The sequence below is a fragment of the Bidens hawaiensis genome, unplaced genomic scaffold (genome assembly GCF_021521415.1).
Source record: "Bidens hawaiensis isolate Kalapana, Puna unplaced genomic scaffold, B.hawaiensis_p1.1 tig00028773_1, whole genome shotgun sequence".
Lineage (NCBI taxonomy): Eukaryota > Viridiplantae > Streptophyta > Magnoliopsida > Asterales > Asteraceae > Bidens > Bidens hawaiensis.
The window spans coordinates 79,460-151,548 of NW_027494718.1; positions in this window are offsets into that span (position 1 = coordinate 79,460).

Below are 72,089 nucleotides of genomic sequence, written 5' to 3' on the forward strand. Positions count from 1 at the left end.
GTTTCTATGATTATCATATATAAAATACTATTTCTAAACAAATCAAAACTTATAAAATACTATTTCTAAACAAATCAAAACTAAGATTGTTAAGATTGTGGGTGAGGGATTGGCTCATAAGATTGTGGATGAGGTATGCATTAATAGTTTAAAGGTGGCAATGTTGACCTGTTTACTAAAAAAGGGGTCGACTCGTGATACATGTTAACTCCATGGAATAAGCCGGCAATACCAAAAAGGTTAGCATAAAAGATAGCACAGTAAATATTTAATAAAATCAATAAAAAGTTTGCCATAATTGCTCAGTTCAACCTAACCCAGCTAGTTTTGGTTGCACTATATCTTAGCTAAAGTCAAAACCCGCCCAACCTTAGAATAAATGGTAGAAGCTGGTAAAACGTGAACACATAAAGTACAACCTGCAAAGCTTGATTAATATTTGGCATTTGGTGTCTGCCTGTTGTTCTTTATTGGATGCATCAAAGTACAAAGAAAATATAGCTATTTAACTTAACTAACTAGGAGCACCTCTGTTTAACTAATTGGAAATCCAAAATCCTAGATCACTATCATAATACCTCTATTTAACGAACTGGAAATACCTCCATTTAACTAATTGGAAATCCAAAATCCTAGGTCACTATTCACTAATACCTCTATTTAACAAAATGGAAACACCTACTAAACCAACCATAAACAATAGAATGCGAATTATGTCTCTGATTCTTCTAATCAAGGAGAGCCAAGTATAAGGGGAACCGACACTTAACAACATTTTTAATATAGAATAATGAACATCAATTAAAAGGTTTTTTTCGATAACCATTAACCAAAACCTGAAAGAATTTTTTTTCAAGAACAGAATACCTGCATTCCAAGTTGTAGCTGCTTCAGATATTCGATGGCTTAATCCGACATTAAGTCCCTGTCAGTCTAATTAAAAATACTAATCAATTGAACCCTAGAACCAACATAACCAAATATGTAAGGGAAACCAAAGAGAATATGAGTGCATACGTACCTGGTTTCATGATGGGAAGGTGGGGTGGTTAAACCAATTACTACAAGCATCGCTCTTATAGCAAAAGGGTAATTGATCCACAATACAACTGATCGGTTTCCAATTATTGCACCATTTAATTGATTGGTTTCCAATTGTTGCACCGTTTAATTGATCGGTTTCCAATAATTGTTTAGCGTGATTCAAAACCCTACCAGCTACGTGCACTTGAAAACCCTTCAATGTCCATCAATTGCAATTCAATTCGCCAGAGACATTTAATGTATCTGCCGAAGAAGTGAAAGGCTGGTGGTCATAAATATGATATTGATTGCAATTGAAGTCATCAAAAGGAGGGAGATGATTGTAGTGGAAGTTCGCCGGAGGGTTGATGACAATAACGGAGAATTCCATTTTAACAGCGTCTCCACATAAAGACAAAATAGTGATAAATTACCATTGTGTCCTCCTAATATGTTTTATATGTAATATATATATATATAATATATATATATATATATATATATATAGTAGGATCAGGATCATGTGAGAACTTTTTGAGAATTGAGAACTATGAGAACCATTTTAGACCACAAAAAAACCCAAAAATAAAAAAAATCATAAAACAAAAAAAAAACACAAAAATAAAAAAAGTAAAAAAACCAAAGTTCTTATTTATCATCCCGGTTTCTAAAAAAAAAACGTAAAAAAAAAAATTCTCGGTTTAGCTAAATTATATATATACATATATGTATAATATGTACATATATGTACACACATGTTTTTTTTCCTATACACATATGTATAATTTAAGGTAAATGATAATGTACATATGTGTACATTACATAACTAGAGATTAAATGAAAGTATACATATGTGTATAGGTTTAATATGAATTAAATAGAAAAAAAAATCGTTTTTTTTTTATTATACATATATGTATAATATGTACACACATGTTTTTTCCTATACATATATGTATAATTTAAGGTAAATGATAATGTACATATGTGTATATTACGTAACTAGATATTAAATGAAAGTATACGTATGTGTTTAGGTATAATACGAATTAAAAAGAAAAAAAAAATTCGGTTTTTTTTTAATGAAATCGGAATGAAATATAAGAATTTTGGTTTTTTTAGTTTTTTAAAATTTTCGGTTTTGTTTGTTTTATAATTTTTTTAATATTTTTTTAGAGTGTTTTTTTAGTGGTTCAAAATGGTTCTCAAAGTTCTCAATTTGCCAATGGTTCTCTTAGGATTTTTACCCTATATATATATAAGAGATGGATCAAATACAAATAAAATATTTGTACTAAACATACAAATTGAACAAAACCACTACACCACATCTCCATCTTCTTCTTCATTCAACCACCAGACCCTATCTCTATCTCCATCTTCTTCCTCATCCACCACAAAATCACCGAACTCTAATCACTCCACCGCCAACCTTCGTGTCCTTTCCGTTAACCAAGGCTTCGTTGCCTCGCAATTCCCCACGGCATCCGTCAGATTCCGGCTACCGGACTTCGTCGATCGTCGTTCATATTGTCTTCGTTCATATTGTCGTCGTTCATTCCTAGGTTACAATTTTGTGAATCAAATTGAATCTTTTGCGAATATTGATTGCTTAATTGAAACCTGCAAATCGAAGTAATACATCAATTGGAGCTAATCGATATTTCCAATTGAAGAAAATTGTCGTGGATATTTGAGAAAGATGAGGAAGCATATTCAATAATTACTCCACATACAATATAATTACTCTATTTGAAACACGTGGTGTAATTTGAGAAGGAAGAAGCAGATACTACAATTACTGCACTTACAAAATAATAACTTTAGTTGAAACTAGTATAATTTGAGGAGGAAGAAGCTTATACTATAATTACTCTACTTACAAAATAATTACTCTAGTTGAAACAAGTAGTATAATTTGAGGAGGAAGAAGCATATACTACAATTACTTATCAATTTCGTCACCGTTCGCATCCGTCAGATTCCGGCCACCGGACCTCATCGATCGTCGTTCATATTGTCGTCGTTCATTCCTAGGTTACAATTTTGTGAATCAAATTGAATCTTTTGCGAATATTGATTGCTTAATGGAAACCTGCAAATCGAAGTAATACATCAATTGAAGCTAATTGATATTTCCAATTGAAGAAAATTGTCGTGGATATTTGAGGAAGATGAGGAAGCATATTCAATAATTACTCTACATACAATATAATTACTCTATCTGAAACACGTGGTGTAATTTGAGGAGGAAGAAGCAGATACTTCAATTACTGTACTTACAAAATAATTACTTTAGTTGAAACTAGTATAATTTGAGGAGGGAAGAAGCATATACTACAATTACTCTACTTATAAAATAATTACTCTAGTTGAAATAAGTAGTATAATTTGGTGTAATAGTGCAGAGTAATTATCTGTGTTAGTAGTGTAATTACATTTATAAGTAGTGTAATTATTAGTACACTATTTTATTTTTTGTAGTATAATTACTCTATTTGGGAACTGTAATTACACTATGTTAATTTGTACAATAACTTTCCCCTATATATATATATATATATAGGGTAGTTAACATACAAATGGAAAAACTGTGCGAACTAAAACAAAATTGAAGGCGGTTGCAATTTTGTAAATAAGTGAAAATCATGTTTGTAATGTAATTACACGATAATTCAATAAAATACGTAGTGTAATTTCATTACACTATATTTTTTACAAGTAAGTGTAATTTAATTACACTATATGGTTACAAGTAGCGTAATTTAATTACACTACTTGTTTCAACTATAGTAATTATTTTGTTAGTAGAGTAATTGTTGTACCTACTTCTTCTTCCTCAAATAACCTGCTTCAAAATCATGATGGTTCAAATATTACTCACTAACTACAAAATTGATTGGCAAATCGCACGTTTTGTTGTTCAATCTATTAAAAAAAGTTTTAGATCGGCGAAATTGTAAACATATATCTTCTCTAATATCATCACAATAATCCGGTTTTGCTGAAGACGCAGGGATTTAACTTCCTATCAGAATCATACATAGGATTGGTGGTCGTCTTCCGTCGCCGACTATAGCAAGTATGTTGCAGCAGAAAAAGACGGCGATGCCGCCACCAGAGTCAAAGTCTTGCCGGATTTGTCGCAATTGTAGATACAGAAGCAGTGGTTGGTGTCGGCGGCGAGGCAACGAAGCCTTGGTTGGTGGAAAGGTGGCGGAGGTTGGTGGTGGAATGATTGGAGTCTGATGGTTTTGTGGTGGATGAGAAACTAGATGGAGATAGGTTTGGTGCTTAGTGATTAATGTTATTGGAGAAGAGAGGAGATTGTTCAGTTCGTATTTTTAGTACGGATTTTTTATTTTTGTTTGATCCATCTCATATAACATATGCTATCATATAAAGTGAAAAATTGTACTAAACATGAGAACTGAACAAAAATTGAATTTTGGGCGATGGCATAATCGTAAATAACAAGAAATTGATTCTTCACCCTTCATAAATACAATCGCTCGGCATCTTTATCAATTTTAATCACTTCCATCAAATTGTTTCTCAAATTCCATCAAGATCGCCCCATATCTTCATAAAGTTAGTTTGATTTTAGAACCGGAATAATCAAATAATTTGATTTTAGAACCAGAATCATGAGTCACACACTTCAATTTAAATTTTGCGATCATTTAATTGAACCCACGTAATACCCCAACCAGATGATTATAGATTCAGTAGTTCTTTTAGAGATTTTAAAGGATGTTCAGGTGTAGGAGAAGATATGATAATTACTTTACTAGAGTAATTTTTTTTTATATAACTAGAGTAATAATGAAATCAAACAAATTACCACAAACTAATCTAGAATTAACGAATGAACCACCAAGGCATCAATAGAACCTCTTGTTTCATAAAATACTTTACTTATAATTTTTATTACTCTAGTTGTAATATAAAATTACAATACTTGAAATTGAAAATTACTCTACTTATAATATAAAATTACAATACTTGAAATTGAAAATTACTATAGTTTATGTTTACTCGCAATACCAGTAACATAATACTCTACTTATGACTAAAATTACACTAGTTATATGTTTAGGTCATAATATTCAATTATATAATTACTCTACTTAAGAAAATAATTACTCTAAATATCATTTGAAAACCTTTGAAGCGTAATAACCAGCAACTATTTTATTATGTTTTTTGAACTTTTTTGTTGTTTTAAAAAATCTTTGTTGCAAGCTTCAAATCATCAATCAATTTTAGTTGCAAAAAAATTTAGTTGCTCAATTAGTTCAATTCACAAGTTTCAATTGATGGATTAGTAAAATTTCCAAGCATCAATTTGTTTCTGTAGTGAACTTTTGTTCTTGAAATTGATTTCTTTAATTAATCGATTCATTATGTATTTATAGTTGATCTATTGATTTGGCATTTACAACTGATCAATTAGGTAATTTATATTTGATCTATTGCTTTGAAAGCTTTAATTGATCGATATGCTTGAAGCAGGAAGATGAAAGAGATGAAACCTTTAATTACAAAAATGCCACCGTAAAAAAATTGTAAATCCTTCAGTTCGCATGTTTTGTACAATATTTTTATTTGTATTTGATCCAACCTCTCTCTACGCACACACACACATATACATACATACATACACACATATACATACATACATACATGCATGCATGCATACATACATACATATATGGCATGCATGCATACATACATACATGCATGTAGTTAAGCGCCATTTTAGTACCTGTAGTATGTCCAATTACAGAACTTTAGTACCGTCTTTGAATTTATTGCATATGACTACCTGACTTTTCTAAAACTTGCAATTTTAGTACTTTTTTCTAACCGCGTCTATTTTTTCCGTTAAGTCAAGGGTAAATTAGTAATTTTGATTATATTATTTATTTTCCCTTTTGAGCTAAATACCATTTTCAGGTTTGTTCAATTATGCAACTCTAGTACCTTTTTTTGAATTTATTGCAACTTGATACTTTGATTTGTTTTGAATAGATAGACAAACCAAAATAGACATTACATGTTACATATTACAATTAAAAGATGACTAAATACATGATAGAAGATGAAAAATAACCATGAAATGTATAACATGTTTTTTAGCTTTTTGTTCTTGATTGCCAATTTACTTCTAGTAGCTCAAGATCCGAGTTCATCTTAGCCATCTTTCTTGCATTTTCTTTATGTGCATTGATTTTTTTTAAAAGTTCGGTCATGATAGCAATAGCTCTTTAACACATCGGAGGATCAAGCCAAATACTAAAGTTGCGTAATTAAAAAACCACAGGTATGAAAATGTCACTTAGCTAAAAGAGAAAATAAATAAAATAATCGAAATTACTAATTTGTCCCTAACTTAACGGAAACAATAGACGGAGTTAGAAAAAATTACTAAAATTGCAAGTTTTAGAAAAATGAGGTAGCCATTTGCAATAAATTCAAAAAATGTACTAAAGTTGCGTAATTGGACAAACCATAGGTACTAAAATGACATTTAACTCATATATATATATACATATATATACATATATATATATATACGGGATGAATCTTACGAGAAGTGATATTATAGCGAGAAGTGCGAGAGGTGAATCTAAACCATTGATTTGTTTAATCAATGGTCAACAAAAGAAATGACAAATTCGTAAATACAAACACATGTTTATGAAATATTTTTAATTAAATGTAACATCCGCTTTTCTGAGAATTATAAATAACAGAAAGTTCTATAATTAACTGTGTGTCGTTAACTTAATTGGGTGTGTTAATGTTTGGATAATAAATGGAATTAGAAGTGTGAGCGGGTTGTGGGGCCCATAGTCCCCTATATAAACCCAACCCCTCCTTCCTTTCACCACTTTCTTCCCTTCCACCACACACACACACACACACACACACACTCAAGAACACACACATTTTCTCTCAAGACCTGAATCCAAATCCGGTCTAAAGCAAGGAAGATCTTGGTGTTCGAGTATCTCAAACATCAAGAAAACATCCAGATCTTCGGGGTTGTCCAGATCTGAACCGAACCCGGAGCAAAAAGGTAAGCTTCGGCCAAGGGGTTAATTATTATGGATAGAATCGACATGCTAATCGATGTAATGATAGATCGGGTTGTGAAATGTAAGAAAAACATGAACTTGGTGAGTTTTGGCCTCACGGATGTATTATAGAACAAAAAAGGTGATGTCTGGACTATGAAAACATGGGTATACAAAGTTGGTACAACCCAAAACCCATAAAAAGAGTAGAATCGGGTCCTAAGGAGGAAACAAGGAGAAAAATGGCTTTAAATTGGTAAAAATGACGTAAGGCAGGAATTTCGCATCGCACAGCCATGCGAAGCGAAATTAATATTTTCTCATCGCACAGTCATGCAAAGCGAAAAAGTCATGCGAAGCGAAATTCCGTGCGAAGCGAAAAAGTCATGCGAAGCGAAATTCCATGCGAAGCGAAAAAGTCATGCGAAGCGAAATTCCATGCGAAGCGAAATTCTTCCATGCGAAATTTCATGAAATTCATTTTCTGATGCATTTTTGTTAAAGGACTGTTAGTGAAAATAAAATTCCATGCGAAGCGAAATTCTAGCTCGACCCCAGCCAGGGGCTCTGCCCCTTGGACCCTGCTAGGGGCTGCTGCCCCCGGACCCCCGTCAGTTGAGGGTTTCACTAACTTAGATGTAGGAAGTAGTAGTAATGGATAATTGACACGCGTAATTGTTGGTACATGATGTCAGTAGTTCAGTATCTAGTGTCTGTAATCGTGTTATTTGGATTTGTATTAAGGTTTAAGCGAACTTGCCTCAAAAGTTCGCTTGATATAGGCGAACTTGTGGAACAAGCGAAGTTAGTGACAACTTCGCCTAAACATGTTAGGCGAAGTTGTCGTATGATATATAGGTTTAGGTTACGGCTTGTTTGAGAAGAGTTGTTCAGTTTGTGTAATCGGTGATTGATATATCACGTGTTATTAGTTGCAATACAACGTGTTCTTTGTTTATTGTAACGTGTGTTTGCTTGTGTTTAACGTATATCGATTCTACGCTCGTATCGTCTAACGTAGGGATTCCGCACCTATGTAGAACGAGATATTCCGTGTAGATCCGGCTGGGAACCTACAATTGGTATCAGAGCGTTTGCTCGTGATTGTGTGGTTCGGGATTATCACACGGGTGTAGAAATCGTTCTGTTCGACTATTCGCGGGACGAGTTTACGTTAATATACCGAGTTTTTGTGTCCTACTCACCTCCCACCATCAAAAACAACCCATTACACCTTCGCATACCTCGCAAAACGACAAAATCAAACCTGCAAAAACATTGTGTTCATCAGGCGAAGTTGCCGTCACTGTTTGTAGGGTTTAGGCGAAGATATAAGGTTAAGCGAAGTTATTAACAACTTCGCCTACCTCACAAGTTCGCTTAACTTAAGCGAAGTTATCCACAACTTCGCCTAATCTGGCGAAGTTGAGAAGAAAGCGAAGTTGAAAGATCAAGCGAAGTTAGGACTTAAGCGAAGTTAAGTTTAACTTCGCCTACTGGTACTGTTCAAAAAAAAAATTTAAAAATTTTTCGGGTTTCTTTGTGTTTTCGTTTCGTACTTCTATAAAAGATGACTTCCATAAATATTACGGAACTGGTAAAAATGGAGGTGGAAGCAGGTTCAGCTACTAAGGCACCGAAAAAGCTTAAGGGGACCGATTTCGTGGCTTGGAAAGATCGGTTTGAGCAGTATGTTAAATATCAAGATGCTAAGATGTGGGTGTGCATTCAAGATGGATACATTCCACCAACGGCTTTGTATGAGGGTCGTGAACAAATTAAGAAATACAATAAGATGGAAGAGGAAGAAAAGAAGATGTATGAGGCTGAAAGCAAAGCTCATGCTGCGATAACAATAGCTCTTCCACAAGAAATTCTTCACACCTTCAGGAAATATAAAACCGCCAGAGAGCTATGGGAAGCGCTTGAAAACCGATATGAAGGTAATGTGGGGATACGTGCATCCAAGATTAAGCTACTCAAAACCCAATTCTCGGTGTTCAAGTATTTGAAGAATGAATCACTTGATGATATCATCACAAGATATTATCACCTGATGACCGAACTCAGCAATTATTTCATTGTTTACAAAGAAGAGGAGATCGTAGAAAAACTTCTTGATGCTCTCCCACCGAAATGGGAAATGTACACTGTCTTGATGAGAGAAGATAAAGAGTTTGCCAACATTGACTTGGAAACAGCAGTCAATAAACTACGAACTTTTGAACTTAACATGGTTCGAAAAGAGACACCAACTGATCAGGTTCAGGATCCGGAATGTATGGTGCAAAGTTAATTCAAGTTCAAGTTCGAAGTCAGAATCATCTGCTTACTACTCAAAGGGAGACACGAGCTCTAACTCAACTCATGATGGTCATGTAACTCTTAACATGGATGGTGATGTGTGTTTCGTAGCTGGTGGAACAAACACTTCTAAACCTCAAACAACAAAGGGTAGTTTTTCTTCAAGTGTTCCGAACAACAACTACTCTCAGATGCCCATGAGTGGTAAATCTGCTGAACAGGAGTTTGCTCTCTATGCATCTTTCATTGCTTCTTACGAAAATTACATTAAAGGTAAAATCGTTGATCCTGCAACTTTAGACGAAGACTATGATCAGATCGATGCTGATGATCTGGAGGAGATGGATCTGCAGTGGCAGATGGCAATGATAGTAAGAAGAGTTAAAAGGTTTATGAAGAAGACTGGTAGAAAATTCGTTGGTGAAAGACCAGGTTTTGATAAGTCAGAGGTTCGGTGTTATAACTGTCAACAGAATGGCCACTTTGCTAAAGAATGCACAAGTGAATGAGTAGTTTCAGTTTGTGTACGAGAAGGCGTTCATGCTTGAAGATGGATGATACAAGATTTTTGGGATTACGAGACACGTGTTTGAAGATAGAGATATGAAGCTACTGTCAAGGGGGAGTCTGTTGGTACATGATGTCAGTAGTTCAGTATCTAGTGTCTGTAATCGTGTTATTTGGATTTATATTAAGGTTTAAGCGAACTTGTCTCACAAGTTCGCCTGATATAGGCAAACTTGTGGAACAAGCGAAGTTAGTGACAACTTCGCCTAAACATGTTAGGCGAAGTTGTCGTATGATATATAGGTTTAGGTTACGGCTTGTTTGAGAAGAATTGTTCAGTTTGTGTAATCGGTGATTGATATATCACGTGTTATTAGTTGCAATACAACGTGTTCTTTGTTTATTGTAACGTGTGTTTGCTTGTGTTTAACGTATATCGATTCTACGCTCGTATCGTCTTACGTAGGGATTCCGCACCTACGTAGAACGAGATATTCCGTGTAGATCCGGTTGGGAACCTACAGTAATGTGTTGTACAGTTAGCCGTGCGCAACTAAGGAAGGGCAGTACCATTAACAGCGAGAGAAACCGACTCCAGGTGAGTTCTAGCCCCTATATCTGTTATGTTTCTGGGGCTGTGTGCATACTCCTATATAGTAGATAATACACTTACTTGATTGGTAAGTGTATAATACGTGTATGATTGTGTATTGAATGTATTGTTACATAATGATTGTATGAACGAGTACGTATATATATTTATAACTAGAAGATATGTAAAGTATGCACGCATGATAAATGTATGGTTATTCGAGACAGAAGGGACCAGACCCTTATAATATACGTGATGTTTAGGACCAGGCCCTTATAATATATGTGATGTTTAAGATAGAATAGCTTATGGTATACCATAGGGTTTCATGAAAGAAAGTATGTAAGAACTTATGCATATATGTAAAGTATATACGAAAGAAGTGATAGTAAATAAGGTATAAATACGTATCTCCGGACACGTATGAGTATGGTATGAATGTAATGTATGTTAATTGGTTAACTAGAACTCACTCAGCGTAGCTGACTTTAGTATGCACGCATGTGAGTAGGATGAGACATGTTGCTTGAGGTGGGACACGTGGCAAATGGATGGAGACTGGCATCGAAGACGAAAGATTCACGTGTTGTTTATGTTATTGTTTAAGACTTAATGTATTTTGTTAAGACAAGTACTTATGTTATGTAAGAATGTTTAATATTAAGTATTCCGCGAAAAGTTTTTAATTAACTCTGATTTTAGAACTGTGTTTATGAGTAAATCAAACACAAAAGTAGGGTTACCAGGGACAGGACCTTATATTATGAGTGGAAAAGGGACCCCCGATCCAAGTACGTTGGCTGTTGCCAACTGGAAAGGACATTGCATGCGAAGTAGTTTAATTATCACAAGTTTCATGTAATTGCAAGGTTTTTATGTATTTATTCAAACTTGTGGGAAACTCACCAACTATTAAGGTAGTTGACCGTATTTTATATATATGTTACAGGTACTATTATTAGAGGTTGAAGACGAGAAGACACTTAGAATATTTAAGTTATTTAATAAACAAAATTATCATTTTGATTGTAATTTGGATTTGTATTGTTACTTTCAAACATTGTGTTACATGATGCTTTAAATGAATTAATGTTATTAATGTTACCAAATAGTGTCACGTGTGTTTGAACAATCTGTACGTCACACTTGGGCGTTTCCGCTTTAAGCCGGGGTGTTACAGACATTCACTTCTAAAATAATTACTGAGTGTAAATGTTATGAGCTTAAGTGTAAACTTGAGTCGAACTTGCAAAAGAATGATCAATACTTCAATTTCCCCTAAGTATTTGATTTGCATATTTCATATATAATATGTTTAGATATTGTCACTAATATTGTATCTTAGTGACTTGTGTACTTGATGAAGAAAACAAGGAAGACGAGGTTCTTAGGGGAAAATATGGAGGGCTCGTCGTTGACACGAGCCAAGGAGGGGACTTGCGAAGACGTGGAGCAACCACAAGATATGTTCGGCCGTTTTGAGATCGAGAGAATGGACCATCATGCTACCATCCATGCTAACACCGAAGCCAATGCACGGTTTGTCGATTCATATGCATTGCGGAAAATGGAACGAGACATCCAGTTCCTTCGCTCAATCAGCGGAACCAAAGCGGCCATAGAATTGAAAGAAAAATGAACACAAAAAATACGAAAAGTATACGCCCTACGATATTAGATTTAGTTTTAGTGTTTTTTTTCTTATTTTTGTGTATCTTTTATTTTAATATATATATTTTTAATTTTAATGTATTTTTATTTATTTATTTAATGAAGTTTTATTTGTTTATTTTATTTATAAAAAGAGAAATTATAAAATGATGTGGCGATATGATGGGGGCAATATTGGGCTACAAACACTACACCCTAAAATGAAATCGCCCCTGCCGGCGTGACGCTTTGTCTCTTAAAAATCCAAAGATTCTAAGTTCAAGTACCGGGGAATACAAAAATTATAAATTAATATAATTGAGAACTTTTGTATCACAAAGTATTTTTAAGATTATAATTTTGGCTGTTTATATGATTACTTTCAAAATTTGTTTAAATGATTGAGTTGATTGGATGATTGATGAAATGCTTTCTGCTTCTTGATGTACTAATTGACCCAAGTTCAAGCCATTGTAGCGTATTTTTTTATCCATCTATGTTATTAGGTTTTTTTAAATTATGTTTTATTTGTTTATTTATTTTAAATATGACAATTTTTTTAGGTTTAGTTCTAGTACATGTAATGAACCAAATTGATACCGATAGAATTCGCATCGAGTCGTCGTAACGTCAATATTTTTGTTTTAATCCCGTAGACTCGCCGCCTCAACGTCCAGGGTCGACAATGGTCGGGCTTTACCAACACTCGAGTTTTTACTGACCGACGACACCCTATTGGTTCACCTCATTTTTCATAATTTTTTGTTTTATATTTGATTCTAATTCCAATACGATAATGCGCGCTACCAAATTCGCATCGACTTACCGGCTTAACGTTTGGTTTTACCATTATCTAAGTTTTACCGATCTACCTGGCACAGCGCGCCGGATTAAAAACTAGTTTTGCTTTAAAGAAAAAAAGTAGTTATACTTAACACCTGGAAAGTTGTAATAACATTTAATAATCAACTTTACTTAAAAAGTTAGAATAAAGAAGTAAACAAAAAATAAGACAAAAAAACAAGAAAGAAGGATGGATGAATAAATAAATAAATAAATATCGGGATATGTAGCTTTTCTTTCGTACACAGTGAGATTACAACGGCTGGCTGTATGTATGATGGTAGTCATGGCAGGCATTACTCCTAGGAAACCGTGTCCACCATTACTACTTAAACTTAAAACCGCCTTTCATTTCGTCTTCCACCATTAACCTGTTAGTAAGAAGATGAAAGAGCTTGCGGAGCAGGAGTTAAAGCTTCTGGAAGCTCAGCACCCGACCCGTTTCCAGTTTCTGAAGCTCCAACTCAAGGAGTTCATACATCTTCTTGATCAAGGACACCAGCAACCATTCTCTCACAATCAACATTCATCTGTCGTCACTCAAGGTGTGACTCGATCAGTCTATTTTATTTATTGACATCTGCTAATCAGTCACGTCTCATTAGTTCGGAATTAGAGTTGTTATAGTTTGGGCTGTTCATGAGTCTAGTCAAGTCGAGCTAGGGCAAGCTCAGACTCGGTTCGGTTTTAAAATAATAAATAACACGTTTCAAGTTAACAGTCCGTCAATAGTTCAAACTAATAAATAATATTAAAGTAAATTAAAATACTTAAAGCGAAACCGAGCTGAGCTAACAAGCCAAACCAAGTGAGCTATCCTTGCTTGGTTTCAAACCTGGTTGGAATGTTAATATATCCATAAAAAATTAGATTAACTGATTATGAATTTGGTTGATAGAATCATCATCAAGCAGGAAGAGACAGAGGGAGGATGAAGGGTGCAGCAAGCACAAACGCAAACCAGAAATCAGAAGACCAAGGAAAGAAGAAGTACCTGATGCCATTCACAAGGCTGAAGCTTGTCTTCATAAGATTCAGACCCTGAAGTCTTTGTTCTTCTCTTCTAATCACTAATTACGGTTTATCTAATCACACACATGAATGCGGATTTTGGTGTACCCATTTGTGAAAACTTTTTGCATTTTTGTATGGGTATATGCTTTTGGTGTTTGAAATGGGAAACAAAAAATTATAACGTATTCAAGTGTGATGGTGGACACGGTTTAGGTCAGTTATTTCTTTGTATCATCGGGTCACTTGTGTAAAGTTTTTCTCTATTTAGGTCAGTTAACCTTTATTTAGTGTTTAAATCTTAGATATTTAACCTGAATAGCAGGTTATCTAGATTTTTTTTTATTTTCAAATATTTGACATTGCATACTAAACATCTCTTAATTCAAGAGGAGTGTATAGTAACACCTGTTAACTTAAAAGGAGTGCATAGTAAACGTTTGATTGAACACTGTTCTAATTCATTACGTTATGATAGATCTAGTCTATTGATATGAATACGCTTAGAATCAATCAATTACGTTAATTGTGTGTTGAGAGAATATTTTAGTAGAGTAACGGTATGTTTATGTTAAGAAAATGTACTCTATTTTTAATTAGAAAATAATTTACAGGGTGTATATAGACGATGAGACATTCGGTCTCATTCGTTAGACAGGCCTAACGAATGAGCCTCTCATTCGTCAAGTCATTCATTAACATCCCTAAACGAATGACTTATACGTTAGTCTCTATTCATTAAACATCATTAACGAATGAGCTGAATGCGTTATCCTCATTCGTTAAGTTTCTCTAACGAATGAGGGACAAAAGACACGGGCTCATTCGTTAGCATCCCCTAATGAATGAGACACTTAAATTAATGACCAAAATACCCCTATACATTAAACTATTAACAAAATACATTAAAATAAAGACCGAAACGCAAAACAATACATTAACAAACTTCCCCTCATCTTGAGCTTTTTGTCATCTTCAAGCTTTAAACCTGCTAGTATTCCGATCTGCACAGCTATGTATTCCAAATGCATAATAAACCCGAACAATTATTTGGAATTACATAGCTTGCTCATTGTCTTTAAAGTTTGCCCATCTGATCCAATTCTTGTATAACACTTCGTTATCGGACTCAGACAAGTTGACTAGCCACGTAGGATCAATAACTCGAATAAACTCCGTCTTCAGTCCAAATCCCAATACAATTACGGCTTCGCCTGTTTTGTTGTCGTAGTACCAGCGATTAAATCTCTTATAAAGATTTTGGGGAAAAGTCTTTGAATGGACTTTCTTTAATTTGCGCGGCGGCTTTACCTTAAGTACAAGCTTCCTCCAGCCGATGCGTGAATCTATTTCATCAACATACTTTCGAGTAGGCACATGCGGCTTGAAGAACTTGAAACCATACCTTACTTTATACAATAAATGATGGTAGAAACAATCAGCAAACTAATTATCCACCAAGTTCATAAACGGTTTAGTCGGCAATGCACGAACATCCCATGGCAGCATGGAAAGCACATCAGTAACATGCTGAAAATACTGCATGCATGTCGTGCTCCCACTTCACGATACTTTAAGTTCCGATTCGTACATCCACAAAATAATATTCCCTTTCACCGTCTTCACAGCAACAAACTTCGTCATTTGATATGCAGTCAAACGAGCCTTCAATTACAAATAGTCTTCTTTCTGTTCATACCGTAACCGATCGATCATCTTATTCATCTTTTCAGCATTGTAATTAGACATATCATCAGAAGCTTTTGTCTCGGTTTTAGTCTCTTTTTCTTTATTCTTTACTTTCTGCTTCTTTAAACGCTATTCGTGTAAGGCCCCGTTCCCGGTAACCCTACTTTGGTGTTGGATTTACTCATAAACACAATTCTAACATCAGAGTTAATTTAAACTTTCGCGGAATAATTTAAAACTTCAACATCACATTACAAACATTCATTTTTTTGTCATAAAATACAAATTGTCTTTTCATAACATAACATAAAATAGTCTTGACACTTCTTCATAGATGCCAGTCTCTTTAGCTCGTGCCATGTGTCCCGCCTCAAGCCAGCTGCCTCAACCTATCTGCTTGCGTGCATACTAAAAGTCAGCTACGCTGGGTGAGTTCTAGTTAATCAATTTAACATACAATACATTCTTATCCTTACTTATACGCGTCCGAAGATACGTATTCATATCTTACTTTGCTATTACTTCTTTCACACATACTTTATATACATGCATACGTACTTACATACTTTCTTTCATAAAATTCTATGGTATACCATAAGCTATTCTACATTAAACATCACAGATATTGTAAGGGTCTGGTCCCTATCATCACAGATATTATAAGGGTCTGGTCCCTAACATCACAGATATTATAAGGGTTTGGTCCATACTGCCTCGAATAACCATACATTTATTATACGTGTGTATTTTACCTGTCTCATGTATATAATATATATATATATACATACATACATGCTCATTCATACTATCATTATATAGTAATAACATCCAATGCATAGTCATACACGTATCATACACTTATCAATTAAGTAAATGCATTAACTATCACATAGGAGTATGCACACAGCCCCAAAAACATTTCAAAGAGAAATGGGGCTAGAACTCATTTGAAGTTGATTTCTCTCGCCGTTAATGGTAATTCCCTTCTTTAGTTGCGCACGGCTAACTGTACAATACATTACGCGTATCAATTATCTATTACCACTATTTCCTACATCTAAATTTATGAAACCCTCAACTAACGTGGGTCCGGGGGCAGCGCCCCTGGTGGCGGGGTTGAGTTGCCAGGTCAGCTCGGAAAAATTTTATTTTCATTCACAGTCCTTTAAAAAAAAATGCATCAGAAAAAGAATTTTTATAAAATTTCGCATGTGTGACAATCGTCAATTTCAGGTTAACTCCGTTAACTCAACTCCGTCAATTCAAACTTAAGATCACTGAATCTATAACGCACACCTCATTACATTTAAACTAGGGTTTAAATGACGCTTAACACTTACTACATGTGTAGTCTTTCGGGAATTGCACCGAAACGCAAACGAGTTGACGCAAACGATTGATGAATAAACGAAAAACGTCAAAACAGTAATTATGTGATAATTATGTGTTAGACTTATGTGTTATGTGATAACATGGTTATAAACGTTAACTCAAGATGTAAACAAGTTAGTTTAAGCTAAGAAAAGTAATACTTAGAAGTGGAGGGGCCAAAGTGTAACATAGATTATTATAAATACATCATTAACAATTAACCCTAACTTATTATTTTCTTTTCTCCCAAATCACGATCGGAAACTCTTTCCCCCTCCCCTTGGCTGCCGTCACCTATACACACACATACAACTAGGATTACAAGCTTTTGATCGAAGATTAAGGTGCTAGGAAGGTATAAACGACTATCCTATGCATCATTTATACTTGATTTTGATGTTTGTTGGGTTAATTGAAAACCCTAAAGGGCCGATTTTTATATGGTGTTGTGTTAATATGATTGTTGATGTATTGATGATGATTTGATAACTAGATTGGATATTGTTACATGCTAATTGTTGTGTCTTTGATTTGAGTTCAAACAAAAACCCTAATCATGTATGTAATGTGTAATTTATGTGCATGGATGGTGTTTATGGAGTCTAGAGTGTCATATGAATGCATGATAGTTCATAGATAGTTAATATGTTGAGTTTGGATGCAAACAGTTTCTGGACAGAATGTGTTATTGATGTTTAAGTGACTGTAACGAAGTGTAAATCTGAAAATTGGTTGAGATTATTAATACTACAGTAAACTAGGTTGAGTCTAGTTTCTAAAGAATATAAACTTGTAATTTTTGGACAAGTAGAAGTTAACTTTTATGATTTTACAAAAACGTTGTGCAAAGCTGAGCTGTTAGACCTGCTGTTAGGTTGTTTTGTAGATGTTATATCTCATGAACTACGAGGCCAATTGGATTGGTTCCACTTCTGGAAGTTGACTCATTGAGTTAGGAACCTAACCCAAGTGGTCTTGCATTTATTGGATTTTTCGTTTAACGGGAATTTCAAATAACATTATGTTGCGCATGAATTTGACTGTTATGAGTTTGCTGTAATGATTTGATGATTGTGAGAAAATTATGTGGAATAAAAATATAATAAAATATGTTCTGGAAACCTATGACATATATGCTTCTGTGATGATTTTTGGTAAATTAATTGAGATGCTATGATCGGTGGAATAGTACAATCTTTCAAGTAGAATTTCTGTCTCGGTGAAACTAGCTGCTGAGTTTTGTGAAAATGCATGAAACATGATACTTGCTATATAATTGTTATGTTTTGACCAAATTGCCCTTGCGGGGGATAATTGCTAATTGATTGTCATGATTTGACCAAATTACCCTCGTGGGGAATAATGGCTAGTTACTTGTCGTGTGTTGACCAAAATGCCCTTACGGGGAGTAATTGCTAGTGATGTACTTTATGAATACATGACACGAAAATAATTGCTTACACATGTAACGTATCACAAACACATTTGTTAAAGTCACACACGATTCACAAACGAAACACGAAACATGTTATGTGCATAGGTATTATGTGCCGGGTCTAGAGACTCGATAATATTCCGACACTTAGAAAAATCTCTTTGTTGTTTTAGAACGCTAGAGAGAGTTTTTCTGTGACGCGCATCTTGGTGATTTAATTTGGGAATTTCTTCGCAAACAGTGAGTTTCACTTTCCCCTTTTAAACTTTTTAAACGCTTTTCACTTGGGGGAGATAACATACTCCGAAAACGCATTTAAGATTTTGTTAATATAGATTATATATCACTTGTAAAGACTAAGTGGCAAACGCGTTAACTAAAGTCCTTCATTCACATCGAACCGGTTAATATTTAGATAATAGCGAGTCACTGTTGAGTAGTACTACTGGGTTTGACAAACCCCACCCAACGCTAAACTCGACTGGAGGTCGAGCGGGTGTAATCTTGGCTAAACACATACCATGGTCTGGATGACCTGGTGGCAAGGCAATTGATAAACAGTCAGCTTCGGTGTCGAACTCTTAGTGATACTTGTTTTATAGGCTAGCTACCTTTAGATATATAATTGACATAACACTATCTGGTAACGCTGTAACGCAAAACGCTGTAACGCAAAACGCTGTACGCAAAACGCTGAACGCAAACGCTAAACGCTTTATTTTTATTTAAACTTGTGAACTCACCAACCTTGTGTTGACACTTTTAGTATGTTATTCTCAGGTAGCCGAGGAGGGCGCGCGGTTTAGGAACATGCATTGCTTGAAACATTTTAATTATGCAAAACTTATTTTAAACTATTATAATTGGGTTTTAAGTCGTCCTGCGTGACGTAACATTGTTTGCTATGGTTTTACGCTTCCGCATTTAATTTCTCGTAAACGTTTTCATGGTTTTGAAACTTTGTTTTATGGTTTGATTATAACTAATTATTCCGATCCTGTTAGTTCACACCCTCTGACGGTAAAACTCCGTTAGTGGATTTTGAGGGTGTGACAGATTGGTATCAGAGCCATTGGTTATAGCGAACTAGAAGCTGCATGCATACTAGACTATAACCGTGACGACCCATTAGTTATAATGATACGCACTGCATAGATTTATGTAGTCTTTGTTATCTTATCTCTTTACCTCTTTCACTCATACGCGCGCGCATACACGGCTTACCTGTAGGGATGTCGACGCCACCCTCATCATCATCCGATTCGATGACGCATGCTCACGGGAAGGAACCGCAGTTACCTACCGCATCGCCACCCTGAGTAGTCCCAGAACTCGAAGCTCCCGCACCGAAGAGGTACCGCCTATCCGGAGGCATATACGAAAACGACGTTAGCTGGGATTGGTACCCTAACATGATCAGACGTATGGTCTATCGCGAACAAGTTCCCCCGTTACCTCACCCGAACCACCCTGCTTATCCCAACACCATACCACCCATAACCGAACCTGTAGAGCGAGTTCTCGCAGCTGTTGTTTCATGTTTGGAGCGTGATGTGGGTTACATGCGCTATACGAGAGCGAACGTTTCCGGACTGTTAAAAAACGGAACCGAGACTAAGGAGGAGATTGCCCGCATGGCAGCGGCAATGAAGGAAATGCAAGAGGCTAGTGATCAACAGATGAAGATTATGAGGAAGATGCAAGCCGAGATGATAGACTTGCAAGAGCAACTCCAAGTAGCAAGGACCCGAACCGAGATAGCTCTAGAGCGTTGCGATGTCTTACAAATGCAACTTGCTCAGAACGCAGCCGAACCTGAGGCAGAGCCTGAGGCAGAGCCTGAAGAGGAACCTGAAGAAGACCCCGAAGAGGAGCCTGAGGAGGATCCCGAGGAGGAACCCGAAGAAGAACCAGCGGAAGAACCGGCTGAGGAGGAGGCACACTCAGAGGTGTCCTCAGATGATGACATCTAGGGATGATGACACCTAGATGGAGGGGTTGTCTCCATCCGAACTATTATTTTCTATGATTTTAAGGATTGATTGGAAATACTTTGTAGCGAATACAATGGTTTTAATCATGAATTATTAATTAGCTTAATATATGGTTGTGATGTGATGTTGTTTCTTATTTCTTTCTTACCTATCTTTTTATTACATGTATGGTGTGTTATATATGAAAGAAAAATTCATGTTTAACATTTCATACTGTGATTCTAGGAAATGGCTGGAAGTAACGCTGGACAAGGACGTGGTAACATCAACTTGACTGCAGCTGAACTCCAAACTCTGCTGAACGACCATGCGGCGGCCGCTTTAGCCGCACATGTTCAGAACCAAACTGGAGGTCCAAGTGGAACGTGTACCTCCAAGAACTACCTTGCCTGCAAGCCCAGTACGTTTAAGGGCACTGAGGGAGCTATAGGCTTCCTGCGTTGGGCTGAGAAGGCCGAGTCGGCATTTGAGATGTGTAATTGTCCCCCTGCCAGTAGGGTCAAATTCGCTGCAGGAACACTTGAGGATTCTTCCCTCGCTTGGTGGAATTCGAACGTACAGATCCTTGGATTGGAACTGGCTAACGCGATGAAATGGGAGGAGTTCAAAAACATGATGCGAGAGGAGTACTGTCCGAGAGAGGAGATTTCGAAGTTAGAGTCAGAATTTTGGTCACTGAAGATGGTGGGCTCAGAAATCGAAGCCTACACTACCCGTTCTCACGAGTTGGCTGTGATGTGTCCACGGATGGTGGATCCGCTGAGTAAGAGGATTGAAATGTATATTGATGGGTTAGCACCGCAGATTCAAGGCATGGTGACGTCTTCCAGACCAGCCACGATTCAACAAGCGATCCGTTTAGCTCACAAACTAACGGATCAAGCTGTGACCCAAGGTGCGTTACCACATAGGGGTTCAATCGCTAAAGCCCGTGACAACCCGAGTAATGACAACAACAACAACAGCAACCCGAGCAGCGGAAAGAGAAAGTTTGACAACACCGGATCTTCATCCTCGAACCTCCCACAGCAACAACACTACCGTAAGCCCGAATTCACTCGGAGCTTTAACAATCAGAGTCACAACAACAATAACAACGGTAGCGGGCAGGGTTCGAGCGGATATGCTGGGAAATATCCGAAGTGCAATAGGTGCAACTATCATCATGTTGGCCCGTGTGACCGTGTCAAGTGTCAAAGATGCGGAAAGATGGGTCACCAGGCGAAGGAATGTAGAGGAGACCTTGCGGCAAAGGGTGCTCCTAAACCACCTATGACGACGAAGGGATGTTTCGAATGTGGGCAGGAAGGTCATTTCAGGAAAGATTGTCCCAAGCTGAAACAAAACGACAACAATGGAGGTAATGGAAGTGGCAGTAGTGGTGGAAGCAATGGCAAAGGAAGAGCGTTTGTTATTGGGTCGGGTCAAGCCCGCAATGATCCGCACGTGGTGACTGGTAAGTTCCCTGTGAACGATTGTTTTGCTTCCGTATTGTTTGACACTGGAGCTGGTAGGAGTTTTGTGTCGAAAGCCTTTAGCCAACTCTTAGACTTAACTCCAATTCCGTTAGATGCTAAGTTTCCTGTTGAATTAGCTGACGGTAAGACTATAGTAACGACTCATGTACTTGCGGGATGTAAGTTAAAACTGTCAGGTCATGTCTTTGATATCGACCTTATTCCTTTTACGCTTAGTAGTTTCGATGTCGTGGTCGGCATGGACTGGTTGTCCGAGAACCGAGCGGAGATTATATGTCACGATAAGATAGTTCACATTACTACCCCTTCCGGCGAGATCATTTCTATCCGAGGTGAGAGAAGCGGCATGACCACCAGCGTCATTACCCTCATGAAGGCGCAGAAGTATCTAAGAAAGGGTCATCCGGCAATTTTAGCGCATATGTTGGTGCATGATGTCAGTAGTTCAGTGTCGAGTGTCTGTAATCGTGTTAGTTAGATTTGAGTTTTGTATGTAAGCGAAGTTGCTAACAAGTTCGCTTATATGGGCGAACTTGTTAGACAAGCGAAGTTAGGGACAACTTCGCCTGAACATGCCAGGCGAAGTTGTCGTGTCTATATAAGCTATTTTGTTTACGGTGTATTTGAATTAGAGAGTTTATTCGTGTATTCGAGTCAGAGAGTTTGTATTCAGTGATCATAGTATCACGTGTTTACGGTTGGAATACAACGTGTGTTGGTTATCGTATCGTGTGTTAGCTCGTATTGTTTTCTATAGTCGTAACGTCTTACGTAGGGATTCCGCACCTACGTAGAACGCGATATCTCGTGTAGATCCGGCTGGGAACCTACAATTGGTATCAGAGCATTTGCTCGATTGTGTGGTTCGGGATTATCACGCGGGTGTAGAAATCGTTCCGTTCGACTATTCGCGGGACGAGTTTTCTGTTTTTTTATGCTATACTCACCTCCTACAATCATAAACAACCCATAACACCTTCACAAACCTCGAAAAACCCAGAAATCTAATCTGCAGAAAGTTCGTGTTCATCAGGCGAAGTTGCCGTCACTGTTAGTAGGGTTTCGGCGAAGATATTAGGTTAAGCGAAGTTATCCACAACTTCGCCTACCTCTTCAAGTTCGCTTACCTCAAGCGAAGTTACCCACAACTTCGCCTACCTCCCAAGTTCGCTCAACTTAAGCGAAGTTATTCTCAACTTCGCCAATCCGGCGAATTTAAGAAAGTGAGCGAAGTTACAAATTCACGCGAAGTTAAGCCTTAAGCGAAGTTATCCACAACTTCGCCTACAGTGCTGTTTGAAAATAAAATTTTTGATTTTCGGATTTCTTTGAGTTTTGTGAAAGATGTCTTCGATAAACATTACTGAACTGGTAAAGATGGAAGTAGAAGCGGGTTCGGATACAAAGGCACCTAAGATGCTTAAGAAAACTGATTATGTAGCGTGGAAAGATCGTTTTGAACAATATGTCAAGTACCAAGATGCTAAGATGTGGGTGTGCATACAAGATGGTTACATTCCACCTACTGCTGAGTATGAGGGTCGTGATCAGATCAAGAAATACAAAGAGATGGAAGAAGAAGAGAATAAAATGTATGAGGCCGAAAGCAAAGCTCATGCAGCAAATACAATGGCTCTTCCACAAGAGATTCTGCACACTTTCAGAAAGTATAAAACTGCTAGAGAGCTTTGGGAAGCACTTGAGAACCGGTTTGAGGGTAACGTGGGAATTCGTGCGTCAAAGATTAAACTTCTAAAAACCCAATTCTCGGTCTTCAAGTATCTGAAGAATGAATCACTTGATGATATCATCACTAGATATTATCATCTGATGACTGAACTCAGCAACTATTCAATTGTTTACAAAGAAGATGAGATTGTTGAAAAGCTTCTTGATGCTCTCCCACCGAAATGGGAGATGTATACTGTGTTGATGAGAGAAGACAAAGACTTTGCTGACTATGACCTGGAGACAGCAGTTAACAAGCTAAGAACGTTTGAACTGAACATGGTACGAAAGGAGACACCTACCGATCAGGTTCAAGATCCGGGTATGTATGGTGCAAAGGTTAACTCAGGATCAAGTTCGAAAACTGAATCATCTGCTTATTACTCTAAGGGAGAGTCAGGCACTAACTCAACACACGAAGGACATGTATCTCTCAACATGAACGGTGATGTGTGCTTTGTAGCTGGAGGATCAAATGCTTCTCAACCTCAAGCAACCAAGAGTAGTTTTACCCCAAGTGTTTCAAACAACAACTACTCGAAGATGCCCATGAGTGTTAAATCTGCTGAACAGCAGTTTGCTCTCTATGCATCTTTTATTGCTTCGTATGAGAATTACATTCAGGGTAAGATTGTTGATCCTGCAATTTTGGATGAAGACTATGATCAGATCGATGCTGATGATCTGGAGGAGATGGATCTGCAGTGGCAGATGGCTATGATTGTGAGAAGGGTTAAGAGGTTCATGAAGAAGACTGGCAGGAAGTTTGTCAGTGAGAGGCCAGGGTTTGATAAGTCGAAGGTACGCTGTTTCAACTGTCAGCAGAATGGCCACTTTGCAAAAGAGTGCAAAAATGAACGTGTAGAACGCAGTCAAAACAGATCTACACAGCAGAGTGGTAGTGGTAATGACTATAGAGCCATGATTTCCAGACAAAACGAGGAGTACAACTGGAATCTGCATGTTGAAGAAGTATTTGAACAGGCCAATTTGGCAAACATCGAAACTGCAGATAGTGAGAAGGGAACTGGCGAAAATGAAGCTTATATGGCAGATGTGGTAGACCAGCTCTCCGAGGTAAGTACCGAAATCCCTTGTACTAAGTGTGAACATCTGTCTGAACAACTGACAACTATAACTGATCAGTTTGTTAGTTTGGATGCGCAATTTAAAACTTTAAAAGAAGGTCATCATTTCACTAAAGCTAGAGAAAATAGTTACAAAGTAAAAATTAAAGCTAGTGAGAAAGATATTAAAAGTCTTAAAGCAAAGCTTTCTGAAAAAATTCAAGTGATTGATCTTAGCTATGAAGTTCTAGAAGAGAAAACCAAACTAATAGCTGAAAGGGAAAAACAGATAGCTGATCACCAGGTAAAAGTGGTGGAACTTAACAGGAAACTTGAGCAATTCAGAAATTCCTCCGATATACTTGATCACCTCGTTAGTGATCAAGGTTCCCCAAAAAGGGGAGGAATTGGTTATCATGAAGTTCCACCACCTTTCAATCATAATTACACTTTTGATCCTAGTAATCAGAAATCTGTTGATGTTGACTATGGTCAGACAGTTCCGGTTCAAGTTACTATTAAAGAACCAGAAGTTAGTAAGCCTGTTGCAAGTGTTAAGATTTCTGCTCCGAGTCCTGTCTCATCTAACTCAGACAAGTCTTCTGAGTCGAGTGAGACAAAACAAGAGGAAGTGTTACCAAAAAGTGGAGAGAAAAATAAAACACCTGAAAAGAAGTCTCCACTAAACCCGTATGTCCCACCATATGTGAGACAAACGGGCAGTAATACAGCTTCAACATCTAAGACAACTTTTGATAAGAAAGTTGAACACTGGAGTTGTTTTAGATGTAATCAATTAGGACACCTTGTTGCTGATTGCCCTCTGAAGCAGAGATTCAGAGGTGTGAGGACTTCAAAATCTGAGAAAAGAACTAACGTTAATCAATATAATGGTAAAAATGAAAACCCATCAAAATTCAGAAATTGGACTAATCAAGGTTTTCAAAGAAATAGATTTCAGTTTTTCACTGCTAACAACCAAACCTTAAGTAATAATTCTTTTAATTCACGAAGGTTTGGATGGCCTTATAGTCAATCCACAAGAAGGTATCCTGTTAGGACTCACAGAAATTATTATGATACTAACTTTGGACAGCCAAGGTACGGGATGTATCGTCCCCAGATTTTAATCATCAGCTTTAATCGTGCAGGAACAGTTGAACAGGGCTGCCAACAATAAATGGGTTGTGGATAGCGGCTGTTCCCGGCACATGACGGGTAACAAGAAATTGTTACACGACTTGAAACCTGTTCAAGGAGGAAGAGTGAGTTTCGCAGGAGAGAGCGGTGGAAGGATTACAGGAATAGGGACGGTGTCGAATGGAAAGATGACTTTGGAGAAAGTAAATTTTGTTGAAGAACTGAAGCACAATCTGCTGAGTGTTTCGCAGATTTGTGACAAAGACTACACCGTACATTTTACAAAGAATGAAGCGATTGTGTTGTATCCTGGTTTTAAGATACCAGAGGATTGGATTGTTATGAAGGCTCCAAGAGTGAAGAATACGTATATCATGGATATGAGGTCGACTGAGATGGCCACAGAAGAATCGTGTCTTCTGTCAAAAGCAACTGAATCGGAGTCCGAGTTGTGGCATAGGAGAATGGGGCACATTCATCTTCGGAAAATGAACTACCTTGTCAAAAATGGGCTTGTGCTGGGTGTTCCCTTGAAGAATTTCAACTTTGAAGACAAATGCTTATCATGCAAAAAGGGAAAGCAACACAAGAAATCCCATCACACCAAGAAGGTCAATTCAATTGTCAGTACCCTAGAATTACTTCACATGGATCTCTTCGGTCCCGTGAATGTAAGAAGTTTAGGAGGAACATCTTACTGCTTGGTGATCACTGATGATTTCTCTCGATATTCCTGGGTATATTTCCTGAAGTCAAAGGATGAAACAGTGCAGATGGTAAAGAATTTGATTACCAAGGTTGAGAATATCATGGGGAAACGAGTTAAATTCATCAGGAGTGACAATGGAACTGAGTTCAAGAACTATGAGATGGAGATCTTCTGCTTACAGAAGGGGATAGAACACCAATACAGCGCACCGTATACACCACAACAAAATGGAGTGGCTGAGAGGAAGAACAGAACCTTAATTGAAGGAGCCAGAACCATGCTGGCTGATTCGAAACTTCCCGTGGTGTTCTGGGCTGAAGCTGTTGCAACAGCCTGTTATATCCTTAATAGAGTGTTAACTGTTAAAAGATTAAATAAAACCTGTTATGAACTTATGCATGGGAGAAAGCCCAACTTGAGTGGTCTTGAACCATTCGGGTCCCCGTGTTCGATATTAAAGACCAATTCTAAATTTGGTGAAGTAGCCGACGAAGGAATCTTAGTCGGATACGTTGTTGGGACTCCCAACAGACGGGTCTTTAATACATCGACCAGCAAGGTTGAGGTGGTGTGTAACACTGATATCACAAGTTACAAATCACCAAAACCAAGCACGGGACCCGCTGGGGTTTTCGACTATGATAGACTTTTTAAATCTTTTAACATACCTTATTTGGATTGTGCAGAAGTTGAAGAAAGACTCGCTACGAAGATGATTTGCGATGAGGAAGACACTTTGGTGCAACGACCACAGTATGATGAATGTCAGCCTTCCTCGTCAAATGCTGTCAATACCCCTGCTGCCTCTACTGAAAAGGAATTCATCAATCCGTTTCACTCTCAACATCAATCACCCATTGATGAGCTATCTTCGAACTTGGAAGATAATCTGAATGTCAGTTCGGTTCCGACTACGAGAATTCACAAAGATCATCCTTTGGAGAATGTGATAGGTGATCTGTCCGATGGTGTACAAACAAGAAAAAGCTTGAATGAGCACACCTGTGTTTACACAAGCATTAAAGAATCAGGCATAATAAACGAGTGCTTGTACACCTGCTTTATCAGCCAAATTGAACCAAAGAACTATCAAATGGCTCTTAAGGACAGCTCGTGGGTCGAAGCCATGCAAGAAGAGTTAGCTCAGTTTAAGAAAATGGAAGTATGGAATTTGGTTGAAAAACCGAAGAATGTGCATGCGATAGGCACGAAATGGGTCTTCAAATGTAAGAGAGATGAGAAAGGGATTGTTATCAGGAACAAGGCGAGGCTGGTTGTTAAAGGCTTTAATCAGCAAGAGGGGATTGATTACAATGAGGTGTTTGCTCCTGTGGCAAGACTGGAAGCCATTCGGCTGTTTTTGGCATTTGCTGCTCATAAGGAGATGAAGGTCTTTCAGTTGGATGTGAAGAGTGCGTTCCTAAACGGTAAAGTCGACGAGGTTGTGTATGTTGAGCAACCTCCGGGTTTTCCTGACCCTGACTTTCCCGATCACGTGTACAAGCTAAGTAAAGCGCTGTATGGACTACATCAGGCACCTCGTGCCTGGTATTCAACCTTATCAGATTACTTGCTTGAGAATGAGTTTGAAAGAGGTAAAATTGATAGCACATTGTTCTTCAAGAGAAAGGGTAGCGACTTTCTACTGGTGCAAGTCTACGTGGACGACATTATCTTTGCTGCATCAAAGGTCTCCATGTGTCAGGAGTTTGAGGCCGTCATGAAGAAGAGATTTGAAATGAGTGCTATGGGTGAACTAACTTTCTTTTTAGGATTGCAGGTTGATCAGAAGAAAGACGGGATGTTCATTCATCAGACGAAGTATATCCATGATGTTCTCAAACGCTTCAAGATGGAGGACAGCACTCCATATGATACTCCAGTCTGCGTCAATCACAAATTGGGTGCTGATTCAGACAACGATGCAGACGTAGAACCAACCCAATATCGGGCTATTATAGGTTCTTTAATGTACTTAACTGCTTCTAGGCCTGATATAATGTTTGCTGTTTGTCTTTGTGCACGCTTTCAGGCAAACCCAAAAGAATCTCATTTGAAGGGTGCGAAGAGGATACTGCGGTATCTCAAAGGCAAGCCGAAGCTGGGGTTGTGGTACTCGAGAGGAGGAGACTTGGAGCTAGTCGCGTACACAGATTCTGATTATGGAGGGTGCAATCAGAGTCGGAAGTCAACGACAGGTGGATGTCAGTTTCTTGGTGGCAGACTAGTGTCGTGGCAATGCAAGAAGCAGACCTCAGTCGCAATTTCAACCTGTGAAGCAGAATACATGGCAGCATCCAACTGCTGCTCCCAGGTTCTTTGGATTCAACAACAGTTGCGCGATTAGGGTCTGAATTTCTCACTTACTCCTATTTGCATTGATAACACTGCTGCTATCTCAGTAACTAACAATCCCGTAAAGCACAATAAAACTAAACATATTGACATTCGTCATCATTTTATACGGGATTGTGCTGAGAAGAAACTGATTGTGCTCGAAAAGGTTGACACGTTAGATAATTTCGCTGACTTGTTCATGAAAGCGTTTGACAAAACTAGATTTCAAAACCTTGTTGAGCTAAATGGGATGATCGTTCCCGAGTAACTATGTCGTGTGTTTTTGTTTAAAAAAAATAATAAAAAAAATAAAAAAAAAAAAACGTCACTATCGCTTAGAATTATGTCGGTTGCCTCAGTTTGAAGGACATATCCTCGGATATGTTTGGTCCTCATTTCTACTTGTAGAATATGAGGATAGCCATTAACCAGATGACTGAAAGTGGCCGGGGCGGTTTTTGATGTGTTTTCATTCTTTCGCTGAAAATTAGTCGATCATACTTAGTTAGAAGGACACATACTAGTATGTGGTCGGTCCAGCTGATCCATTGGATCTTCGGGATAGCCGTTTTCCTGAAGACTTTGATTTGGTCGGGGCGATTGAAGTTAAATTTTTTTTCTTTTCTTTTCGGGAGATGAAATTATTTTTCAAGTCTACTACTTCGTAAGAAGTACCTTTACTATGTTTAACAGAAAATTGATCCAACCTTGGAAAGTGATAGATATATTGATTCTGTATGCCTAACTAGTGAAGTTATTAGGCTTAAAAGAATTTAGAACAGTCATTGTATGTCATGGTAGCTTTTTATGGTGCGTAAAAGTAGAAGTGATACTAACTAAATCTACTCGATTTTATATGGAAACTCCTTAAGAGTTGTGCATGTCTTCATACATATCTTTCCGAATGATAGGCAGAAAAGCGATTACCCAGTCATACACGAGCCCGTGAGTGTTCTGATTCCCGTGAAGATAGCGTGTCAAGACACTGCAGTGATCCAGATTCGGGACTTGCAGTTGTTTTCTACTTGAAGTTGTGTTTATACATATTAAAAAAAAAAAAATTTAGAGTTCATAAGGTTAATGATTATCAATCAAGACGCAAGAAGGTGAACGGGAAGCAGAGTCTAAGATCGAAGAGTAATTACTACTTAATCAGACACTACGAGTCGAGGTCAATTCGGGGTGACTTGGGGAAAGCCAAATATGCTTTTGAGAATAGATAGGAGATATCATAATCTCTGAGTTGTCGCCCACTTAAGTTTTGAGCTTAATTGAACCTAACCCGTATCACAGAAACAATGAAAACCATTTTAAGTATATTACCTGCTTACAACCTGTTTCTTTATGTCATAATACAGCTGAACACGGATCTGTGTGACAGTCTCGTAATTAGTATGATTCCTGTTCGGATCTTTTCTAAAACATGGTAGTCCCTGTCGAGACTGAAATTTGATCCCGTGTACTTTAATTTTTCAAATTTTCGTTACTTATGTAGTTGTATGATTTTATACGTGGTTACTTGGTCTTGATCGTATCATTTAACGCTTTAAAGGATGATTAAAAACTTAATTGCAAATTGTTCAAATTATGGGGTTTGTTTTGAAAATTTTCATATATAGGCGAACTTATCCATAACTTCGCCTGCAATAGGCAAAGTTATCTACAACTTCGCCTGTATAATCTCTGACCCTATATAAAGAGGTTTTTAGGTCAAACAGTTTCATTATTTCAAAATCAGCGAACTTATCCTCTCCGAAACCTAGGCGAACTTATCTTGCATCTCATCGATCATCTGTGTTTTACTTTCCTTCGATTCTAATCAAATTCAAGGTGTGTAGGGTTCTATTATCATACTATCATTGTCTATTGAGGTTAATCATCGGTCGTTTCGACTCGATTCACGACCTCGTTCTTTCGAACCTTAAACACCCGATTTCAAACTTGTTATTACGTGATAGTAATTTAGTTGAACGTCTAAAACTTCATAAAATCATGTGTTACGGAGTCCTCGATCTCCAAAATCATCATTTACACGTCGTTCGATTATCCTAACTGTTGCCGATTCGAATTCGGCGAAGTTACAGGTTAGGCGAAGTTATGGATAACTTCGCCTGAGGTTTAACTTCGCCTGATTATAGATTTTGAAACAGTTTATGAGGCGATGTTGTGGTTAGGCGAAGTTATCATTAACTTCGCCTGGACCATTTTAATTAACAGTTATCAGACGAAGTTCAAGTTGAAGCGAAGTTGTTTCCCAACTTCGCCCCACCTTTAACTTCGCCTATACAGAATAGATCACAACTTCGCTCATGGTAACAGGCGAACTTGTGATTTGCTTTGACGTTTATCTAACTTAACCTGTTTGTTGCAGATATGGCTGCTATTGCTGGAGCAGGTGGTGCAGGCGGTGATGATGGAGGTGATAACCAGAGGCAGTTCTTCCCGGGTCACAACATGTACATAACATTAGACCCGGAGGCGAGCGGAGTTGATGATTTCCGCGAAATCATCACATTTCTTTTACGCTCGAGGATATTCCACGCGATTACAACAACTCTGCCGATATCCTTGCCCAACATTGAGGATTTTTGGCAGACCGTAGAATATGACTGTAGAGTCGAACCCCCGGTGATGCGCGCAACAGTAAACAATCAGATTGTTCAGTTCTCTTCTGAACAAATCCGGGCGGCTTTACGGTTTGGAAATGAGACAAGGGATGACCTGACAGAGTTTGTAGCTCCTTTCCGTGATGGAGCGTTTTTGAGGATGGGATACTCTGGTCCCTTGGGGGACACGCAGAGAAGAAAGGGATTTTTACTTGACCAGTGGCGCTTTCTCATGCATGTTATGATTGTTTGCATGTCAGGGAGAAAGGCGGGCACTGATGGCATGGGCGCGACCATGCAGTCAGCGATGACTGCTCTGACTTACAACAAGCGATACAGCTTTAGTCAGATGGTCTTTTATGAGATTGATCGTCAAAGAAGATCGATGGCGCGTGAGCGATTTATCATGTATCCAAGATTTCTTCAAATGATCTTGAATCATGTTGCTCCAACGCTTCCTCAGCGCCGTCCGATCCGATACGTTGAGAGTGTGAATAAACGGATCTTCGCCCAATGTAGATCCTCCAGTGCGAGGAGCAAACCTGAGCTCCGTCCTCGGCATACTCCACTTTTTGGGTACTTGGTCAACCCGGGGTATGTGCCTGCTCGTGGGGACGAGTTTAGGGACCCGACACCACAACAGGCAGGAACACCTCAAGCTATACCTGCTGCTCCTGTTGTGTCACCGGAGGAGAACGTGGACCTTGATGCAGAATTTGGTGGTCAAGGCTTCTTTGATATGGATCGGGTGGATCCAGAGGAAAACGTACAGGTCTCGGTAGCCCAAGTGTCGACTGTGAATGTTACTAGGACAGCTGCTACGGTGGCTGGTTCTTATTCTGATGATGAAGTGGCAGAGGCAAGAAGGATTATGGTAACTCGAGAAAGACTACATGGGAAAAGAAAGAGAACAGATGATGACAGCGAGTCAGACTTTGAGGAAGAAGTACAACAGTTGATCCGGAGGTCAAGAAGGGAACGGATAGGTGCAGGATCGGGAGCCGGTGAGAGCTCTAGGGTGGTACGTTTCACTCCACCAGTACTATCCGGTATGACAATGGTTCCCTCATCACTACATGTTACAAGGCCAAGCACTACGGTTGTTCCCGTGGTGGCTACCTCATCTACATTTGGCCTCCCACCCACTACTTTTCAACTTTCGGCTCCTGAGATCGTTTCGTTGCCGCCTCCGACTGTTACTCCATCGGAGGTCGTGGCACAATTTATCGAGTCGATTGTTGTGGCCACTGCAGGGTTATCGGTGACGATACCACCTGCGGTTACGTCTATTTCTACTTCTGAGGTCCCGGTGACATCGGAAATCCCTCCTCAGTACACTCAAGATATATCACATATGAGGTTCGATTTCGATGCAACCCTATCAGACTCTGAACGAATAGCAGCACTTGAACGGGTCATGGCAGAGCAGTCAAGGATTAATCTTATCCAGACCCAGGCTATTCAGCGCCTAGTTACAGAGAATCAGATGCAGTCGTCCCTGCTGGTAGAACATGGAAAAATCATAGATGCTTTCAAGGAGTTCTTGGCATCTCAGGGGGAGACGAGCTGTAAAGGCGATGAGTTGAGGACCAAGAGACGAAATGATAGAGACGATGATCCCAATGCATCGAAAGATGCAGGTGGTGAGTTGCCAAGAACTGATCAAGCTCTTGGAACTTCCACAACTCAGGGGGAGTCGACAACTGCAGCTGGTGATGATGATGTGGTGGTAGTGGACGTAGAGGAGGTGGATGATGGTTTGGTTGGTGATGATGATGTACTACCGAGTGATGTGATAGAGAAGATTGGAGAAGAGATTGTGATTGATAATGAGATTGAAGAGGGAGAGATAGTAGAAGAGAATGTGGAGCATGAGATACCAGATGTTGAGAAGATAGATATGAGTCAACAGATTGGAAGTGATGAGACTGAATGGGAAGAGCAGCCTAGATGGAAAGAAGGCTATGCTCAGTGGTTCGTCAAAACGAAGAAACCGGCGGTTCCTACAATGTTTAAGAAGAGTTACAACATTAAAGGCTATGCTGAAGCGAAGAAAGGAATTATTTGCTGGATATATGATGGCAGTTGAGGCTCTTCGTGATTAAAAGGTATGACGGTGTTCAGTACTTTAGAAGGATGTTGAGATCGTTGAATACACTGCCAGAATGTGAAGTGAAAGACTTAGCCAGATTGGGGTTGATTAACCGATGTGATGATAATATGGCTAGAGTTATTGGGAAAATTGTGTGGAAAGAGAGTATAAAAGAGAAGAAATTTGAGCTGTTGAAACCACAAAAGGGAAAACTTGTTGAAGACAAGGATAGAGGTTTAAGAGCTGATGGAAAGCCTTGGATGATTATGAAGTATAAACTGATCCGGTGTTTGAAAGAAGTACCGATGAAATTAATGCCCAAGGATGTACTTAAAGACCTGAAGTGGTGGTATGTAGATTGTGAGACAGCTGAGGCAGTGATGGAAGACGAGGATGAACAGGAGGTGCTAAGAGTTTATGATCCGATGCACTTGGTAAACTTATCGCAAGCTGATTTGCAGGTGTTGAATGATAAGAAGATATTTTATATTCCTGCTTGGAAAGACGAAGCGAGGAAATATCAAAGAGTTGTCTTGGTTTGTGTTCGAGAAGGAGTGTATGCTTGAAGATACAAGATTGAAGATTACAAGACACGTGTTTGAAGCTAAAGAGATGAAGCTACTGCCAAGGGGGAGTCTGTTGGTGCATGATGTCAGTAGTTCAGTGTCGAGTGTCTGTAATCGTGTTAGTTAGATTTGAGTTTTGTATGTAAGCGAAGTTGCTAACAAGTTCGCTTATATGGGCGAACTTGTTAGACAAGCGAAGTTAGGGACAACTTCGCCTGAACATGCCAGGCGAAGTTGTCGTGTCTATATAAGCTATTTTGTTTACGGTGTATTTGAATTAGAGAGTTTATTCGTGTATTCGAGTCAGAGAGTTTGTATTCAGTGATCATAGTATCACGTGTTTACGATTGGAATACAACGTGTGTTTGGTTATCATATCGTGTGTTAGCTCGTATTGTTTTCTATAGTCGTAACGTCTTACGTAGGGATTCCGCACCTACGTAGAACGCGATATCTCGTGTAGATCCGGCTGGGAACCTACAACATATTGTCGAGAAACCGGCGGAGGAGAAACGAATCGAAGATATACCGATTGTGCGAGATTTTCCGGAAGTTTTCCCGGAGGATTTGCCTGGACTCCCTCCTATTCGTCAAGTCGAATTCCAAATCGAGTTGACACCCGGTGCAGCACCCATAGCACGAGCCCCGTATCGGCTCGTACTGGCGGAGCTTCAGGAACTGTCCACTCAGTTGCAAGATTTGTTGGATAAAGGTTTTATCCGACCTAGCTCATCGCCATGGGGAGCCCCTGTCTTATTTGTCCGAAAGAAAGACGAGACTTTCCGCATGTGTATCGACTACCGGGAGTTGAACAAGGTGACGGTCAAGAACCGTTATCCTTTACCCCGAATTGATGACTTGTTTGACCAGCTTCAAGGATCTAGTTACTACTCGAAGATCGATCTGCGATCTGGTAATCACCAACTAAGAGTGCGCGAAGAAGATATCTCAAAGATGGCTTTCAGAACACGGTATGGTCACTACGAGTTTTCGGTTATGCCTTTTGGCCTAACCAACGCACCAGCCGTATTTATGAATCTCATGAATCGAGTATGCAAGGCGTACCTCGACAAGTTTGTGATTGTTTTCATTGATGATATTCTCGTCTACTCCAAGAACGAGGCTGACCACGAAGAGCACTTAAGGGTAATTCTGGAATTATTGAAGAAGGAACAACTGTACGCTAAACTCTCGAAATGCGAATTTTGGCTTCGCGAGGTTCACTTTTTAGGACATGTGATCAACGAAAATGGTATCCATGTCGATCCCGGTAAGGTAGAGGCCATCAAAAACTGGGAAGCACCTAAGACTCCGACTGAGGTGCGGCAATTCCTAGGACTGGCCGGCTACTACCGGCGTTTCATCGAGGGATTTTCAAAGATTGCTCAACCCCTCACCGCTTTGACTCACAAGGGTACTAAGTACAATTGGGGTGACGCGCAAGAATCCGCTTTTCAACTGTTGAAAACCAAACTCTGTAGCGCCCCTATTCTAGCCCTCCCCGAGGGAACGGAAAATTTTTAGGTACACTGTGACGCATCGATACAAGGTCTCGGTTGTGTGCTGATGCAACTCGAGAAGGTTATAGCTTACGCCTCTCGACAACTACGGGTTCACGAGAAGAACTACACGACCCATGATTTGGAACTCGGAGCTGTGGTGTTTGCCCTTAAGATATGGAGGCATTACTTGTACGGTACCAAGTTTACCATTTACACCGACCACAAGAGTCTCCAACATATCTACGATCAGAAGGAGCTGAACATGCGACAACGTCGTTGGGTCGAGCTGCTGAAGGATTATAACTGCGCCATCAAGTATCACCCTGGCAAGGCCAATGTAGTGGCCGACACCCTCAGCAGAAAAGAAACAGATAAACCCAGACGAGTGCGAGCATTGCAACTCACGATTCATGCAAACTTACCTGACCAGATTCGCGAGGCGCAACACGAAGCTTTGAAAGATGATATTCTTCCATCAGAACTCATGCGGGGCATGAACAAGCAACTTGAAACCAGATCGGACGGGATCCGATATTTTGAGAACCGGATTTGGGTTCCACGATACGGGGAGTTGAGAACTCTAGTGATGGACGAAGCTCACAAGTCCCGATATTCTATCCACCCTGGCTCAGATAAAATGTACCATGATTTAAAGGCACTTTACTGGTGGCCGAACATGAAAGCCGACATTGCCACCTACGTGAGCAAATGCTTGACTTGTGCCAGAGTCAAAATAGAATACCAGAAACCATCTGGTCTACTTCAACAACCGGAACTCCCAATGTGGAAATGGGAACACATCTCAATGGATTTTATCACGGGTTTACCTAAGACACCGACGGGATGTGATACCATCTGGGTGATCGTTAACCGGTTAACTAAGTCTGCACACTTCTTAGCGATTAAGGAATCGGACAAAATGGAAAGACTAACTCGTGTTTACATGAAGGAAGTAGTGTCTAGACACGGAGTGCCTGTCTCAATCATTTCTGATCGAGATTCTCGTTTCACTTCGCACTTTTGGAAGTCGCTGCAAAGCGCACTAGGCACCCGTCTTGATATGAGCACAGCATACCATCCTCAGACGGATGGGCAAAGTGAACGAACTATTCAGACCCTGAAGGATATGTTGCGTGCCTGTGTATTGGATTTCGGAAAAAGTTGGGAACCTCACTTACCTTTGGTAGAGTTTTCGTATAATAACAGCTACCACGCAAGTATTAAAGCAGCGCCGTTTGAAGCGCTGTACGGACGGAAGTGTCGATCACCACTCTGCTGGGCAGAGGTGGGTGACAGCCAAATCACTGGTCCAGAACTGGTACTCGAAACTTCGGAAAAGATAGTTCAAATCCGAAACCGCATGGCAGCAGCACGAGATCGCCAAAAGAGTTACGCCGACAAGAGCCGGAAACCTCTCGAATTTCAAGTGAACGATCGAGTGTTACTCAAAGTCTCACCTTGGAAAGGTGTGGTTCGCTTTGGGAAGCGAAACAAACTCAACCCACGGTATGTTGGTCCTTACCGGATAACTGAGCGCATTGGTTCGGTGGCGTACCGACTGGACCTACCAACGGAACTCAGTGGCGTACACAATGTATTCCACGTGTCCAATTTGAAGAAATGCCTATCTGATGAAACCCAAGTAGTCCCTTTGGAGGAACTGCAAGTCGATGAACAGTTACGTTTCATTGAGGAACCAGTCGAGGTTTTGGATTGGGAAACCAAAACGCTCAAGCACAGCAAAATTCCAATCGTTAAAGTTCGTTGGAACTCGAGACGTGGACCGGAGTTCACGTGGGAACGCGAGGATCAAATGATGAAAAAGTATCCTCACCTTTTTGAAGGGCTAACCAAACACAGAAAACCGCGAAACTCGGCAAACCGTCAGACATCACCGGAGGTATGAATTAAATTTCGGGACGAAATTTCTTTCTACTAGGGGATGATATGACAAACTGAAAATTTTTCTTACTTTTTTAGACACTCATCACGACTTGACTCAAATTTTCGGGACGAAAATTCTTTATCATGGGAATGATGTGACAATCGTCAATTTCAGGTTAACTCCGTTAACTCAACTCCGTCAATTCAAACTTAAGATCACTGAATCTATAACGCACACCTCATTACATTTAAACTAGAGTTTAAATGACGCTTAACACTTACTACATGTGTAGTCTTTCGGGAATTGCACCGAAACGCAAACGAGTTGACGCAAACGATTGATGAATAAACGAAAAACGTCAAAACAGTAATTATGTGATAATTATGTGTTAGACTTATGTGTTATGTGATAACATGGTTATAAACGTTAACTCAAGATGTAAACAAGTTAGTTTAAGCTAGGAAAAGTAATACTTAGAAGTGGAGGGGCCAAAGTGTAACATAGATTATTATAAATACATCATTAACAATTAACCCTAACTTATTATTTTCTTTTCTCCCAAATCCCGATCGGAAACTCTTTCCCCCTCCCCTTGGCTGCCGTCACCTATACACACACATACAACTAGGATTACAAGCTTTTGATCGAAGATTAAGGTGCTAGGAAGGTATAAACGACTATCCTATGCATCATTTATACTTGATTTTGATGTTTGTTGGGTTAATTGAAAACCCTAAAGGGCCGATTTTTATATGGTGTTGTGTTAATATGATTGTTGATGTATTGATGATGATTTGATAACTAGATTGGATATTGTTACATGCTAATTGTTGTGTCTTTGATTTGAGTTCAAACAAAAACCCTAATCATGTATGTAATGTGTAATTGATGTGCATGGATGGTGTTTATGGAGTCTAGAGTGTCATATGAATGCATGATAGTTCATAGATAGTTAATATGTTGAGTTTGGATGCAAACAGTTTCTGTACAGAATGTGTTATTGATGTTTAAGTGACTGTAACGAAGTGTAAATGTGAAAATTGGTTGAGATTATTGATACTACAGTAAACTAGGTTGAGTCTAGTTTCTAAATCATATAAACTTGTAATTTTTGGACAAGTAGAAGTTAACTTTTATGATTTTACAAAAACGTTGTGCAAAGCTGAGCTGTTAGACCTGCTGTTAGGTTGTTTTGTAGATGTTATATCTCATGAACTACGAGGCCAATTGGGTTGGTTCCACTTCTGAAAGTTGACTCATTGAGTTAGGAACCTAACCCAAGTGGTCTTGCATTTATTGGATTTTTCTTTTAACAGGAATTTCAAATAAAATTCTGTTGCGCATGAATTTGACTGTTATGAGTTTTCTGTAATGATTTGATGATTGTGAGAAAACTATGTGGAATAAAAATATAATAAAATATGTTCTGGAAACCTAAGACATATATGCTTCTGTGATGATTTTTGGTAAATTAATTGAGATGCTATGATTAGTGGAATAGTACAATCTTTCAAGTAGAATTTCTGTCTCGGTGAAACTAGCTGCTGAGTTTTGTGAAAATGCATGAAACATGATACTTGCTATATAATTGTTATGTTTTGACCAAATTGCCCTTGCGGGGGATAATTGCTAATTGATTGTCATGATTTGACCAAATTGCCCTCGTGGGGAATAATGGCTAGTTAATTGTCGTGTGTTGACCAAAATGCCCTTACGGGGAGTAATTGCTAGTGATGTACTTTATGAATACATGACACGTAAATAATTGCTTACACATGTAACGTATCACAAACACATTTGTTAAAGTCACACACGATTCACAAACGAAACACGAAACATGTTATGTGCATAGGTATTATGTTCCGGGTCTAGAGACTCGATAATATTCCGACACTTAGAAAAATCTCTTTGTTGTTTTAGAACGCTAGAGAGAGTTTTTCTGTGACGCGCATCTTGGTGATTTAATTTGGGAATTTCTTCGCAAACAGTGAGTTTCACTTTCCCCTTTTAAACTTTTTAAACGCTTTTCACTTGGGGGAGATAACATACTCCGAAAACGCATTTAAGATTTTGTTAATATAGATTATATATCACTTGTAAAGACTAAGTGGCAAACGCGTTAACTAAAGTCCTTCATTCACATCGAACCGGTTAATATTTGGATAATAGCGAGTCACTGTTGAGTAGTACTACTGGGTTTGACAAACCCCACCCAACGCTAAACTCGACTGGAGGTCGAGCGGGTGTAATCTTGGCTAAACACATACCATGGTCTGGATGACCTGGTGGCAAGGCAATTGATAAACAGTCAGCTTCGGTGTCGAACTCTTAGTGATACTTGTTTTATAGGCTAGCTACCTATAGATATATAATTGATATAACACTATCTGGTAACGCTGTAACGCAAAACGCTGTAACGCAAAACGCTTAATGCAAAACGCTGAACGCAAACGCTAAACGCTTTAGTTTTATTTAAACTTGTGAACTCACCAACCTTGTGTTGACACTTTTAGTATGTTATTCTCAGGTAGCCGAGGCGGGCGCGCGGTTTAGGAACATGCATTGCTTGAAACATTTTAATTATGCAAAACTTATTTTAAACTATTATCATTGGGTTTTAAGTCGTCCTGCGTGACGTAACATTGTTTGCTATGGTTTTACGCTTTCGCATTTAATTTCTCGTAAACGTTTTCATGGTTTTGAAACTTTGTTTTATGGTTTGATTATAACTAATGATTCCGATCCTGTTAGTTCACACCCTCTGACGGTAAAACTCCGTTAGTGGATTTTGAGGGTGTGACAGCATGGAATAATTTCGCTTCGCATGCATGGAATTTCGCTTCGCATTGAACTGTTTCGCTTCGCATGGCTTATGCGATGCGAAATTCTTCTTTTTCTTCGTTTTTACCGTTTAATGGCCATTTTACTTCGTGATTCTTCCTTAGGACCCGATTTTACCCTTTTTAAGGGTTTTGGGTTTACCAACTTTGTATACTTGCGTTTTATAAGGCCCGAACATCACATTTTTACCATATAACATTCTCGTGGGGTTATAACTTGTCAAGTTCATGTTTTTCTTCCATCATATACCCCGATCTATCATTCTATCGGTTTGCATGTCGAATCCAAACTAAAACTTAACCTTTAAAACAAAAACTCACCTTTTGTTGGTCTCGGGTTCGGATCTGGACAGATTCGTGGAGTTTGGTGGTGTTTCTTGTTGTTTTATAGTGTTTACACCCAAGATTCTTCCTTCCTTTTGCTTGGATCCAAATCCGAATTGCTAGAGAGAAAGTGTGTGTTTTCTAGTGTGTGTGTTGTGTAAAGAAATGGTGAAAGGATGTGGAATGGCCTTATATAGGGAGCCATGGGCAACACCATCCACCTCCATTCCAATCTTATCCAACTACAAATACGCACACAACCTAACTAACGACACACCGATAATAATAAAACTTTCCGTTATTTATTAATTCTCAAAATATGGATGTTACAAGTCTACCCTCCTTAAAAGAGGTTTCTCCCCAAAACCTAACTATTATCACTAAACAATTGCGTGTAGAACTTGTGCATCTCTTCTTCAACTTCCCATGTAGCATCCGATCCCTTACGATGCTTCCATATTACTTTCACCAAGGGAATAACCTTACGACGAAGCTGCTTTTCCTTGCGGTCAACTATCCCAATGGGTTGCTCGACATAGTTCAACTGTTCGTCTACCTCGATGTCCAGCAGTGGCACATGGGACGTGTCATCCGCTAGACATTTTCTTAAGTGAGAAACATGAAAGGTAGAGTGGATTCCTTCCAGATAATAGGGTAGATCAAGCTTGTAAGTCATTTCACCCACACGGGCCACGATCTTGAACGGTCCTATGTATCTCGGACTCAACTTTCCTCTCTTTCTGAAACGAATGATTCCCTTCCAGGGTGAGACCTTAAGTATCACGTGGTCTCCAACATCAAACTCAATGGGCCGTCTCCGCTTATCCGCATATGACTTCTAGCGGTCTTGAGCAGCTTTTATCCTGGCCTTAATCTAATCAAACTTCGAAGAGGTTTCTTGCACCACTTCCAAACTTCCAATATCCTTTTGACCAATCTCTCCCCAACATACAGGAGTTCTACAACGTCTTTCATACAACATTTCGAAAGGAGGCATGCCGATACTTGAATGATAACTGTTGTTGTAAGAGAATTATGCCAAGTGTAGTTGATCATCCCAGCTTCCTCCAAAGTCTAACACACAAGCATGTAGCATATCCTCAAGGGTTTAGATAGTCCTTTCAGACTGTCCATCTGTTTGAAGGTGATACGCCGTGCTGATGTTTAGTCTTGTTCCCATGGCTTCGTGGAACTTCTTCCAGAATCTTGAAGTAAAGCGGGTATCCCTGTCTGACACAATCGATAACGGCACCCCATGCATTGTAACCACCTCTTTGCCGAACACGTTTGCCAACGTTTCTGACGAGATAGCCTCTCGTATAGGCAAAAAGTGAGCACTCTTAGTCAAACGATCAACAATCACCCATATGGTATCATGACTTCTAGCTGTACGCGGTAGCTTAGTTATGAAATCCATGGTGATGTGTTCCCACTTCCATTCTGGTATTTCCAACGGCTGCATCTTTCCATACGGTTTCTGGTGTTCGGCCTTAACTTGTAGGCAGGTTAAACACTTACTTACATAATCTACTACTTCATTCTTCATACCCGACCACCAGTAGTCTTTCTTCAAGTCTTGATACATCTTGGTGGATCCTGGATGAATCGAGTAACGGGACTTATGGGCCTCATCTAGGATTCGACCTCTAAGTTTCCCATGTCGTGGGATCCACATTCGGTCAAACCTGGTCTTTACACCATGAGTATTATCTATCAACTCGTTCTGCTGGCCAAAAATCCTTTCTTTCTTCATAAACCCTTCATCTACCAACACTTCCGACTGAACCTTGCTGATCTCTTCAAAGAAATCTGAGTTGATTATCAGCTTAAAAGACTTTACTATCGCGATAACTTCTGCGTTCTTCCGGCTTAAGGCGTCAGCAACCACATTAGCCTTTCCCGGGTAATACTTGATATCACAATCATAATCCTTTATCAGTTCTAACCACCTTCTTTGCCTCATGTTCAACTCTTTCTGCTCAAAGAAGTATTTCAAACTCTTGTGGTCCGTATAAATAGTACACTTGGTACCTTACAAATAGTGTCTCCAGATCTTAAGGGCATGTACTACAGCGGCTAGCTCTAGGTCATGCGTCGGGTACGTACATTCGTGAACTTTCAATTGCCTAGACGCGTAAGCTATGACCTTCCCTCTTTGCATCAACACGCAATCTAATCCTTGATATGAAGCATCAGTGCAAACTACCAAATCTTCTTCTCCATTGGGCAGAACAAGGATTGGAGCTTGCATGAGCCTCCTCTTTAGTTCTTCAAACGCCTCTTTTTGCCACCTACCCCAATCGAACACCACAGTCCTTCGGGTCATACCTATCAACGGTGCGGCTATCTTAAAGAAGCCCGGAATGAATCTCCTATAATAGCCAGCTAACCCTAGGAAACTACGTATATCAGTCGGGTTTTGCGGAGTCTTCCAATTCTTTATCACTTCGATCTTGGCTGGGTCCACAGTAATCCCTTCTGAATTGATTATATGACCTAGAAACTGCGCCTCTCGCAACCAAAATACGCACTTTGAGAACTCTGCATACAATTTCTCCTTCTTCAAAATTTCCAGTACTTCCCTTAGGTGCTCAGCATGGTCAGACTCGGTCTTTGAATAGATTAATATATCGTCAATGAATATGATAACCGTCTTATCTAACATCGGCTGACATACCCTGTTCATCATGTCCATAAATGCCGCGGGAGCGTTGGTTAGACCAAACTACATCACAAGAAACTTGTAGTGTCCGTACCGCGTCCGAAATGCTGTCTTAGGGATGTCCGCCTCTTTCACCTTCAGTTGATGGTAACCCGATCTAAGGTCTATTCGCGAGAACCAACTAGCACCTTGCAACTGATCAAACAAATCATCAATCAGGGGCAACAGATATCTATTCTTCACGGTAAGCTTATTCAACTCCCTGTAGTCGATGCACATTCTCATACTCCCATCCTTCTTCTTAACGAATAACACCGGCGCGCCCCACGGGGGAAACACTCGGCCTTATGAAACCCTTGTCGAGGAGTTCTTGCAGTTGGGACATCAATTCCTTCATCTCAGACAGCTCTAAATGGTAAGGTGCTTTCGCGACGGGCTGTGCTCCTGGTATCAATTCTATCTGGAATTCCACTTCTCGCTCCGGTGGTAACCCCGGAAGGTCCTCGGGAAATACTTCCGGGTAGTCACACACTACAGGAACGTCTTTTACTTCCCTTGTCTCGGCCGTAGCTTTGACAACATACGCCAGGTAGACACTGCAACCTCGCCTTATCAAACCCTCGGCTTTTATCATCGAAATGACCTTAAGCCCTGTACTTTCTCTATCACCATAAACCGTTACTGAACCACCATCCGAAGACTTCAGTCTTACCAATCTACTCCTGCACACTATCTGAGCTTCAAATTCAGACAGCCAATCCATCCCCAATACTACATCGAATCCTCCTAAGGTTCAAACATACAAGGTAGCAGGGAATTCGTGTCCTTCCAATTATATCTTACAATTCTTAACCAATCTCATAATTTTAACTGAGGTCTCGTTAGCGGTTTCTACCATAAAAGTTTCAGGCACAAGACAACATTTCATCTTAGCTGTCTTACAGAACCGAGTAGCTACAAAACTCCTGGTCGCACCTGAGTCAAACAATACGGAAGCGGAAATACCGTTTATTAGAAATGTACCTGTCACGACGTCTGGGTTCTGTTTGGCTTGCTCTTGCGTCAACATGTAGGCTCTGGTTTTTGGACTAAACTGTTCAGCATCCTTCCTCCCGCTCCCCCCAGCTTCACCCTCCGTGCACTCCCTTGCCATATGACCCGTCTTTCCACACTTATAACAGGCGGGTTTCGCGTTGCATTTGTTAGCGTAATGCCCCACCTTTCCACATTTATAACAGGAATTCGACCCTTGCCTGCATTTCCCACCATGGGCCTTGCCACACTTGTTACACACCTCACTACTCCTACCCCACTTGCACTCACCACCTTGCATTTTTCCACAAGTTTTGCACGCCTTTTTTCTCCCACATTTTCTGCTTCTTATCCTTGGGGTTCCACATTTGAGTACCTTGTCGCTTAGAAGGAGCAACCCACTTCTTTCTTTCTGCTCTTCCACTACCACATCATCCACAACTAGGTCATCATAAACCATTTCAGCAAGTTCGACCGCAGAATCAAAAGTAGCAGGTTTACTGGCCCGGACAAAAGTGCGGATATTTTGTGGCAGTCCCCTCAAGTAGCACTTGATCCTTTTCGTCTCAGTGTTCACCATGTCAGGGACAAGTCAGGACATGCGATTGAACTCAGTGGTGTACTCACGGTGTGTCATCTTTCCTGCCTTCAGATTTAGGAACTTCATCTCCGCCCGCTCAACTTCAGCATCCGCACAGAACTTCTTCATGACCATTTCCTTCAAATCTTCCCACTTCATGGCCTTGATCTCAGCAGCAGTCTTCCTTTGCTCTATTGTCTCCCACCAAAACATAGCTTCATCCCCAAACGACTGGGTAGCAAAACCCACTGCTTGGTCGGGGCTGCACTCGCTAATTTGGATAACCTTGTCCATTGCGGTTATCCATTGGAGAGTAGAGATTGCATCACCTGTACCAAAAAACTTTGGCGGGTCACAACCCTTAAACAACCTGTAGCTGCACCCACCTCAGCCTTTCCTACCATCATTGGCCTTCACAGACCCACCTTCACTTGATCCCTCTTTCTCAACCTCTTCATCCTTTTTACTACCCTCTCCAATCTCCTCAACAGTTCTCGCACGACTCCCAGTTTGCTTTTCCTGTTGGAGATGCTGTAGTGCAGCAGCTACTACTTGAGTAATAGCAGCTTGAATCGCCGGGTCAAGCCGATTCCCTTCGTCTCGCACAGTCACGCTTCTGTCTTCATCAGACTCGATAATCGGTTGCTCGGGGGCTACTTAGGTAACACGTGGTCTACCACATCGACTCGTGCGACTCCCTTGTCCAGCAGTCTTCTTAGTACCAGCCATTCGTATTCTATAGGAAAACACAAACGTCGTCACTACAGGAAATATTTAGTACGAGGACAATAAGGCTAACAGGTAATAACAGTGGCCAGTTGTGATTAGCTGATCACGTTACTCTCCATGTCCTTTACACTTCCCTTTGTGAGTCCACTTGTGCTAGGTTCCACTTATAACAATTAGACAATCGTACATTTCACATCGCCACATATAACAAGCATTTCTATATTTAGTTATTAAGTTAGCTTTCTTACTCATTCTTTACTATACACAGGATCAACTTACACAAGGTGATCGCTTTCTAAGCTTGCTTGGGAGACACATGGCATTCTTGGACTGGCATCTTCTTTCTTTTCTTCCTTAGGTCCCATTCTCTGTTCGAGTTTAAGCATGAAGGACGTTTTATTCTCTCGAACTTATGCTCTGATTCCAACTTGTAAGGCCCCGTTCCCGGTAACCCTACTTTGGTGTTGGACTTACTCATAAACACAATTCTAACATCAGAGTTAATTTAAACTTTTGCGGAATAATTTAAAACTTCAACATCACATTACAAACATTCATTTTTTTGTCATAACATACAAATTGTCTTTTCATAACATAATATAAAATAGTCTTGACACTTCTTCATAGATGCCAGTCTCTTTAGCTCGTGCCATGTGTCCCGCCTCAAGCCAGCTGCCTCAACCTATCTGCCTGCGTGCATACTAAAAGTCAGCTACGCTGGGTGAGTTCTAGTTAATCAATTTAACATACAATACATTCTTATCCTTACTTATACGCGTCTGAAGATACGTATTCATATCTTACTTTGCTATTACTTCTTTCACACATACTTTATATACATGCATACGTACTTACATACTTTCTTTCATAAAACCCTATGGTATACCATAAGCTATTCTACATTAAACATCAGAGATATTGTAAGAGTCTGGTCCCTATCATCACAGATATTATAAGGGTCTGGTCCCTAACATCACAGATATTATAAGGGTCTGGTCCTTCTCTAACGCTACATGCACTTAATTACCTGCAATGGTTGGGAAAAATACGTCAACGGTGAGCTGGTGAAACGTTGATTGACTCTAAAATAATTTATAACAGTTGTTAAAATACAAACATAGATTTTTGTTTCACAATCTCAGTAGGAATGCCTGTCATTCCGGGGTTTTGTACCACTTCCCTACACACACAATTCAAGAGTTCCCCGAGTTACATAGCCCCTTTTTGGAGACGGTCTTCCCCGAGCTATGTGACCTCAGTTGGAGAACCGGCTATGACTGACTTGGTTTTGTATGCCAATTGATCATGTATTGATCCATACACATGTGTATTCGGTCTGAGTTGCTTTTTATTTTCTATTTTGTATTATAAAGATTTTAGATATATGTAATCTCATTCAAATATTTATTAGACTCTTTGTAATAAACAACCTGCTTACTACAAGAGTAAAAACTGTTCTGTCGGGAAAAAGTTTAACGTATTTGAATCTGCAGGGGTCGTAGGGTACGCCCAAGTGAACGTAGGGTATGGTTGTTTTGGCTCAGCATATGACCCAAACTCCAATTTTGTGATATGTAGGCCGTAAGGTACGCCCAAGTGAACGTAGGGTATGTTTGGGACCAACTTTACTTCATTTTCTGGGTTCATAAACGTGCTTGAATCCCGTCTTTTGTGCATTATATCCACAACACCTACAAACAACAAAAGCATATCAAAGTACCCATATTCATTTACGGAACAAGATTAAACTATGTACTTTTAACTCATTTAATCGTGTAATATTAACCAACCCATCACATTCCCATGCTTACCTTTTGCTTGTCCTCAAGCAAACTCTTATGCAACACAACCACTTCTATCGGTATTTATATCACTTATCATTATTAATGTTAGTTAAGGTCTAACGCCATGCCCAATTCACAAGGCTGACACTTTCAAGGTTAACATCCCAACAAACAATTTTGTGATACATTAAAACTATAGGACCACTTGATAGTGCACAGATTTGGTGTCCGCAGTTGTACGAATAGGATAGGGGTAGTTTAGTCTTTACACATAATGTATAAAGGATCATTCGCTAAGTATGTTTAGCGAATGAGGCTCATTCATTAAAAACTAGGCTCATCCGTTAAGTTAGGAGCCCATTCGTTACTTCAGTGTAACGAATGGAGGCTCATTCGTTACCCATTCGCTAAGGGTGTTTAGTGAATGGGCTATGGAAAGACCACATTCGTTCGTCCAGTTAACGAATGAGAGGCCGCATTCGTTACTACAGTTCTAACGAATAAGGCATGCCTATAAATAGGCCTTCCATAGTTGTTTAGCATAGGGATCCGTGCCATATTTATTTCATGTAACGTTATGCTGCCGGGTTCTCTCTAGGCCTTCATAATGTATTCATCCTCGATGATTAATGTATCTTCCTTTAACGTATTGAACACGAATCATGTATCGGTATTGCGACTAGATCCAAGGCTCTACGTTCGTAAAACGTATTCACACCGCTTAAACAAGTTTCCCTTGTTTACAGTTAAGACATATATGTTAGCATATCCCTCACACTATATATCGCTCCTCTCGGTATTATATCTGTACTAGCAAAAAGTGTGCTAGTATATTTATGCACTCAATACTAGTTATGAAACACATTATAATAAGCTTGCATGCCCATCATATTTCCACCTACCAACACACTAGCCCACATGAACGATAGGACGGTTTTGGGTTGTGACTTGGTTAGGGTTAAGGGTATGAATCTAATTTTGGGATCATGCCCACATGAACGAATGGGAACTTTTTAGTGGCTAAGGGTAAATGAATCTAATTTATTCAAAACAAACTAGCTACACGTTACAAAATTCAAACAACTATAAACCAAAAAAAAAGAACTATAAGCAAACAACTCCTCTTTTTGACTTTTCAGATTTTTTAATTTGTTTTTTTTTTAATATTTTTTTAGGGTTTTTTTTTAATTTTTTTATTTGGATAAGAAGTACATAACAATTGTCAACAAAGAATTTTGCATTAAGCTCAAACTGACTATATAATACTTTTACTTAATGAATTGTATCACTTGGGTTTAAACAAAAGGTTAGGAGCTCACAAGGGCTATTAAAGGATAATGTTGGGTAGGATGTTTTATTAATAACCAAATAGGCTAACGAGAAGGTCTCCTAATGTCCTACGTCTCCATGCAGGTAGTGTTTCAAGATCTCGACATGCACCGAATCATACAAGTTCTAGTTTTTTTGAAACATATTGGCTACACTCAATTAACATTCGACATGTGTGTGTGTGTCTATATATATATATATATATATTAGTATGTGTATTAAGTAGTAGGCTTAGATCTTACAAAAATAGAGTGAAATTTGGGTTGCCGATATGAAACATATATGCCTGTCACTTTAGACTCGTTATCCCCATTTAAGAGATCCATTATTTTTTATTTTCCTGTGAAAAACGTTTGTTGAGAAAACTTTTTAGAAACTTAAAGAATTAACCATGAACAAAGACATCAAGATGTGCATTAGTAAAAACAACTAAGATTTTACGATTTCGGTATTTGTGCACAGTCAAGCTAATTAAAAGGACAATTTTTTCAACTTTGAAAAATTTCAATTTTCCACCATCCCCACACTTGAGGTTAACATTGTCCTTAATGTTAAAGATTTAAGCTTTTAAACACATATAGGATGACGGGGTTAAAATTGAGTGTCTAGCAAACTTTAAACTGGATGCAATGGCTATTCATAATAAAATAATGAGTTAACTAGAATGTCAAAACAAAATATGGAAATAAGAGCACATGATATGAGTACTTCAATTCGTCCTAGGATAAAGATGACTCGTCTTCTTCATGAGAGAGCATAAACGGATCTAGATCTTTTGATGACATCGATGTTCACGTTGATTCGTTATACGATTAGGATAGGAATACGTTAGTGTGTATACTGTGTGTGTTGAGAGGATAATCGGGCAGAGTAACGAGAGGAATGATGGAATAATAAGAACTGTTACATTAGAATAACTTACAGGGGGTATATATAGGAGATGACCTCATTCGTTAAGATAGACTTAACGAATGAATCATTCGTTACACTTACTTAACGAATAAACAAGCTTATTCGTTAATGCTTTAATGATAGCGAATAGCCCACATTCGTTATGTTCCATTCGTTAAACTTGGTTAACGAATGAACTTACATTAAAACGAATGTGACACATTCGTTACGGAGTAACGAATGTTCCTTACACTTAGGCATATTTACATTAATAACCCCTATAACATTAAACTATTACATTATCTGTTAATAAAGATCGAGACGGACAAAACATGTATCAACAAACTCCCCCTCGTCTCGAGCTCTTTATCTTTCATCTCTGGAACATCTTGGTCTTCCAGTCCACACAACTATGAATCTTGTATGTGTAACAGACTCGAACGACCTTCTGAAACTGCATAGCAAGCTCTTAGTCGCATACGTTAGCAAACCTGATCTGATTTGTAAATAACGCATCATTGTCAGCCTCAGATTTGTAAACCAACCACATCGGATCAATCAAACGTATCGTCTTCATGTTTGAACCATGACCAAATACAATAACCACTTAACCTGTATGATTGTCATAGTATCAATAATTAAACGAGGTGAATAGACTCTGAGGAAAGATCTTCATTGGAGCCCTCTTCATCGTCTTTGGCGGCTTCACTTGCAATATCATCTTCCTCTAGCCTGTGCGTGTATCAATCTCATCAATAAACTTGTGAGTCAGCACCCGCGGCTTGAAGAATTTGAAACCGAAACGGGTTTCATGTAATAATTGCTTATAGAACCACCCAGCCCACTGATCGTTCCCACGATTCACGAACGGTCTGTTTGCTAGTGTTCTCACATCCCATCTAGGCATAGATAAGATATCGTGTGGGCGTTTGAAATAATAAATACCATGCACCACCTCACGATATATACATTAAGTTCCGAATCAAACTGCCACGCCACCAAATCACCTCTTACATCTTTTGCTGGCTTGTACTTCTTCATTTGGTATACTGATGCTCGAGCCTTGGCCAATTTTACTTCCTCTTTCACATGATATCTAAAGGCTTCGATCATCTTGTTCATTCTTTGCATATCATGCTCGAACATACCCTCCAAATCTCGCTTCTGTTTTCTTTCTTTCGCTGTGAGGTGACTTGTTTTAGCAGCTTTGTTCCACTTCTCAATCTCTTCACGCAATCGACGTTCTGCTGCATCAAAATGCTCAGTAGTGAAAAACGGAATACCTGAGTCGTTGTTGTTGTCGGTGTAGAACTCAGGGTACTCCTCAGCAGTGACGTCTTCGACCTCCACCTCATCAAAATCAGGCACATTCCCGTGTGGAATGCCTGTATTAGTACTTTCCTCTATTTCAATATCCACGTCCACACTCTTACCCAACACATCCACCTCATCTTCATTTAGATCCAGAAGCAAGGCAATTTGTTCTTTTGTTAATGAATGATCAACAAATTCACCTTCTTCGATCACATCCGCGTACACCATACTATACACTACTCCATTCATCCCCACAAATAAAATCATATTTGTTGGAATGACATCAATCGGTTTAGCTTTCGTGTAATCCTTGTATGGCACAATCTGCAACTGACTATCTCTAGACCCACCACCAGCACTGGAATCAGTCTTATTACCTGCCAACGGTGCAGAACTGCCGCTCGGTTGCTGATCTACCCCACCCCACCTGTTCCATCCTGATCATCTTTATCGTTCTTTAATTTCTTCAACTTATCATCTTTACAAGTTAACTGAAGAATGATTTCATCATGTTTGTCTAATCTCTCCCCCTGAGCAGCAACAAGGGCTCTAAGTTCCCTGTTTTCGCGTTGAGTGAAGTGAATATGTCGCAACAAATTCCTTTGCGCTAGCTCATGGGAAGCTCTATCAGCTTGCATTTGAGTCTGTTGAAGGTTCAACAGATTCATCATATGAAACCATTGAGTTTGAAGATTCAAACCAAAGAAATTAGGATGAACTGGTTGCAACGGACCCTGAGGGCGAGTAAATGTCATAAATGAGTGCTCAGGTCTCGGCAACTGTGTAGGTGTAGCAGGAGTCACTAGAGTAGTAGGCTGCGGTGTAGGCATACGAGCCAAAACAGTCTGAAGGATGTCACCTAAAATAGGATCTGATTGTGAAGTAGTCATCAAGGTCATAGAAGGAGGTACCGGAGATACTGGCATATGAACCGGAGTCGGTGACCTTGGAATCTGTTGAGGCATAGGAGATGTGGGAATAGGATCTGAAACAGATATAGGAGGAGTCGAACGAACAAACGGTTGTCTAGGAATCTCAATCCCTGAACCACGTCTAACCCGTTGCTTCTTTACTTTATCATTCTTCTCCACCATCGGTTCTTTCCCTTTACGTTTACGTTTCTGCTCATAACATAACTCAGCTTGTGGTCCTAGACCACCATCACCACCATCATCTCCACCATTTCCACCATCACCACCTTCACGTTCTGAATCAGAGTCATCATGAATCCAACGATCATTAGGCGGTGCAACATAATCAATATTCACCAAATGGCCAATCAAACGTTTGAACTTTGGTCGATCTGCTAGACTTTGACCTCTGTACAATCTCAAACGTCTCATTGTCTCGTCATCCATGTGCTTCAGCTTCATAACATCATCTTGATCTTTAATCAAGTCAGGCTGTAGATCATTGATTATTATCTGTAGAAATCTTGGATACATTAGAAACTTATGACGGCTCGACAAATTTTCCTTCAAGTGATAATAAACCATTTCAGAGAAATTAAATGGTTTATTTAACAATAAGGCAACGAAAGCAGATTGAAGCATCGATCAGCATTCATCAAATCCACCTTTACGACCTCCGAGACAGTGTATCAACACATGCGGCAAGTACTTGTATTGTTCACACAAGTTTGCCTTGTTGTACATAGATCTACCTAAATCGCCATTATACTTTACTAGGCTGAATAACCCTCTAATTAACTCCTTATCGAACTCGCACCGATCGTCAATCGTATCAATAAAACCCAACGAATCACGAATCACCCCAATGTCAATCACTACTCGTTTATCCTGAATCACAGCTTCAATCTGGTTATCCTCTTCATTAAACCTAGCTGTATCCCAGAAAGCACGTATAATCTTCTGATAAACCACTGTACGAGTAGAGATAGCTTTGTAGATTCTCGAGTGAGTCAAAAAAGCTAATCATTCCTCCAAATATAGGTGAATCGTCAAACTTCGGCTCTAAATAGGCACAAATATTGTGAATTTCATTCCATGACAATAAAACTGGGGCTTGCTCGGCAACAGGATTCTAAACGTTTTCGTCAGCCATTTCTGTTTTTAAAAAAATATCACACATTAGAATAATATTTAAATATTAAATTCTGAATAACGAATGGCTTTCTCATTCATTAAGTGATTTAAAACGAATAAGACATTCGTTATACATTAAAAGTTTACATTCGTTACATGTAAATAAAGAAAGCCATTCATTAACTTATGTTATACGAATCAAAGATTGAATCTTTAACGAATCAAACTAATTCGTTATTATCATTCGTTAACAAATAATGTGAGCATTCGTTAACAAGTTTAACGAATATACCTTATATTCGTTAACACTTAACGAATCTATCTTAATTATCATATTGACAATCCAGAGTCAATTATTGACATGATTTTGACTTAAAGAAGTCAAAAACAATGAAAAACATCGTCTAATCTGTTAACACACTGATGAAGTTTATCAATTAATCCTATCAAAGAAGATCGATAGTCGTTTTTATACACTAATGTATATAATCTGCTAGCTAATCGATTCGATTATACGGAGTAATCGTTGATAACTGTTCGATAAGCATGCAGATATCAATCAATTCCTTAAACCCTTAACAGCCGATGAAAATTCATACAAATTATATCACTGTCATCGTCTATACTTGCAGACCACGATGATATATGTTAATTGGAGTATGATTAAGTGTAAGGAATCTGGAAAATTTTTGCAATAGTTTCTCTTAGGTGACCATGAAATAGGAATCAGGCGAATGAAGAGTCATTCGTCTGTCCTTGGGATTATAAACCCCAATAATTTCACGCAACCCGAGGTCATTCGTTCAAAATTTTGAACTAACGAATGGCCTCATTCGTTAACTTATTAATCCTGATTCGTCAATCTTTTTAGACGAATAAGGATTCATTCGTTAAACTTTAACGAATATACGTTATTCGTTAACGTTTCTAATGAATGTAAGTGTCATTCGTTAAAATATTAATGAATGATACATTAAAATCATTCCATTCGTTAATGGTCACACGAATGTCTTCCATTCGTTATGTACAACGGAAGCGAATGTTATTATAACGAATGAGAAATCTCATTAGTTAATCTTTAAATAACAAAAGGCTTTACATTCGTTAACCCAATTAACGAATCACCATTTTTCCTTAGCGAATGAGACAAAAATCTCATTAAGGAAATAAATAATATTAAAACCAATTAGGGTTTTAAACAAATAATAAATAATCAATCACATCCAATTAGTGTTTGATTGAATACATTAAATATACCCAATCAGCCAAGGATCAGTAATGTTTAAATTAAACGGATTTTTATGTTAAATCAGAACTGATACCAGTTGTAAATACATTAAGCACGATTAACTTAAAAATTTTGGGGATCAATTTTTTTCTTTTTCTTTTGAATTATTCGCTAGCTTGGTAAATCGAAACTAAAGCCGAAGTGAAAAAGAAAGAAAAATCTTTTTGGATTTTCGAAGATTTTTAATGAACAAATAACGAAAAATAGTAAACGACTAAACTATTAAAGCAGTACATATTTTTGTGAGTTGAGTAGGGAATCATATTGACGAAAATGTCACTAAGTAACACTTCAATTTCGATGATTATTATACACGTAACCCAACGATGATTGCAGATATAATTGTCCTCTTAAACTTTTCAAAGACTTGTCGGAAACTTTACGATATGCTTTAATTTGGTTCAATTAAGCACGAAACCTTATGTGGACCCCATCAATCAGATATAACATTTTTATCTCTTATACAGTGAATTTCACATGTACGTTTTTCTTTGATTTTTCCAAATTTTGATTAACTGTGACTCATGCAAAAATAATAAAAGGAAACTAAAGCAGAACGTCAAAATTTTTCCTTAAAATCAGTATTACTACACGCAGATAAGGTTCAATTTCAACAAAATAAAAAGATAAAAATAAGTTGAAGTTGTACAGGCCTTAACCCCCAGTTCGATACATGACTTTCACACATTTGTGCTTATAGTATACGCAGAGAATGTCCAAGGCTTGTACAAAATACCAAGAAAATAAAGCAGAATACCTAAATATTAACCCTCAGGTCGGATAATCTTATCGCGCAGGAGAGGATCCAATATTTGAATAAAAATAAAGAAAAAATAAAGTTGAATTTCTTTGCAAAATAAAATAAAAACAAAGCAGAATTTTCTTCAAAAATGAAAGCATGCACACACAGTAATCATTTTGACTTTTGACTTTTCTTAAATCAGATATAGTATCAATCTTTCAAGATGTAATTCCACTAGGTTCGGCATTCATTATCTTTATATCTTATCAGTTCCTATATAGTCTGTAAAACCTATCTTTGCATATCATATTGCTGGCCTGACGGTAACTTTTAATCTAGTTTATTCATGTACTAGATTAATCCCGTCAATGTACTATCATTTTCCCTTTTTGCTTCAAAACTCATTTTGAGGAGCATTTTTCAATGTTTTTGATATTTTTCAATATTTGAATGTTTTTGGAGTTTTTAAATTTCTCTGTACAAACTGAAAACACAATATTTTTTGGATTTTATATTTTCTCCCCCTAAAAACAACAAAGAAATCGAAATAAAACAAGAAATAAAATGATTTAACCAAGCTTTGAATATCTTTTAAAGCTTTTAAATCATTTATACCCAGCAGATATTGAAAACGTGTTTTGTCAAACGCTTTGGTATAAAGGTCAGCCTTTTGAAAATCCGTGTGAATTTTATCAATTGATATTAATTTCTTTTCAAAACAATCACGTATGAAGTGATAATGGATTTCAATGTGTTTGGTTTTCGAATTGTGAACTGGATTTTCGGTGATTGAAATTGCAGCAGAATTATCAATATAAATGGGAGTAGTAAGAAACTTCAAACCGTAATCCCACAAGTGTTGCTGGATCCAGAGAACCTGTGAGCAGCAACTCGAGGCAGCCACATACTCCGCTTCGGCTGTTGAAGTTGAGACCGTTGTTTGCTTTTTACACTGCCAGGAAACAAGTCGGTTTCCTAAGAATTGACATCCCGCTGTTGTAGACTTGAAGTTGATTTTGCATCCTTCGTAGTCCGAATCAGTAAAAGCGGTGAGATCAAACTTACCGTCTTTGGGGTACCATAACCCGATGTCTGGATTTCCCCTCAGATAATGTAAGATGCGCTTTACTGCCACCAGGTGAGTCACTCGGGGACTCGATTGGTACCTAGCACATAAACAAACAGAAAATATAATATTAGGTCGCGATATAGTCAAATACATGAGAGATCCGATCATAGCTCTATAAAGGGTCGGATCTACGGTATCCTCCAATTCATCCGGTGATAAATTGTGACCCATGGGAAGAGGTGTCGAAGGAATTTTGCCATCGGATATCTTGAATCGGCTCAAGACATCGTTCACGTATTTCGTCTGATGAATAAAGATCCCGGAAATAGACGGGTTAACTTGCAATCCTGAGAAAAAGTTCATCTCTCCCATCGAGCTCATCTCGAATTTGGTTTGCATCGTCTCTTCAAAATCTTTACACAAGCTGTCGTTCGTCGAACCAAAAATGATGCCGTCCACATAGATTTGGACGAGGATCAAATCATTACCCACGTTCTTATAAAATAACGTACAATCCACAGTCCCTCTCGTGAATCCACTTTCTATCAGATGGTCAGCCAACGTGCTGTACTAGGCTCTCGGGGCCTGGTGTAAAGCATAAAGAGCCTTGTTTAATTGGTAAACACGCTCTGAAAAGTCTGGATCCTCGAAGCCGGGAGGCTGCTTCACATACACTTCCTCATGAATAGCTCCGTTCAAGAACGCCGATTTCACGTCCATTTGATAAACCTTAAAGTTTTTATAGGTTGCATAGGCAAGAAAAAAACGAATAGCTTCCAGTCGTGTAACCGGAGCATATACTTCAGTGTAATCGATGCCTTCTTGTTGATTGTAACAAAGAACGATCAATCGTGCCTTGTTTCTCACGATTACCCCACGATCGTCCTTTTTGCACTTAAAAACCCATTTGGTCGGAATAGCTTTTTTCAAACGGTTGGGTTTATCAATTAAGTCCCATACACCCAGTCGAACAAACTGTTGCAGCTCCTCCTGCATAGCTTCAACCCAAGATGGTTCCTTGAGTGCCATTGTGACACTTTTCGGTTCTATCTGTGATACGAAGCAGGTGTATTGTGCAATACTGAGGATATCCGAAGAGTGCAAATCCGCATAAGCACAAACTATCGAATCCTCGGCAGGAGATACGTTACTATCAACTTGATCGTCACATATATTAGCTAATTGGTGTTTTGTACGAACCCCATCGTTCACATCACCAATTATATGTTCCTGTGATGATTCGAATGAATCCTTAAGGAAGGATTGGCAGGGACAGATACATTATCACCCAAATTGGTGATATTTACCTCCGTTGTGTCGAAAGAGACAGTTGGAGAGTCATCATCAATTAGAATAAGCTCATTTGTGTCTATAGCTTCCTCTAATGGGACTGACGATGAATCAACAAAATCAACTTCATCGGAAGACTCAGAAACATCATTCGATGTCTCTGATATGTTAGGAGAGTCATTTACATCAACCGAAGAAGACCTTGGAATCGGAAGATATTGTTCTTCTAAATAAGATCTAATGAGATCTTAAGTACTTCTTCAACCACTGACGTAAACGAATTAAATAAACCGTCGTAATCGAACATCCAGTCGGGACCTATACTAGTTGGCGGAGTAGTATAACTTTGGCAATCAACGTGATACCATTCTTCCACACAACCCGAAGAGATATTGAAGATTCGTTTCTTAGGAGAATTGTATCCCAAAAAATAACCCTCAAATGCTTTCTCATCAAACTTTCTAGCATCTCTCTTCAAAACAGTACGCGGACACCCGAATGGTTCCAAATATTATAAGTTCGGTTTACGATTGTTCAGAAGCTTGTAACTCGTCTTCTTGAACTTCTTTATTTTTAGTACGTGATTCAGAGTATAACACGCTGTGTTCACAGCTTCGTTCCAGAATTTGAACGGGTAGCTTTGAATCAGCGAGCATTGTTCTCGCAGCTTCAATCAATGTATGATTATTTCTTTCAGATACACCATTCTGTTGAGGAACATAAGGCGCACTGAATTCTCGATAAATTCCTTTAGGTATGCAGAAGAAATCCAATACATTATTCTTAAATTCAGTTCCATTGTCACTATGAATTCGTCTCACTTTCAGTTTGTAAAGAGATTCAATCTTCGTAATCAGATTCTGAATTAAGATAGTGTTTGATCTTTCGAACCCATAAATAAGACCCATAAGTAACGTGAGAAATCATCAGTCACCACCAAGCAGTACAAGTCTCTAGCAATACTAGCACGATTCACTGGACTGAAGAGATCCATATGAAGTCGTTCCAGTGGTGTAACAATCGTGTTGAGTGACTTGCTTGGATGTGATTTCTTCTTTTGTTTCCCCTTCTTGCACGCAACGCAATGATCATTGATCTTGAAATTCTTAAGGGATACACCATCCACCAACTCATTTGAATTAAGAAAATTCATCTTGCGTATGTGAATGTGTCTCATGTGTCGATGCCAAAGGATAGACTCCTTTTCGATAGCTTTAGACACAAAACATGTAGCTGAGGGTGAAACATTTACATCATAACTCATATCCAGTACATAAATATCATTTGATCGAGGTGATCTCATGACAACCATATCTTCAGGAATCGTGTATCCTGGTTGAAGGATAACACATTCCTTGTCTGTGAAAACGGTGGTAAACTTTTTATCACATATCTAAGAAACACTCAGCAAATTATGATTCACCTTCTCACAATAATTTACTTTTTCAAATGTCACTTTCCCGTTTGAAACTTCTCCCTCCTTTGTAAACATTCCCCCATTGTTACCAGCAAACGCAACATAACCTCCTTGAATATCCTTAACATTATTCAGAAGATCTAGGTTGCTAGTAATATGCCTAGAACATCCACTATCCAAAATCCATTTGTGAGTAGACCCGGACCTGGATGAACTCTGCACAAACAAGTAAATGATTAGTTTAAAAATGCAGCCCAAACCTCAGTCTTGGGCTCTCTCTTTGATACTTTCGGAGAAAAGGATAACTTAACACTAGTATTCGGTACTTGAGAATAGGTGACCGATTTCTTGTTTTTCTTCTTTAAGTACCCATCACGTATAATTCCCGAATCAGTGTTTGAACAAATTGGTTAAGCACGGTCAACACATTTGTTTGTTACATTAAAAGATTCAATCCTAACAACTTTTCTTGGATTGACATCAGAATACATTATAACACTCTCATCAACTTGTTTTTCTTTTGGTTTTACATTCAGTTCAGTCTTACATTTTGATGACACTTTGATCTCATCAACCTTTGCTCTACATCTTTTAGAAACATGTCCCGGTTCACCACATTTAAAACATAAGCGTGAATTAAAGACTCATGTAGTGAACCACTTGGTTGACTTTCATGCACAGGTTGAGCCTTAGTTTTGGATTCTTCAAAAGACCCTTTCTTTGTACCAGCAGATTTAAATCCCTTTTTATTTTGGAAAAATTCTAGGTTGGTAGAATTAGATGAATTCTCCATCCCAGATGATTTGATAAATTTTATAGGTTTAAATGTGGTGTTCTTTGCCTTTTCTTGAACATTTTTTAATTTAGATTTGTTAAATTGTTGTTCAAGTTTAGTGACTTCTGAAGTGTCATCCTGAAAGACACTATCAATTAATTCTGGATTAAGAAGATTCAGAGGAACTTCCTTATCAGAAAAAACCTTTGAAAGACCTTTTAATTTAAATATCTTCCCGCTTGAAGATTTTGGTTGATGATTTATGAATCTCATCAGCTCCTCATCAGACACTGAAGGTTTTTCTGATTGAGATACATTAGGTGATAACTTAGGAGTTTTAGAAGTCTCACCTAAAGATTTTGAACCATAGACTGCTTGTTCAAATTCTTCAGGTTCACATAAGATGTGATTGTCAGCAAGAATATTCTTGTTTTTGACAATCTCATCTTGTTCAAGTAATCTCCTTTAAAGGGAGGAGGAATCTCAACAAACCCTAAACATGCTTTCCCATTTTTCTTGTGGGAATTGTTTACTTCAATTATTTCATTTAACAAAAACGAGGAATCTCGAAATTTTCCAAGTTTATTTTTCAATTCCAGAATTTCATTTTCCAGTTTAGAAATGGAGGTTCAGAGTCTAAGAATCTCCTGAAAATGTCGTTCAACCACAATAATCTTACACTGAACCTCAGCTTTTAGATCATGATTGCTTTCAGACAGATTTTGGATTTTTAAAGTCGATTGTTCTAGCAATTTAGATTTCTGTCTATAGCACTCATTGATCATAAAAAGCTCTTTTGTGAGAGAGGTGTTCTGAGTTAAGGCTGTTTCTAGTTTGGATTTGATTTCAGCACATTCAGTACACTCTAACACAACAGTTGAGGATTCAGTTACATAACTTGAGGTTTATGACATACCTCCTCGATCTTAGCCATGCAAGCATAAGATTCAATGTGATCAGGATTTGAAGTGTCAGTTTTGGCTTGCGCAGATGAGTTATCAGACGAAATCTGACAAGAATCAATTTCAGAGTCTGATGTATCGCTCTCTTCAGATACTTGATCACTACTTGCATCTTCAAATTGATTAACTGGTTCAAATACCGCAAGGTTGGCCTGATTCCCCAACAACCTTTGCGACCAATCAACCCCTTCGTTAGCAACAATAGCTTGATTGTTGTTTGACTTATTCTTCTCTCTTTCATAAGAACTCCTTTTGCTTTAATCATTACCTGATGAATTTTTCCTTGTGATCTCTCAGCATTGCGTGGACCGGAATATTCTTTTCTTAGCTTGTCACAATCTTTGGCAAATAGACCAAAGTCCCTGCAGTTGTAGCATTTAACCTTCAATTTATCAAAACCAACTCGTTTATTCAGAGTCGGAAGGTCTTTTCCTGTTCTTTGAATAAATTTCTTGACCTTTCTAACAATCATAGCCATATTCCATTTGTGATCCATCAATTCAAGATCATCAGGATCAATTTGATCATAATCTTCATCGGTTAATTCACTAGTGGCAATTTTGCTACCCACCAATTGTTCGTATGATGTCATGAAAGCACATACAAAAGCAAACTGTTGTTTGGCTTCTTGAATGTGTACTTTTGGTAATGAACTTGAAGCATTGGTGGTAGACTCAGATTTTTCACCTGATGCCAAAAAGCATACATTAGGTGAGTTGTTTACATTAGGAGTCTCATCTTGAGCTTGAGTGAAGAAAGCAGTGATTGGGACAGAACTTTTACTTGAAGAAGTGTTTGCTGGCATTGCTCCACCATAAATCAAAGGATTCTGGTTTTGATTGTCCTTCAATGACGTTTGACACTTTAACTCAAATTCTCTTTCCTCAATTTTGTTGATAAACTGCACTGCATTAAGTTCTGGGTTACGAAAGAAACCGTTTTCTTTCAACACAAAGAGAAAAGTTGAATATGACGAAGGCAATGCATTCTTCAACATATCGATCTTGTCAGTATCAGTTGGCTCAAGGTTAACACTGGCCATTTCAACCACTAGATGACTAAAACGATTTATCATTTCTTCAACCGTTTCATTCTTCATCAAGATAAAGTTTCTGAATTGAAACTTCACAAGCGTTTTCTTGCTCTCTAGTGTATTACCCAGGCTTCTTCTTTTCAGTGTATCGAATAATGATGCACAAATCTTTATGGTGCTGTATTGATGAAAGATTTGTTTAGGTAATGCCATAGTGAGAGTTGAATAAGCTTTAGTCTCACTCTCAAAATCTTTCAACTCTTGAGTTTCATAATTCTTGAATTCCTTAAGAGTCCAGTCGAGATTGTCACTTCCAACCAACGGTGCAGCATACACAATATCAAGATAACGTACACTACTTGGATGAACGGATCCCAAGTGAGCACGAAACCTCGGTTCCCACCAAGAAAAATCGGATAATTTCAGCAATTTTGGACACTTGTTATGGCTCCCAATTTCATTGTCCATGGTAAGCATTTGCTGCATTAGAGCATTCTAGGAAGCTAAAGCATAGAACGAGGCGTTCTAAGAAGCCATGATAACACTTGTTGAAACTTAGAGGACTAAGCTTGTAAAAACTGGAAACTTATGGTTACTGCTCACACGAATGGAGGAATAGCAACGAATGTGAACTGCAACTTTTAACGAATAAACGATATTCGTTAAGATGACGAATGAAGTTTAACGAATGAGCAATATAACGAATGAGTATCACGAATAGAGAGTGAATAGCGAATGAGTTTTAAGCAAAAGTGGTTTATGTAACGAATGTGGTTTTAATGAAAGGAGTGGATTAACGAATGAGCAGTTAACTTCTAACGAGTGAGTTAAGGAATGAGCATTTAATGATTAACGAATCAGAACTCATCAGTTAACGAATGAGAATTCATCAGTTAACGAATAAGAACTCATATATTCAAACTTTTCAAAAAAAAAACTCAGATCTCAGTCGAACTAGTCCGAAATCCCTGAATTATCTATCAATCAACTCGCATATCAATTCCAAACCTTACAATGCTCGTCCGTAATCTCAAACCACTACCAAACATATCAATTACACTCTGTATTCACCAAACCATTCCAAACTCAAACCAGACTATCCATAGCTCAATTAAACCTCAATTCAATCTCAAATAAACCTCAAACCTGCATTACTCAGTCAATTCATACCTTATTACTGGTTCTAAACAGTTTGAACAGTTCGATTATCAACTAAAACCTGAATCTCTGTTTTATCAGAAATTCAATTAGACTCAATTCATCATGAATTTCATCTAATATATGATGATTAAAACGAATTAATCAACGAGAAACATCGAAGATCATATCTCAGGCTCTTATACCACTTGAGAGAGCATAAACGGATCTAGATCTTTTGATGACATCGATGTTCACGTTGATTCATTATACGATTAGGCTAGGAATACGTTAATGTGTATATTGTGTGTTTTGAAAGGATAATCGGGTAGAGTAACGAGAGTAATGACGGAATAATAAGAACTGTTATATTAGAATAACTTACAGGGGGTATATATAGGAGATGACCTCATTCGTTAAGATAGATTTAACGAATAAATCATTCGTTACACTTACTTAACAAATAAACAAGCTTATTCGTTAATACTTTAATGATAGCGAATAGCCCACATTCGTTATGTTCCATTCGTTAAACTTGGTTAACGAATGGAACTTACATTAAGACGAATGTGACACATTCGTTACGGAGTAACGAATTTGCCTTACACTTAGGCATATTTACATTAATAACCCCTATAACATTAAACTATTACATTATCTGTCAATAAAGACCGAGACGGACAAAACATGTATCAATACTTCAAAGACTCAAATATAATTTGTTTTGGCTTCTTGTTAACTATTCTTCACACTTTGCTCCTCCAACATCGATGGCATAACCTGTTACTTTTTCAAAACTCGTGTAGAGGCCGGCCTCTCGCAACATGTGACATGTGATGGGTATGTAACTAAGATTTGTTGTGAATTAAGATGGGGTTCGCGTCTCGGTTTATTAGAAATCTTGTAAAACGGGCTGAACCAAGTTAGACCAACAGGAGCCGTAAGGTATGGTCAGTTGACCGTAGCCTATGGTAGAGGTTGGTTTGGCTTGGCCGTATGCTGTGATGGAACAGAAGCAAGTGGCCGTATCCTATGGTCATCGATGTAGCTTTGTATGTGCAGGACCATACCCTACCACTACCTGGACATAGGTTACGGTGGCCAAGTTTTTTTTTTTTGGAAATTACAAATATCATCTAGTAAAAAAAATTATAAATAAGGTCAAATAAAATAAAAATGATGTGAAATAAAATAATTTTTTTTTGTTGTTTTAATCATGAAGAATTTTTATTTATTCTCTTTTCTTTTTAAGCCCGCCGAGCTAAAAACACAAAATAAAAACAAACTAAAATACAAATATGGTATAGAATTCGTTGAGTTACCTACTTAGGGTGGCTGAATGCTGTGTTTGTCCACCGTTTGCTCCTCAAATAAACACCTCCAATGATCCGGTAGGTCCTCCACTTTATTCCACGTTTGACCAAACATTGATCTTTTGACGTTTGCATTAATGCAATCAGGTGGATCTCCTACTTTTTTCATTCGCCATTATGTGCCTTTTTTTGCTACCGCCTTTTTCTTTTTCTTCACAACTAACTCATTCTCTTGATTTGATTTGTCAACTACAAAACAATCCTCTTTCGTGTGAACCTTGCTTAAGGATACACACCCGTCAACAATGTCCACTTTTGGGCTTTCATTGCTAACAAGAGGGTTAGTGACATTGTCATATAGTAATAACTATTTATCACAATTTCCAAACTTAATCCCCAAAGTCCCTTTAGGACAATCAATTACTGCATGTACTGTAACTAGGAATGGCCTACCCAATATGACTGAATGTTGTGTCAAATTCAAACTCTTAGCATAGTCAAGTACCAAAAAGTCAACTGGTTAGAAAAAATCATCCACATAAACCATCATATTAGTTACCATGCCTGGGGGAAGTGTATAAGTCTGATCAGCTAACACCATAGTGGTGTCCACTTTTTATAAAGGACCAAAATCATGTCGGTCATACAAACTTCCTGGCATGATACTAACATAAGCTCCAAGATCTAAAGGTGCCTGATCACTTTGAAATTCCCCAACTTGGATTAATATAAAGGGCATTACTGGATCTTGGAGTTTACTTGGAACACATGTTTTTACCGGTTCTACTAAAGATAAAGGAAATGAGACGGTATTAGCCTCCATACCTTTATCCTTAACTTCAGTAGATTTTTTATTCAAAAAGATTTTTTATGAAATTTTTGTTACATAATTATTCAATGAAACAGTTTCTTCCTCACATTCACTATCCGAGTTATCAACAATTTCCTCCACGACCCCATCAATGAGTTGCGGTGGTGGAGTCATTTTAAAAACATAATCATTTTGAAGGATACTTACCGCATTGACATGCACGTTCTTTGAACTTGAACCTTGATGTTGTGGGTTTAAAGTGGTGTCACTCGGTAGTCTATCCGCATTCTTCTTGATTTAAGCTACCTCTTCTGCCAATTGCCCCATTTGTTTTTCCAAAGTCGCTTGAGACTTCTCTTGAATCTCCATTCTTTGTGACCGCTTCTTATCCGTTTCATCTTGTTTTTGTGCCATTTTTGTCAGCATGGCCATCATGTCATCAAGGGTAGTAGAACTTTGTTGGCTACCTTGGTCTTGATATTGACCTTTCTCTTGAGTGCAGTTCCTTGATGAATTACTTTCTCGGTTATTGTATGAATTTCTTTGATAGTTTCCCGAGTTGTAATTGCTTTGTTGGCGGTTTTGATAAGAACTCCCTCCTTGGCTTGACCCTTGAAAATTTGGGTTTGATTGAGTTAATGCATTACCATATCTAAAATTAAACCCGGGTGATATGCGTTGGAGTTCATGTCATAATTCTTCTTCTCTCCATACACATTATTCACCTCTTCATATGTCTCCTCGTCAAATTGACAATTATCACTCTTATGCCCCAATTAACCACACTTTTCACACACATTGAATTTTACCGATGCAATATCCTTCTTCTCCTTCTTTTTCAAAAGAGCTGGTTCCCGCTCTAATGATGCCAATTTTCCTTAGTCTCATAATCCGGATTGGATTTTTGAAATAGGATGCTTAGTTCTTCGACTAGCTGATGCCTCGGTTTTGGAGCTTTGACTCATCTTCTCAAAAATTTCCCAATCTTCTTCTTTCGGTGTTGATAACAAATTACCATTACTTGTAGACTTCAAATATTTCATTTCTTCTTCAGTTAACCCATCAACAACGCATTTGACTAATTGCCACAACTCAATTTGATGATGTGGGCATTTCATCAACAAATCTTTGAAGCGGGTAAACGCCTCGTGAAATAATTCGCCCGATTATTGTTGGAATGTTTGAATCTTCATTCAGGCTTCATCCGTCTTCACCAAAGAATAGTATTCATCCAAAAAAACTTGTTGCATTTCATCCCATGAGTGAATACTGTTGGCGGGTAAAGTGACAAACCAACTCTTAGCTTTGTCTTTTAATGAAAATTGAAACAATCTCAACTTCACTTCGTCTTGATTGAGGTTTTGGTCACCAATTGCATTACAAATGGCAGAAAAATCAGACAAATGTGTGTATGGGTCCTCGGTGGCCATACCATGAAAATGTGGAAGAACATTTATGTAATTGGGTCTTGACTTAAACGCTCTTGTATCCGATCTTGGTGGAGCAATAGGTGAAGTGTTATCCGAAATAGCCGGGCTAAACTGACCATTAACTCCATGAACCGGTGCCACATGATGTCTTCTTGGAAGCTTTGGATGGTTGTTACCAACACCCTATTCATTATTAATTGGAACACCATGTAGGAATTGATTCCTACCCCTTCCGTTTGGATTAGGAAACCAATCATAAAGATTATTTTTATTGATGTTGATCCGGTTTCCTCTCCATTATTGTTTGGAGGGACATTATCAAACACGTCTCCGCCTACGTACCTATAGTCCATGTACTCATTATCGTTCCACTCCCCATAATTGTTGCTTTGTTCATACCCATCTTCATGATTATATTCCCCCCCCCCTCCCATATCATCAAAACCATCGTTGCCATAATTATCCGCGTATTCAACTAATCACCATCATCATTATAATTTGTATCTCCCGTGTGTAATGTTTGGATACTAACGTTATCCTCTTCATCATTTTCTTCACCATTGTTGGGAAAATGGTTTTTTTGGGTAAGAGTTTGATGTTATGGGCTTCTTCGGTTGTTATTGGGATTTGGATTTTGGTTTCGGTTGGAATTTCGATTTTGATTAGATTTGTTGTTTTGATTAATGGACATTGGTGGAGTGGGTGGTCTACGGTTATTGCCAATAGAGTGGTTGCTCATGTTTGTAGGTTCAGGTGAAATGGGTTGCAAGTTTTATTGTCGGTTTCGGTTTTTCCATGCTACTCTTTTTATTTCCGGTTCAAAAGCAAGTGGTGAAGTCCGCCCGGATAAACGAGTACGCATACAATAACTGTCACCTGCACATGTAAACAACTACCACGCGCAAAAGAGAAAAAAAATACTAATAATAACAATCAAAACACTTAAAACAAATTATCACTAATTAAAAAAAATAACTAAATATGAAAAACACCAAGCGCACAATTTCCTTGGAAACGACACCAAAATTTGATCGGTCGTCGTCAGGCCGGTCAAATATAGAGAAAATGTGTGTCCTAGATACCTTAAACTAGTTAGGGTAAGAAGGGTGTCAAATCACAAAGAGTTTGTAGTCGGTGATCTAAATTAGTCGATTAATAATTATGAAGCTTTGTGTAAAGTCGTATAGACCAAATATGATTTAGATTGCAAACGATTGTAAATGTAAAAACGAGTGTCAAATAATAACCAAGTAACTTTAGTTGATTGATGTAAACAAGAATTGGGAAAAATGACCACCCCGGGCTTCGATTTATGTAGCAAGTTATACTTCTAATTTAGTTTGTTAGTTGGAAATTACATTGAATTAATTTGGTAAATAAGTGCAAACAAGGATTATTACAAAACAAGGGATTCCGGCCGCATTGACCTTCGATGTATAACCAGGCAAGGAACACACACTAGGAATTTTTCTTAGTAAAAATCAGGTTATATAATATGAAATTCGTAAACCAATTGCTAGTATATGATTATATAAACACCAAAATTGGACAATTGGCAATAGATTCAATAATAATAACCTTGTTTTTCAAACACAAAAAGACCATATAAACCCTAATTTTTCAACAATGATGATGAAGCATATAAAGTTTAAATCCAACAAACACAAATCAAAATTGTAATATGCAAATATAAACCCTAGACCCGGGTTGATCAAAAGGAAATTAGGCAAACATGTTCAACATGGTTCTTACAAATGATAAAGATGAAATATTCACTTGACGATGAACCTTGATGATGAAAGACCCTCCAATCCTTTCTTCTTGTTTCTTGATGGAGAAGATTATGAAAGATAGAAGATTGATGAGAAGATGATGAAAAAGATGATCCAAATATGATTAAAGATTGAACAAAATCGGCTCTCATAACCCCCTAATCATGTTGTCAAAGATTTTCATCAATAGGACATTAAGCCTCATTAAAACTTGGTCAAAAACTGATTTTCACGTTTTCGAATTTGCAGGGGCCGTAGGGTACGGCTGGTCAGCGGTAGGGTACGGCCCTGGGTGTAGCCTACGTTCAACTTCTTCTGTTTTGGCTCAGCATATGGCCCAAACTCCAATTTTATGATATGTAGGCCGTAAGGTACGCCTAAGTGAACGTAGGGTACGGTTCGGACCAGCTATACTTCATTTTCTCGATTCATAACCGAGCTTGATGTGACATTCATCAAATTCGGATATCGATTTGTATTCGTGTTGCAAACCTTTATTATACAAACCCGACTCAACATCTTTTGTTTCTTTATTTATTTATCAAATAATATTATTATATACCTCGATCAGCAATAAATCGATATTGGTCATATTATAATGTCGTTAAGAAAAACATAAGAGGGTTCAAAATAATTTTCGTTAAGTTGTTATAAGCTTTTAGAACATTTAAACTCATATTAAACAACGATTGAAACTTGAGGGGCCAGTTTTGGAAATATGTATTGCATATAAAAAGGAAAAATATAACCTAAACCTAAACATATTAACACTAGCCGCCACTTCCTTTCTCTCTCATAATTCCGGCGACCGGAATCGGCTCCGGTGAGCCCGATTTTCCGGCAAGACCACCTCCCGACGCACCACCACTAAACCACCACCTCCACCGCAGCCCGTAACACCTTCTCCGGCGACACCATCATCTCCGGCCACCCTCTTTTCCCTCGGATCGTTTTTCCGGTGACCGGAAACCGGCCACCGGTGCGCGTACTCTCTCCCCCTCGCTGCACTCCCTCTCTTCTCTCTCTGCGCCTCTCTCTTTCTCTCCTTCGACTTCTTCGACGACCGGGAAAACGGCCACCGCCGCTCCGCCGTGTCTCTCTCTCTCTCTCACTGTCTCTCTATCTCTCTCTCTCTCTCCCTCGCGTCGTTTCTCTCTCTCTCTGTTTCTCTCCCTCCGTTTCTCTCTCTCTCTCACTTGCCGTTGTCCTCGTCTCCGGCAGGTTTAGCTCGGGTTCATTCCCGGTATCGAGCCACGACTCGTGAACACGAAAAAGGTATAAAATTTGGGTGTTGGTATTATTAAATTTCATATATCGAATTTTAGATTTAGATTGTTCGTAATCGGTTTTATTTATCGGTTATAATTTTTGGAAACGAGTTGGTTTGATTTTGGGTAAAAGACGAACACCCGGGAAATGGATATGTTATTTTCTCATGGGTTTAAGTTAACAATTGATATTTTGTTTCGGTTGGTTAGTGCATAAGTTGTTCGAGAGGTCTCGGGTTCGGGTCTCATCCTAGATCGGTTTTGGTTTTTTTTTATATACTTAATAAATTTATTATTTCTATTTAGTATTAACATAAATACATAAAGATTATTATTATTATTATTATTATTATTATTATTATTATTATTATTAACAAGATAATATTTATTATTATTAATATTATTATTTTTATTATTAACAAGATAATATTTACTATTATTATTATCACTATTATTATTGTTATTATTATCATTTAACAAAAAAATTATTATTATCCATTAAAACCATATTTTATCATTACTTACTATCAATAACATTATAGTTATTTTGCGAACTCGTTTAGAAATCAAAACAACATCGCGTATGGTATTATAATTTACTATCAATATAATTTATTATTATTATTATCATTTTTTTTATCAACAACATTTTAATTAATACTAAGATCTTTATTCTATTACTATTATTATTAGTATTATACTATATTAGTATTATTAATAATAATTATTGTTATTATTACTATTATCTTTATCTTATATCTATATATATATATATATACAACCTATCTTTTTTTTGAATTATTACTATCATTACTATCATCTTCATTAATAATACTTTTACAAACTTTATTACCAATTCATTTTTTATAAAACCCGAACTCTTAAATTAAGCACGTCTTGTTTCTATTTTGATATTGTTTTAGTTATTTAAAAGTCCAATAAAATAATAATATTTTATTTTAAATTATCAATTAAGTACGAGTCCTTAATCATTAACAAATTAACCGGTAATCCGATTTACAACCGAACCTTCTCGTCCAATGTTTCCAATATAGTTTCATTATGGTTTCAAGTTCATTAATATATATTACATTATTTATTTTAGCTACGGTGTTTATCGTTTCAAGTTGGATCTGTTCGTTTACCATTCGAGCTTCATTTATTTATATATTTATTTCTCGGTTCATCAATCGAGGTGAGTACTTTCATACCCCCTTTTTCCATCTTTCGTTTTGGGGTGACATTTCATACTTATCAAACTAAATGCTTTAATTACTTGCATCTTAAACCCACAAACGTGATTGTATACCTTACTTGAATAATTGCTCGATTTGGTGTTGTATGCTTATTTGACTATGTGTTTACAGCTTTTGGATGGTGAAACTATAAATCCTATACCATTTGGCAATGGCAAGGTGTCGTTAACGTATGCTATTAACGATAACTATAAATCCTAGACTACTCGGCATCCCCTTGTAGCTAGGTGGTGCTAATGTAAGCTTATTAGCAACTGTCATAAAATCCTAGACTAATTGCCAATAGCTAGGTGTCGCTAACTTGTTTAGCGATAACTATTTATTCCAGTTTATAGCTCTTATTTATTGTTTTGTATACAAGTTTTGTGGATATTCATACTATACACTTATATGCTCAAACTTATGAATTGCTCACCAACCTTTGTGTTGACAAACTTTATTTTATGAAATGTTACAGGTTTGACTTTTGTTGACTCGAGTGCTTGACGGAAAACGTTACCAAGACTATTAGGGTATTAGTAAAACGAACAATATGAATGCTATTTATTTATATGAACGAGATGTGTTGTTATTGATTTGTTGAAATAAAATGAGTTGAATAAATATTGTCACTTTAAATAGTGTCTTGTGTATTTGTCCAATCACGTTGCACCCCGGCATGTTCCGCCTTTGGTCGGGGTGTGACAGATTGGTATCAGAGCCACAAGACTATAAGATAGGTGGTTAGACGTAACGACCTAGAATAGTCTTTTACTTTAGGGTCCTTATACGTGTTGCCTATACGTGTTTACCCTACTTGATTGTTCAATGCACTTGTTTATTTATATACTTATTTATTTTATCAAATCATAAATATACACACTTTCATAGTACTCCAAGGTATCCTTACCTTAAAACGTAAAAACAATAGATTTTTATTGTGTTTTATGGATCACGAGCTTAACTTGGATCCCGTTGTTTCAAATCTCCTTAAAGATTGTCTCATATGAGATGACCACTTTAAGTAGTCGAATGCGGGCATTTCGCTTGCCATCCAAATTTTCGGTGTTGAAACAATAGAACCGCGGTGGTTCGTGGACTAGAGTTTTGACATGACGTTGTCTCTCGATTTATTGTGTTATTATTGTTATTTGAGTCAAAAACATGAAAAGTCGCGGTGGTTCATGCACATGTTTGGACTCCAACGTGGTGTTTTGTAAATGTATTTTTTTAGAGTTGGAATATCAAGTAATGGTGGTTCATGCACGATTTTTCCATCTTTAAATTCTTAAGACATTGTTTACAAATTTCAAGAATTTATACCATTTTTCCTTTATTTTGTTATATATTCTTATCACAAGTCTTCATTTATAAATGTTATATTTTTCTTATTGTTATTAATTCT